Below are 51,749 nucleotides of genomic sequence, written 5' to 3'. Positions count from 1 at the left end.
ACCCTTGTTCAAGGGTGCTTCAGTATTTACTAGCTTCAGAAGAATTTGATTCCTTCCACAGGCAGAGCAAACCTTAAGTAGATTGTAAAGTTGGTTTTTTTATCCTTTATTTTCTCTTTCTTTCATTCCCACCTTGCCATATACTAACAGGGTCCTTTACCCTGGATCTGTTATTCTATCTCCCATCTCAGGTGGTAAGACATGATCCGGTAGGACACAGGGTATGAATGACAGCAAGAGGTCCCACCAAGGCCATTTGCATTGAAATGGTGGACAGATGCTTTAGCCCTGTGGCTCTTAGACTGTATTTCTAGGGCTTTGCGTCTACTTCCCCAAATTCTTCCTTTCCCCACCTCACTTGCTCATAAATACAGTTCAGCCAGAACAACTCCACTTATTCACTAAGATTCAGTTAAGATTTCATGTGAATTACCAATTAATTAGGAGATGCACTTAACCCAAAGAAATAAAGCTTTCATAATGGCAGAAGCAATTGTGGTGTAGTGGAAAGAACCCTTAGGTCAGGATACGGTGAGGAGTCCTTGCTCTACCCTCTACCAGCTGTGTGATCTTGTGCAGAGCACTTGATTCTATGGAGCCTTGAGGTTCATACTTGTAACTCTACCTTGCAGGTGAATTGGGAGCATTAAGAGAGATTATATAAAGTGACATGTAACTGCAAAGGGTTGCTATGAACAACTTGTCAGATGTTGCGAACATGCAATGAAGGAAATGCTAGGGTCTAGAGCTCTTAAATTATGCTGATTAAGTGGCCAGCTAGTCACATGGCTCTTGATTTTATTTATTTTAAGATTTTATTTATTTGAGGGGAAGGGAAGGAGAAAAAGAGGGAGAGAAACATATGTGAGAGAAACACCAATCAGTTGCCTCTCACATACCCCCAACTAGGGATCTGGCCCACAACCCAGGTATGTGCCCTCACCAGGGTTTGAACCTGCAACCTTCCAGCTCACAAACCGGAGCTCAATCCACTGAGCCATGGCACATGGCTCTTGATTTTGACCTTACTGTATTAGCACTTCCTTCCTCATTACCTTAAATTCCTTTTGCCACCCATCTGGTTCTCCAGTTTCTAATTAAAATTTGGAAGTCTCATGAAATTTCAGCAGAAACAGTTTTTATGAAATGTCGTCTCCAGTGGAGCAGATTGTGCTGCTCGTCCGAGTCAGTTCTCACACTAATTGAACTCTCATCCCTGTAGCCTTCATACACAAAAGCAGGGAAAGCAAAAGTGGAGCTGTGATGAGTGGTGCCAATTGGACTGACTGCCTCATGCGTCTGATTCATTGCACAACCATTATCATGTCAGTAGAAGCATCCCCTCCACCTCTGTATATTTTTGAAAGGAAATGCTATTAATAAAGCAAGGTGCAGAGAGGAGCATTGCATTAACATTGCGATCAGGCTTAAAGACAAAGCAGAGCTAGACATCCAGGGGTGCCATGGTCACTAGATCAAGGGAAAGAACTAGCATTGGGAAAATAGAAAGGGAAAAGTCTGTATACCTAAGTGGGGCAGATATCACATAACAATAAATAGCTGTTACTCATTAAACATTTCCTACATTCCTGACATGGTGCTTATAAATCAATCATCTTGTTTGATTCTCACCATTGCTGTATTAGTCAGGGTAGGCTAACTGCCATCACAAACAACCCCCAAATCTCAGCGACTTGATATGGTAAAGGCTGATTGCTTACTCATGCCCCTACCTTTCCCAGGACCTTGGAGTCCTCCACTGGACTCTGCATCCTGCCAACGGAGGAGGGGAGAAGGAGAGGGAGAGAGAGTGCACTTAGGTGGGATCTCATAGGGGGTTCCCTCAAGTCTAAGCCTGGATGTAGAATGCATCACTTCTGCCAATATTCCATTGGCCAGAACTCAGTCACATGGTCCTACGTAACAGCAAGGGAGTCTAGGAAATGTCCATGAGGTACATGACTATATGGAAAAGGAAACAGTTTGGTGAACACATCGTTTCTACCATAACAACTCATCATCACCTTTATTTTACAGATGAAACTGAGTTCTTGGACAGGGGAAGTAACTTGCCTAGTAGCACGTAGCAAGTGAGTGGCAAAACCGGAGTAATTTCCCAGGAACAAGTCAGAGGAGTCACTGCCCTCATGGAACTTCTTGTCTGTGCTGGAAAGTTCTTGCTGATTCTTAGAATCGCTCCTGCTGGTGTCAGCTGACTGTGTTAGAGGGATTTTGAAAGCAGCTTAAACATTTCCCCAGGAGAGCAGAGTGGTGGTAATCAGTGTGGGAAGAGAGCAATTGCTCCTTTGACACAGGCAGGTTGAAGGACGGATGTCTTTGTTTCATTGTCTGTTTTCTCCACGTGAGAAGCCATGGGCTTCACTGATTATGTCCGATTGAGGGTGTCCTTTCCATTTTTCTCTCTTGAAAATGTGTAATTTAATGTGAAGCATCTATTGATGGGCTACAAGCAGGAAGAATTCTCAGGATAATGAGTGTGATTTTCCCTTTGAAATAAATCCACATTTATTGTGTGTCTATTATGTACAAGGCATGGAGCAAGGTGCTTCACATGCATTATCTCATTTAGTCTCATTTAAGCTGCCCAAGTGCCTTTGATGTAAGAGGCATCATTAGCCAGCTTTCACAGACAGATAAAAGGGGAGAGAGGAAATGATAGCTCAGGGCACGGAAAAATGCTAATTCACTTCCAAGGGACAAATATGCTTACTATCTGGTTTCTATTGGATGCATTTCAATTAACATTTTCTACATTAATACCTGCTTCACATTTACATAATTCTTTCAAGTTTTCAACTCACTGTCACCTCTTTCAAATCTCATTCGATGCTGAGGCTAGTCTTGCTCTGATAACAGTCTGGAACTATTTGATGGCATCTTTTTTCAAACCTAAATCTCTTCGGAGGAACTCGCTTTTATTACACAGTTGAAGTTCAGGATGAAGCCAATTGAAATCTTGCCTTTTAAAATGTAATCCACATCATCTGCAGGGACTCCCTGGGCTGGTGAAATCTCTTGCTTAGTATAAGCAGCATATACCCGGGGAGGGACTCAAGAAAAACCAGAGTTGATTATAAAAAAATTATGCTTTTATTCTTACATGTTTAAACATCTGTCACCTTCAAAGTACTCTTCATTTGATGCAATAAGCTTATTGGAACTTTTTTCTACTTCTCAAAGCAGTTTTTGCACTCATCAATTTTGATGCATTTTAATGTTTCTGCTGTTCTTTTGTTTCACCTCTTCCATATCAGCAAAATGTTCCCCTTTGAGGACTTTTTTCATCTGGGGAAACAAACAAACAAAAATGTTGCTTGGGGTGAGATTGGGTAAATAGGAAGGGTGGGGCACAGAGGTCATGCTGTTTTTGGTCAAAAACTGCTGAACACTTAGCAGTGTGGGCAGGTGCCCTGGTAAATCACCCATTATGAAATTGGCAAATACATTGAAAGAGTCTTCAAAAAAATTCACTGAAGCCCAATGTAGCCTGGCGCAACAATAGTAGCTCGTACACTGATACAGATGGGTTCCTAGAACACTCACCTAGTGGGGAAGGCCTGTACTACAAGGGGCCCACCCTCCAGAAGATAATTTTTGGGTTTTTTGGCTCCCCCCAAGCCCCACACATCAGTACTCTCATACCAGAGCTGATTGCTATGGTTACATTTGCCCCCAGTATTCTCTAAAACTCTAGATTCTAGACATGCCTTTACTACCCTGTCCTTGTCAGGATCTTCATGCCACTCAGTTTGCCCCAGTTAATGCGGCAAGAAGAAAAAAGAAAGAGAAAAAGGAGCAGGTTTGTGTGTTTGTGCAATTAGGTGCATTTATTCCAAAAAAAAAAACCACCCTCAGGAACCAGCCTCAGTGAAGCAGGGAGGGCTGACAGCAGATGAAGCATGAAGCAGGTGCTTAGTTGCTGCAGCTGGCGCCGAGGGTTTGGCGTTATTCTTCTCCTCATTTTCAAGTATTGGCACCGGTGCTCATCTAGCTTTTTAGTCGAAGCCTCTAAGAAGAGTCTAGGAAACTACTCTGCCCCTCTTGCTTTTACAGAAAAGCAAACAGGCAGTTTCTTACAAATATTATCAGTAAATCCATACCTGAGGTGTTTCTTTTTTTTTTACTCAAAACAATTCATTGATTATAGAAAGAGAAATTGGCTTACATGCAATTTGACCTTTTATTTGATTCTTCCAAAATTACCGTGGGTTGAATTTTTAACTTGTTTCAAAAGACTTGGTTCAGTTGTTCAGACTCACCTGTGTGGTTTGGATTTCAGAGTTGTATGTCTGAGCTGACTGCTTCCTGAGGTGTTATCTTCTAAAACACAGGTTGTTAAAGTTTCCAGTTGTTATGGCACACTCATTTTGCTATTTGACTTTCCTCCTTTAAGTGATGAAGGGAAAAGTTGCAAAAATGTAGAATGCAAGCTGTGGTCGGTAGTTCAGTTGGTTAGAGCATTGTCCCAATAGGCCAAGGTTGCAGTTTTGATATCCAGTAGGCACATGCTAGAATCAACCAGTGAATGCATAAATTAAGTGGAACTTTTACAGAATAAACAAGGGGGGCCTGGGACGATATACTATTATTGAAAGAAGGCCCCGGGTCCGTTATGTCCGCCGCCCTAGGAAAGACGTCTCTCAATGCCAGAGATTTGTGAAAAGAAAAGGAAATGTTTATTTAATGCTATACAAACTTCAAGTAGTGACCTAATGTCTTTATCAAAAATCCTAAAGTCCCTAAAAACACCCACAAACACACAGTCCTTCCTTCCTTCCCCCTTTGCCTAGTTTAGAGTACCTTATCTCAGGAAAGGAAATAGAACTCCATGGCTCAGGCAGTCCTCTGGTTCTTCCCAGTTAGTCCTCCATCTCGACTGGGAGACCTCCCTGGGTTCCCGGCACCCTCAGCTGAGTCGCCGGGATCTCTGCTAAAACCAGGTGGTGGTTCCCCTTCTAAAGCTGTGGGGGTCCCCACTCTGTCCAGGCCACATGGTTCTCCCTCTCAGGGCTGCGGGAAGGGAGAGTCCCCACTCTGTCAAGACCGCGTGGTTCTCTCTCAATGGCTGCCGTGTCTGGGTTTAAATCCCCCGCACCAACCTTCTTCTGCAGCCCCATTTCCGACTCCTCCTACACTTGGGCACACTTGCCCTCAATCTGCCGTCTTCTCCAGCTTTTCTGGTCGCCATCGTGGGTCTGGGCAGGTGTCACCCCATGTCATGGAGCCAATCTTCTCCCAGCTCCCACGCAGGTGCTGTAACTCAGGGGACCTGCCTCTCAGGTCCCATCTTGGGGGGGAGGTCCCTTTCCATCCCCCTGGCCTTGAGCATGGCCATAGCTATTTAGCATATCTAAGTGACCAGCCAAAGGCTATAGGTATGCTAAATGACCATGCCATGGATTAGCTGCAAAGCTGCCCTGCCTTGCTCTGTGTGCCCCTTCCCCCAACTCACACCTGTGGGGGAAGGGGTGAAGACACCTTAAAATCTCCTGGACACCTTAAGTTCTGGACCCCATTTCAAATGCCTATTTGGGGTCTCCCCTCTTGGCTGCACCCTGTAACAGAACAACAAATTGATCTCTCTCTCTCTCTCCTTCTTCTTCTCCCCTTCTGTCCCTCCCTTCCTTTAAAATCAATACATAAACATTTTTTAAAAAATGTAAGGTGCAAGTTATTTTCTGAACTGTCATTCTGCAAATGTTTATAAAAAGTAAACACCATGCCAAAACATTATGAAGAACAAACAATGTGCCAAGAACAATACAAAGAACCATGAGGCATGCAAAGATAAGATAAGGCCTCTTTCTTTCAGCCAGTTTGGTCTGAAAGGGAAGTGAGAGAAGTACAGGGAGTAATACATGCAGTTTTGAGAGAAGGAACAGTAATACACTAAAGAAAATCAAGTGTGGACCACTTGATTTTCCATCAGACCTCTTCTGATGGAGATCTAACATCAAGGAAAGACTTCCTCATTTCCCCCCTTCTTAAAGTAATGCGACTTAGAGGATGCTATTCAATTACTATATTTAAGGTAAAATTTGAATTTCTAGGCATTTGCCATACCTTTATCTTCTTTTCACTCTAATCTCTGTGTGTATGTATTTAGCACAGTTTTAAACTGAAAAAATTTGTTTTTTAAATTTCAGAACTTTACTGCAGGTTGCATTTAAGGAGAGGGGAAAGAGAGAAAGGTTGTAGTTCAGAAAGGTCATGAGGAAACCTGGGTTCTGATCTTGTTTTCACCTTTAGCCACGTATGTTCCTGGGTCCCGGAGGGCTTAGCGTGGTGAGTTCCAAGGCTCCATTCAGTCCTAATGGTCTGAATGGGCTGTGTACCATCTTGTGCTAAATGAATCCAGCAGCTGTCACCTAGGAGCAAAGGGAACAGGAGGCTTAAGGGAATATCAGAGGTGCCAGAGTAGGAAAGAAAGAGTGGAATTTCAGTGACATATTCTCAGGCCCCTCTGTTTCTGAGCTTCCTATTTAAAGAACACATCACCTATAGAAAAAGCATTAAGTTCAGAGCCACTCACAGTTTATAATGGGTCTGATTCCTTTTAATTCCCAGTGGGTATAGCACTGGTTCTGAAAAATATAAAGCATGGCTTAGTGAAGAAAATATCTAATAGAGCTGCAAGCTGGCTAAAGTTTGTGCAGAGCTATATCCCCAAATAAGCCCTAAAGGTAAATGAAGTGAATTCTAAGGAACAGACAGGAGGAAATTGGGGAAAGTGTGGAGTGAGAATGAAGAATGCCATGTCTCTCCATGGTTCTTTCCTGTCTAATTTCACAGTCAGCAACCTGGCCCAGGCCCTAATTAACCACATGTCCATAGATTGCTGCTGGTCCCTGACGAGCCCCTCCCTTCACACTCTGCTTTTCCAGTTCACACATTATTGTCCTTCCACAAACACTCCACTTACCACCTTGCTTCCCTAGGCAGTGATTTATCACGAGTCTCTGTTACCTGTCACGTCTCATCTCGGCTCTTTAGCGTAGGGTTTTGGGTCTTGCATCCAAGAAGCATGGTATTAGAAACAGGAGGTCTAGCTCTAACCTTGGCCTTTGCAGCTTTAAAGCTGGTAGCTTTGGGCAAGTTGTTAAACTTCCCTTGCCTTCATATTCCTTGTCTATAAACTGCCTGGGAGCTGAGGTATCCAGCTGTGAAGGATCTCCTGGAACTGCTGAGGAAACCCTGGTCTCACATTTCTCAGGAGTGCTTGGATTCAAATACACTGGCCCACGCTTCCAATAGATTCTATACACTTGGCAGGCCTTGCATCTCAAGTTCCAGTTTTTAAAATGTCATCCCTCTAGCTTTCCAAGGCCACCTCTTGTTATTCTCTGTAGCGCTTCTCTGCTCTACACTAGTCAGTGGCCTCAGAGGCCCTGAACAAACCTAAATGCTTCCATTTTATCCGCTCTGGCTCTGAGCCATTGCCCCTGATGGAAAGCAGCTCCTGGTCTCCTATACTGGCCCAGGGCTGTCAACTGCCCGATTAAAGTCCTCCTTATCCAGAAGTCCTCACTGACGAACGATACCTAACAACAGGCATTCCTTGCATGGTGACAAGTTCAATGGCCATGTCTTTGACCCCCGTGGCCTTTGGCAATCCATCTATTTAAAATTCCAATCATTCCTCCAAGAGTACTTTCTTGGGTAAACAATTGTCAGAATACATGTGTAACTATTGTAGACTTTTTTTTTCATTCAGCAATGTATCATAGATTTTTTTTTCATTTTTCGTCTTCACCAATGCCTTGGGACTGTATTGACTGTTCCCCTAATGTTGGACAATTTAACTATTTAGTCTTTCAATATTATGAATCTCAGTGCATATAACTTTTTGCACCTTTTGTATCATTTCCCTAGGTGACTCAGATGTGTTGTTGTTATAAGACAAACTTTCTCATGGCATCTCCTCTGTCAATCCTTGGATGTACCTCTAGCTGACTTTTTTAGCACTTATCTACAACTGCTGTCCCAGACTCCTTCTCCGCTGCTTTGGCCTCCACTTACTCTCCCTGTCCTCTCACATTGGGTGAATGGCCTTCCCTAGGGCATACACCGCTGTGTCCCGCAGATCCTGCCTCTCTAGCTCTTTCCTAATCCAGTGGTTCTCCAACTGCAGGTGCATTGGAATCGCCTGGAGGACTTGATGAAAACATAGATTGCTAGGCTCACCCCCAGAGTTTCTGATGCAATAGGTCCGGGTTGGAGCTGGGAAATTGGCATTTCTAACAAGTATCTGGTGGTGCTGATGCTGTTGGACCAGAGTTCACGCTTGGTGAACTCCTGCTCTCATTCTTTCCTCTGATCTCAGAGGAAACAGTTTAGCCTCTCCCATTCATACCCACCTCAGTATCTATCCTCTGAACCCCTTTCCCAGTTCCCTGGGACTAAACTCCTACTCCTCCTGCCTATTTTCTTCTAGCACTTCAATATTTATGCCATTGAAAGCATCCTCCCATCACAGCTAAGTTAATAATAACCTTTCTTTTACCAGCATTACCCAGTTCTAACTGCTGACCCCAATGTCTTTCTTCCTGCAAATTTTACTGTGATTGTGATTTTCTTGAACTTGAATTTGTGATTTTCACTTGCTGCTTCTACTTCCTATCCATGTATTCCCTTTTTAATTCCCAGAAATTTCCAAAGCTGCTCTATTGAAACTATCTACAAAGTTTAAAATTAACACTTTCTTCCCAAATTCCATAGCCTTTTTTCTTATGTAATAATAGCAGTCAGTATTCATGGACTTTAACTGTGTTCCAAGTATTGTGCAAAGCACTGCATATATAGTTTATGTATATATAAATATAAGCTCACGTGAAGATTATCCTTATGCCAACCATATATAGTGCGAGTTATTTTACAGATTAAATTAAAAAAACCCTAGGCTCAGAGAAATTAAATAATTTGCCCAATAGCTCAAATGAAGGAACTAAATTGAACCTGGCTCTGGTTCCACATCTCACATGTTTAAACAGAATTCCAGAACATACATGAAAATCCCTGATCACCTATTGAAATACCAATTCCTGGTTCAAATGTCAGACATTCCAAACCAGGTGTGGCCAAGGCCTAGGAATCTGAATCCTTAACAACCCCCTGAGTGATTCTGATGTGGTTGTTCCCAGAGCCACACACATTCTGAGAAACAGTCCCTCTGTGTTGACATAATTGGCCACTTCCTTTCTTTAAACACTTCCCTTGGTTGCTATGATACAGCTTTTTTTCCCTGTGGTTCTTTGGGCTTTCTCAGTCTGTTGTTCTCCGTCTTCTCCCTCTCCTGCTTGTGTCACTGCCCCAGACTCTGTCCTTGACCTTCTCCCTCTGCGGTCTGTCCCCATGAGCCCATCCACTTGCAGCACTCCAACTCGGGCAGATGGTTCCCAACCTAGCACTTCTGGTGCCAGCTTCCTGGGGAGAGTCACAGAGCAGTGTGAAGTGCTTTCGGAACAGTGATGAACTACAGCCCAGGCCCTGGACAAAACTGTGAGGCGGGTGACATTGATCCTGGTGCCCCTCGCTCCACACCACCCTCGGTCTTTCCTCTTGTGGATAAGGTCCTTGTGCTTTGTGGCTTTCTAATCATATCAGTTCAGGAAGAGCTGATCATTTTACACAGTTACATTAATGTGTTAACTCTCCCACTCATTTGCATTTTCAAAGCTTTTATTTCTTTTTGTGTGTTCAACCAATGTTCCTGTGTTGAAGACATTTCAGGCTTCACTTAGCAGATGGGGGAGTTTAGAAGGGAACTGATGTTGAAGAGGAAAGAGGATGAGCTGGTTTAAGAGGGACCCTTATCTTCCCCTTGAAATTTTTTGAAGCTTAGATTCAAAGGCAGCTAGCATCAATAGAAGGGCAGGACTTGGCCGTACTTATCTCTTGCATACTCTGGGCAGGGATAAGCAATAACTGCAGCTGCTGTGGACCTGTCCCCAGAAGCAAAGAGGGTGAGGACAGGCTGTGGGGTTGGCTGCTCACTGGCTGCCTGCCACCCCACACATGCAGAATGGCCGGCTTCTCTTCATCTTTCAAGTCTCAAATGTTGTCTTCCAAGTGTCCAGTCCTGACCACCCTGCTGACCTAGGCTTCTCTGGGTGCTGGCAGCTCTTTTCCTCTATTGCATTTTTTTAGTTTGTGATTCTTCATTTGTTTATTTACTTATCCTTCTTGTCCCCATTTGGACAGTAAGGCTTAAAAGGATGAAGCCACTCTGCATTGATCCCCATTATTCTTGTAGCATACTGCCTGTTTCTAGTAGATATTAAGCATTTGTAGCAGGGATAGCTATAGCTGCCTCTCCACCACCTGGCACTTAATAAAGAGTCTTTGAGCTGAATTCACTGTCCCTAGTAGCAGTCTCAGTGCTGAAAGACTTGAGGCAATTGCAGAGCAGCTGTTTCACCTCCTGCTGCAATAGGGGTGAGTGGGAAGCATCAAAAAAATTATGAAAGACTTTGAACTAGGCAAAAATGATTATTAGGAGTCCTGTCTAGCACCCTATTGAGTTACTGAAAATGTCATTGTCTTCGAGCTATTTTACAACTTTTTAAGTTATATAAAACTGATAACAATACAAATGATTGTTGTCAATAGAGATGACAGAGAATTTTATCTGGTGCAGGTACAGTTGATTATTGCCCTGTGGCTATTGACCAGTTTTGAATCTATTTGTAAATTCATTTTAGAATTCCTGGTTGCCTATATGTGTGTATTCTTTGAATTCTCCTTTGAACCAGTGGTAACATCTCTCTGGTTTCCTCATGAATTAGTTAAATAAAATCTCTGATGTGTGTTAATTTTATATTTGTACAAGAACCATGATTTTAGCCCTTTAAAAATTATCTTTTTCAATTGGACTTTTAATCAGAATTAAGAACTTTTGTGCATCAAAGGTTACTATCAAGAAAGTAAAAAAAAAAAACAAAATACAGAGTGGGAGAAAATATTTGCAAATTATACATCTAGAATCTATAGAGAACCAAAATGCAACAACAACAAAAAACAAAGAACCCAATTCTAAAGTAAGAGAAGGACTTGAGTACACAGTCCTCCAAAGAAGATATAAAAACGGTCAATAAGCACACAAAAAGATGCTCCCTACATGAGTTATGAGAGAAATCCAGTCAAAACTACAACGAGACACTGCTTTGTATGTACGAGAATGGCTATAACAAAATTTTTAAGAAAAACCAAAGAACATAAAATATCAAGTGTTGGTGAGGAGGTGGAGAAGGTAGGAATGAAAAATGGTAGCTGTTGTGGAAAACAACTTGATGGTTTCTCTAAAGATTAAGCATAACACTCTCACATGACCCAGTGATTATACCTGCCAGGTAAATATCAAAAGAATTAAAGGCAAGGACTCCAATAGATATTGTACACCCGTGTTCACGGCAGCATTATTTACACTAGCCAAAAGGTAGAAACAACCCAAGTGTCTACCCACAGATGACAGGATAAACTAAATGTGGTCTATATGTACAATGAGTGTTGTTCAGCCATTAAAAGAATACAAGTGGGGGCACATCAGCATGTAGACCGTCCTCTGAGTCCTGGGGTGACACTGAGAGTGTAGGTGGAGAAGAACACCCAGCCCCACCCCTGCAGAGCACCAGGAGTCTGAGAAGGCACAGACTTTGTGGAAGAGAGAAACCCGAGTGTGGTGTCACAGGAGCCATGACAGACTAGTGACCTGACTCGTGATGTTTAGCAATTCATTGTCCGGTGACTTGGGATCACTTCAACTGTTGCTTAACCCTTGCCATGTTAGATGGCACTGTCCAGTAAGAGTAATACTTCTGGTCATAAGCAGAAAATTTTCAACAACATACTTTATTATCAGAAAAATTCTTCCAGATAGTATAGAATACAGAAGGACATTGTCAAATAAAAAGCAAATACATACCTAGGAGAGACTTTTATTCAAAAAGGTTATTGCAAGGGAGAAAGGGACTATTGCAATAGGGGAGGAGGGCTGTTGCAGCCAGGAGAACCTGCAAGTATCTCAAGGGTTAAACAAATAAAGGCTTTCTTTTATAGAGAGGTGTGAACAAGACAAGAGAGAGCCAAATGTGGGGGCGTGATCAGATAGTAGATCACAGAATAGTTTATGCTGAGGCCAGTGTATTCACAGGAGGGGCTGTAGGTTGGCTCTGGCTGCGGGTGGGCCAAGTTCAGGGGCTGGGAGGAAGGAAAGAAGCTTAGCCAAAGTTTGGTTAACAAGCATTTTGTTTCAATGCATCAGTGGGGATGAGCAGTGCAGCTCATCATTTATGAGGCAAAGAATGGGAATTTGGAAGGTCTGTCTAGCTTTCTCAACGGTTAAATAGAGGACAGCTGAGTCTGATCTAAGTCATGTGGGAAAGAGTGGCTGTTTGCAGTAAGCTGTTTTCCAGGACACAAAAACAAGGGGATTACAAAAAAGTATGTTGCTGGAAAAGTTCTGTTTATGGATTCAAGTATTACTTTGGGTGCTGTTGCTTTGATATAGCCAGAGGAAGGAAGGCGTGAACTCCCCATCTCCTGTTCCTCTAAACCTATTCAGTCATTATATTATCCATGTCTATTTACATATGCCCATTTCCTACCACCAGTTATCACCTTCAGTACCAGGACAACTAATCCAAGAGTTTTCACTTTCAGAGAATATGTTAATTAAGGTGTCATTTAGGAAAATTGCTTATTATTTACATCGAGCTGCCTGACCACATGATAATGATGACATCTGTCCTTAGACATGTGGCAGACCCTCTTCACTGGACATTCCACTCGACTACACTGGCACGCTCTCCACACGGTCAGCTGCGCTCATGAATTTTAAAATTGTGTGATATGGCCAACACTTACTTGGTGCTTGCTTACATTTTATAAGAGAGAGCGGCTCTTGGAATCATTGGTGAATGTGGAAGGTCTGGGAGGCTATACCTCCCTTTCCTTTGGATGCAAAGTCAGTGCAGTTTGTAGCACAGAGTTAAAACTATGGTTGAGGCATTTTGAACATGGATATGAAGTCCTCTGTCTCCCAACAGTTTCCTGTTTTCCTTCTCTTGGAGCTAAGGGCCCTGCCCTGGTGCCTCCACAGCCTTCTGGGACTATTCCTATCGCTGCCCACAGTACTGCACTGTAATGACCTATTTCTGTGTCTGTGTCCCACCCAGGAATTGAACCTTGATGTGGGGGGAGGGATTATATCTTTCCCATGATTGTAGGCTGAGGCCTAGGCAGCCCTTGAGGAAGGATCTAGAGGTACAACACCTATCAACGTTCATTAATACAGTGAGTGTTTCCACTTGCACATTTCTGAGTGAAGAGTGAAATCCTTAAACCCAAGGATATTATATGACAAAAAATAAGTTTTCCAGTGATAGGTAGTGTTCCTGGTCTCTGCTTCTCATCTCATCTGACCCAGTAAGTGTCACCCTATTGCTTAATCACAAAGCTCTTTATCCAGGACTGACTCAGAGAGGGGTATTATAAACATCCTGTCTTTGTTCTTGCCTCCTGGGAGCAGGCCTAACAATGACAATTAATTCATTTGGCTAATTGGTATATTGCCGTCTTTCCACTCAGCTTCACAGTGTTCATCCAACCTCAGTATTCACACTCTGCAGCCTCCTCCTGGCACTTACACAAGCAAGTAACTGACCTTTGACCAGCTTGTAAAAGATAGCTATTAGATGGTATCCCTATTTATGGACTGAGCTTTACTACAGAGGTGGTAGAGCTGCCTTCTGCCAGATTCTGGCTCATAAATGTACAGGAAATACAGGCCAGGGTGCTTTCAGTCCTTTGGGTGCTGAGTAGAGGCTTTCTCAACACTTACAAAGACCCTGGTCTGCCTCCGTCTCAGTGCCAACAGGAAATTGTTGGCACTGAGTCAAATTGTTTTTGACTGTGTAAGCGTTTATATGGCATAATTTCCGAAGCCCCAAGAAATCCCGCCAAAGCACTCCCCAACCTATTCTGTCACACCTGAAATTACTCCAGTCACTAACATGTCCATTTACCAGCTGGAGTTAAAATTTTTTAAATCTCTAGGAAAAGTTAAATTTTTAATGTAAAGTTTTTATTGAAATATAACATATACATAAAATGCACAGATCATATGTATAAAAGGATCACTCATGTAATAATGCCAGGATCAAGAAATAGAACATTAGCATGTCCCTAAAAGCATCCTCCCCTCCTGCCCACAGCCACCACTGCCTCCAGTCTCCTCCCCTATACCCACCAGGAGAACCACAACTCTGACTTGTAACAGATAACTTTTGCTTTTGTCCTTTATGTGAATGGGATCATGCCGTATGTATTATTTTGCATATATAATGCTTCTTTAGCTCAGTATTATATTACTGATATTCATCCATGTTGTTCCATGTAATTGTACTTCATTCATTTTTATTTCTGTATAGTATCGTATTCCATTGTTTGAATAAACTACAATTCATTTAACAATCCTAATACTGATGGGCATTTGCATTGCTTCCCGTTTTTGACTTATAAATATTGCCGTCATTTATAACTACTGCTTTCTAGTACATGTCTTTTGATGAACATATGCACACTTTTCTGTTGAAAATACACTGAGGATTGGAATATATGAGACATAGAATATATACATTCAGCATCAGTAGGTACTAGCAAACATCTTTTCCAAGGTGGTCGTACCAATTCACACTCACACCAGCAGCATGTAAGAGTTATAGTCATGCCACATCGTCATCAGCACTAGATCTTTCTTACATTTAACTATTCTGGTGGGTGTGTAATAATGTGTATTGTGTTCTTAATATGCTTTTCTCTGATGACTAGTGTACATGTACACTGGCCATTTTTATATCCCTTTTTTCTTGAATTGTCTGTTTAAGTCTTTTGGTAATTTTTTATAGGGTTTCTACCTTTTACTTAATAATTTTTAAAGTTTTTTTTTATATTCTGATAATGTGTTGAATGTGCATAATACAATATTTTCTCCCATCCTGTGACTTAACTTTCACTTTCTTAAGAAAGCCTTTTAAATGAACAAGTTCTTAATTTAATTTTTTCCTTTATGTTTAGCTATTTGTGTTTCCTATCTAAAAAGCTTTCCCACCCTCAGGAAAATATCATGAAATATCATAAAGATGTTTTCTTTGAAATTAACTTTTGTGAATGGTGTGAGATAGGAATCAAGATTATATTTTTATCATATTATTCTATTGACCCAGAACTATGTATTAAAAAGTTTATACTTAAACCTGTGCCATTACTCATGGGATTATATATGTATGGGTCCACTTCTGGACCATATTCAAGAAGCATTAATTGTTAAACTTATTCTTAAGAATGCCTGTAATCAGATTCTTTCCTCAAGTAGCATTTGTTATATATTTATTATGAACTAGGCATCATGCTAAGCATTTTAGCTGCATCATTTCATTTAAAACCTCTTCAATACCCTGGTTAGATAGATACTACTACTACTATCTCAATTTCATAGATAAGGAAATTAAGACTCAGAGAATTAAATAACTTCCCCAATATCTCCTAGATAATAAATATTAGACCTGATTAAATGCAGGTCTTCCTGACTTTGAAGTGTGTCTCTTTACATACTGTTTCCTAGAGCAGCTTTTTTTTGGTGGGGAAAGCAATAAAAATGTGAAGAGGGGAGAGTGATGAAGAGTAATGGGGACCAACTTCTGTCACCTCCACCACATAGACAGCCTTTGTGTACATTTAAATTTTCTTTTCTTTTTTTTAAAGATTTTATTTATTTATTTTTAGAGAGGGAACTGGGGGGGGAGAGAGAGAGAGAGAGAGAGAGAGAAACATCAACGTGCGGCTACTGGGGTCATGGCCTACAACCCAGGCATGTACCCTGACTGGGAATTGAACCTGCAACACTTTGGTTTGCAGCCCACGCTCAATCCACTGAGCTACACCAGCCAGGGCTTTAAATTTTCATAGTAATTGAAATAACACATTTCACAGATTGGGAAACACAGGTCCATGCCATTTCATAGGCACTTGGCATATGATAGGCAAATTGTTGTTATTATTCTATATATTTTTTCTTTACTAGTCAACTTTCAAGACTAAGGAGTGGCTTTTACATATTTGTAACCCTGATGATGAAGGACACTGCTCTGCCCAAAGTAGGCACTTAATAAATATCGATATTTGTGTTTTTTGTAGTTGTTGAGCTTTACTTGCTAACTTAAGGTTTCCTGATCAGGTAGGTTTTCTATCCTGTATTAATTGTTTTTAGATCAGATCATGTGATCTATATCTGCCAATTATTTTCTATTTTCTCTCTTTCAATAACTGCTGCCTCAAAGGGAAAAATGCAAATCTGTAGCTGAATGGTCTGGTAGCAACAGATCTGAAACTCTTAAAATGTTAGAACCAGAAGCTACTTCCCACACAATCTATGAGTTAAAAAGAAAGAGAGATGAAATTTACCCAGAGAGAGGGAGCAAAGTGGGTCTTATTGATAGAGAAGTACTTCTAGTTCTAGACCCTCACCAGGTCTGTGGCTTTATGTTCTATGCTTCTATTTCTCAAAAGCAAAATGGAGCTCATAACACAGCAGCACAGGCTTGTTGTAAGAGTAAAACGAAACGACAGACAAAAATACACTAAGACTGGAAGAAAAGTGCCATTAAACATCAAATATTGTTAGAAAATAAATTAAATACATACTAGGGACAGGTGTGTTTGATTTTATTGATGATAAGTAAAAGAACTAAATATATATTTTTAGATATTTACTAAAAAGGGAACTGCTTGACAAAATAATTCAATATAGTATATTGTTAAATTGTGAGGTTTCCCAATGCTTTAAAGTTTGCGAATAAATGTTTTTCATTGATGTATAATCAGATTGCATTTTGAAGTCATTGAATTTACAGTAATTCAACTCACAGATTTTTAAGACCATAGTCACTGCATTGGGTTAAGCAGGAGATAGCTATAATTTACTGTCAGACAGCAGGGGGACTTGAACCAATGAGGATATTGTTATCTACTGTGCAGTGTAAAAGATGTAAAATGATGAATTCGCATTAGGTGCCAAGATTTTCTCTAAAGTCAGTGGTGTGCCAGTTCAATTCAACAAATATTTAATTAGTGCCTGTAGTTTCCAAGGAACCGTGTTGGGAACTGAGGAGGAAGCAAAGATGAATAGCAAGCATCAGCCAGAGGGAGACAAGACATTAACCCAGTCACTAGGCTGCAAAGCAGAACGAAGCATCATGATGTAGAAAAAGTAAAACACAGTGATAATCAGGTGGAACGTAAAATAATTCATTTGATTTCCTCCGTTTCTTCCTCCTCCCTCCCTCCCTCTCTCTCTCTCGTTTGGAACTGTTTTGGCTCTCTTTTAACACGTGCCGGATCGCTTGTCTGCAGAATCCACAACTCCGTGAAATCGCCGCTATTTTCTAGACTTCCTTTCCTTACATTTTTGATGAGCTCCTCTGCCACCAGCACTGCATTTGGAATGGTAACTATTGTGTGGGTGGTAAAACGAAGGAAAGTTATTTTTGCTCTAATTATGAGAACGGTTTTATTGGGCGCGGGGGTTGGGTTTGGGGCGGGGCGGTGGGGGGGATGAGAAGAAAGAAAAGCAGATTAGAGGGTGAGCCCTTCAGCGAAGATGCTCCGAGGAGGCGTTACTAAGGTTACTAGAAAGAGGGCGGCAGGTGATACTCAGGCAGGGTTTTTTTTTTTCAAGTGGGGGTATGGAATTAGAGCAGTGCCACACACATTAGATACGGGGCTCCCGCGAAGGGAAGGGAAAAAGGCCCAAAGAAAAATGAGTGAAGGCAGCGACTTCGAAGAAAGCACGAAGCCCCTGTCTCCCCTTCCGGCCTTGTCCCTCCGCCGCCTTTGTTTCCCGGGAGTGTTCTGCCTGTGGCACAAATTCGGTACCATTTAAGTGTGACTCGCGGCCGAGCCCGACCGGAAGTGGCGCCCTGTCACGACCCGTAGGGAGAGGTGGGGAGTGGGCGGTGGCAGCGCCGGCTGTGGCGGACCTGCACGGCCTCCGCGGACTGTGGCGGCCCTACAGCGGCTCGTTCAGGCCGTGGGTCGTCGCTGCAGCCGCCAAGAAAGCAGAAAGAGACTACTCTGCGGGCGAGCTTGGCAAACCAGGGAGGCGGGGAAGGGGTGTTTGAGAAGGGCCGTGAGCGTATTTGGCATCGGATATAAGGACCTGGAACTTGTATCTCATATGCTACTTGTTGATTTTCTTTTTTTAATTATTTTATTTTGATAGATTCTGGAGACAGTCGGCGTCTCCTTTCTCTAATTTCTCTCGGCCCCTGTCAGTTTATTCGTAACCTGAAGTGAGTGAGAGCATGTTAGTGCAACCACTGAGTGGAGATGGGTATGGGAATGGGTATGGGATGGATGAAGCCGCCAGAGGAAGAAGAAATGGGAGAGGAGGAACGGGGGAGAGGTGGTGTTTTGGTGTGTGGTAACATGATGATGATGGTACTAAGAGTTAACATTTACGGGGTTTTACTGTGCCAGACACTGTTCTAAAATCCTTTATATGTGGTAATTTAATTTCCAGTCCTATGAGACTGGTACTCTTCACTAGCCTCCTTTTGTAGAGGGGGAGACTGAGGCTCACAGGTTGTAGAACCTGCTCAAAGACAAATGAAATGTGCAGGGTCAGGATTTGCATTCTGGAGGACTGATCCCAGAACATACCTCTATGCAGCACCCAGTGGTTGTCCCCCATCAAGATGTGCAAGTGAGGTTGTAAGACAAGGAGTAAGAGGCTGGTATGGCTTGAACAGATGTGATCGATGTGATAGACAGGTGGAGCAAGAAATTGACATTACGGAGGGTGTGAGATCCAGGTGTATCTGTAAGGTGAAGACGGATGTAAGCGAGATCCAGGTGTATCTGTAAGGTGAAGACGGATGTAAGCGAGGGTGGAGGTGGAGCTGTAGTCTTATAACCTTCACTTCCAACCTTGGCCGGTGCCTTTCTCTAGGATTCTGTGGGACAGGGAAGAGAGGTGCAACATATTTTGTCTTAGGTGTAGGGCAATGAAGTTTAGGGAGTTCTTTCCTCTTTTTCACGCTCTACTTGTTGCAGTGAATATTAAAGTTTAAAAAATTGCATGTATCATTTGACCTGCATGGGTTTCTTGCAGCCATGTGAATTGGGTATTTATGACATCAAATAGGCAAATAACCTATCCATCCCCTATTAATGTGGGTCCCAAATTCAACATAATGCTGAAACCAGGAGCTGCTTCCAACACCAACTTAGTGACAGTTGAGATCTTTCAGTATTTCTGAGAATTTCAATTAAGAAAAAATAAGGTTGACTAGGCCAAAGGACAAGGTGATTTACCTAGAAAAAAACCTTTAAAAGAAAAAGGAAATCTCCACATATGTTGAGAAAAGAGGTAGATTTTCATCAGTTAATATACTGTTCACAAATGCAGTAAGTCTAATGGAATATAATAATCAAAATGTTAGCGAATTTCAGAGAGACAGTTTGGAGTAGTTGAAATTATGGGCTTAAGACTCAAGTAAATCAGCTTAGTCACCTATTTGCTCTATATAATTGATTAACTTCATTTGCCCTTGATTTTCTTCATCTCTAAAATGGAGATAATAGCTTCTAAATTGCAGAATCAGAAGCAGTGTTTGTAAAGGACTTCACGTAATGTCCAGAGCAAAGTCGATGATAGATACAGAGCAAGTGTTGGTACTCAGAGTTGAAGTGAAGCCCTGCTGAACTCTGTGCAGTCACACGGCCACTTCTAGACCTAGTTTTCAATGGAAGAAGGTCAAAGACTAGCCCTGTGTTGGCCTGATGGTAAAAAATGTTTATCCATTTTCCGAAGGCTAAGTCTTATTCAAAGTGAATGAAAGTTTTGGATGTGTGGGTAGTTCAGGGACAGTGACATACCCCACTATCCTTTAAAACTATTGTGACTTTTAAATATGACTTACTTTTGAACTATTCAGTTTCCTGAACAATGGGCAACTTAGGTGCTAAGTAACTGACATTATACTTTACAGATGCATGGTCATGGAGGCTATGACTCTGATTTTAGTGATGATGAACACTGTGGAGAATCTAGCAAAAGGAAGAAAAGGTAATTTTTTATTATCTGTGCTTCGAATCCTTTCTAGATTGAGATGAGTTATAAATAATATTGAAAGTTTTTGGATTGTGTTTGTGAAGGCAACGATGTGAAGGGATTTCACTTTGTTGAACTATAATGAATTGACTCAAAAATTTGAGAACCATTATGTGAAAAATAAGAAATGTTTATGCTATGGGGGGATTTACAGAAGCTGAAAGGGGAGAAGGACGTTTTACTTGCAGATGTCATAGCTAAGATAGGGCTTTCGCTAGGACAGATAGGTTGGTGGTCCCTTTGCTAGGATTCGACTTCAAAATGAGGTTAGTGTGGAGTATGAGATTGTGATATGGCACAATTCTTATGGTTTTGTGAATGAGCAGGCTAAGTGATCAAGGGAAGGAGCTCATGAAGTTTTTATTGGAAGGAACAAGATCTGTCAACAGGTGTACTCTGGGCCTTATAATGAGGCCACTACATTTTGGTGGAGTTGCTGTCTTTAAGGAGGAGGTTTTCAGCTTTTAGTGCTTAGAGCCTTGCTTTTATCCATTAACTTAGGAGTGGTTGATTGGTTTATTAATCAAATTTATAAGAATTGGTTTATTATTTTACACTGAGAGCAATATATTAGGCATACTAATTGAAACTGAACCTTTTTGTTGGGTATTCAGCCTTTATGGATAACCAATAGAATAGAAATAATTATAACAAATTATGTTTTATGGTACTTTACATATTCAAGATTTTTTTATTAAAAAAATATTACTTTGTAAGAATAGAATTTGAGCAAATCTAGTTGGATAGTCTTCTCTGCTCTAATGTTATATATATCTACATAACTAGGGCTAATCATCTGTAGTCTGTGTTATCTATAACTGGCCTTTCTTGTTCCATATTATCAGTAACCAAAAGCTTCGTTATCTATACAGACTGGGAGGTTGTGTCCCAAAGAACTTAAATAACTTAATTTTATTTAAGATTAAGATAGTGAAAAAAAATAAGATCGTTAATGACAGCCAGAATTAGAACCCAGGAACCTATGTGGTCAGAAACCAGGACTTGTACATTTGTCAGTTTCATTCTCTCCATTTTGTAGGTATGAAAATAAAATTAAGATATTAATTAAGCAATTTAAGGAGACATAAAATGTCTCACTAAAGATCAGTGAGTGATTCCTCTTTAAGACTTAAGTGTTTAAAACATACTTCAGTTGTGAAAATATAAAGAAATGGGAAATTCTTTGAGAAAAATAAACTCTTTTAATAGTTTTTCTTCTTAATAAACCAGGACAGGTGAAGATGATTTACTGCTCCAAAAGCCATTTCAGAAAGAAAAACATGGAAAGGTGGTGCATAAACAGGTTGCAGCAGAATTGCTGGATAGGTATGGTATTTCAATGTGCTTTACTTTTTTTGGTTTAAGGTGTTTTTTTTAAACTCAGAGACTTAGGGATTTGATTACATTAATTAGAATGTAGATATTTGAATTTGCTTAAAATAAAATTTGTCTTAACAGGGAAGAAGCAAGAAATAGAAGGTTTCATCTCATAGCTATGGATGCTGTATCCTTTTTGTACTTCCAGGTTTTTAAAAACTAATAGTCTTTAAAATTTTACTTTTTTATTTCATGAAATTTTGTAAAGTCAGATAGATTGATATTTTGTTTTTAAAGGTAAGTCTTTATTGATGTGGAATTTTGCCACTTACACTTTTGCACACAGTTCTCTTTTACTAATACATAAAAAAATTTAGAGACAAAAAATAGTAAAACATTCCAAATGTTCTATAAATAGGTTTACAAAGTCCATGAACTTGCCAGTATTTTTTACACCCTGTTTTTACCAAGCTCTCAACATTTCTCATTTTTATACTACTCTTATCTTCTGTCTCATTTTAACTCTTATTCTTTTCCTGCCTAGTTCTTTGCTAGTTAAAGTCTTTGTAAGACTTGTATTAAATGTAGGTCTGACTGTGGACTGCTCTCTCTGCTCTGGCTTCAACTCTCAGGCATGAGTTGGGTTCTCTTTAAGCTGTATACCGTACCCTGCTTCCCTGCTGTAGGCATGTCTCAGTTCAACTTTTCAGTACGACTGTGGCTCATTACAGAGACTGCTACCACTGGCCTTCATGTTACTGAATGTTGGAGAATGAAAGAGAGGCCAAGCAAGACTGCAGTATTCCTAGGTGTGTATTACTTAACAGTCAGATTGGGAGAAGGAGGCAATGTCAATTAGATATACTGCCTCCCACCTATAGTAATCTGTTTCACCCTGTTACTATTTCTAATACTTTAAATTATAGATGTTTTCTTGTCAACAATTTATTTATGCCTCTTATCTCTTAACCAAGTTGCTTATATCTGCCCCTTGTTCCTTCAGCATTTCGACATCTACTCTGCCTTCTCTGATCATTCGAGGGTGTTGGGGCATCTAAAAGCCTGGTCAGGGTGAGAGTCTAGGTCTGCTTCTCTGGCATGAGCAGAGGTGTGACACAGTTTTTTTCTGGAGTATTTGGCTGGAATAGAGTGGTTATTGTCTGAAAGTTATCTATCTTGTTAGACTGCCTCTCACTTGGATATTCAGTTAGAGAAGGCTTTTGGGACTTTTTTTTTTTTTTTTTTTGCCTGTGCTTTTTGGTATTTCCAGGTTGCCAGCTTTCTTCACTTCCAAACCTGGGATTTAAAAGGCAAAAAGGCAACTGTACTTGAACAAAATAAAAAAAAAATATTTAAAAAAAAAGTAGAATTATTATCTTTTACTAAAGAACTTAACTTTTGTCATTTTGAAGTATACCTATATCTTTCTAGTAATGGTTTTTGCTTTAAAGTCTCTAATACAAATATAATTTATATGATATTGTTCATACATTTTCATTTTAAATATACTTAAAATCCCCTAGTAAATTATTATAACAGTTGCTAAAGAAAAAAAGAAAGAAAAAGGCAAAAAGGGGCTCTGGCTGGTGTGACTCAATGGATTGAGTGTGGGCCTGCAAGCCAAAGGGTCGCTGGTTCGATTCCCAGTCAGGGCACATGCCTGGGTTGTGGACCAGTTCCCCAGAACCACACATTGATGGTTCTCTCCCCCTCTTTCTCACTCTCATTTCCCCTCCCTCTAAAAAAAAAAGACAAAAAGGGTAATTCACCACCATGTTATAACATGGGTCCTGAGGTCCGTAGCTGATATGCCTTCTCTCTACCTTTCAGAGTCTTCTTATGTTTTTTTTTAAATAAATTTGTATAATTTCCAAGGGATTTAGCTGTTGTTAGTGGGAAGAATAGGGAGCAGTACATCTTTGTCTACTCCGTTTTCCTGGAAGCAAAGTCCCACCCAGCACCTGTTTTAGAAGTAAGTGTTTTTGGAGCCACAGCTATGCTCATTCATTTAGGTGTTATCTGTATCTACTTGCATACTAAAATGGCAGAGCCGAGCAATTGTAACAGAGACCATATGGCCTGCATGTTTACTATTTACAGAAAAAGTTTGCTGACCCCAGCTCTAAAAGATTTAAGTGACTTGCTGTGGTCACATGACCAGCTAGTGATAGGCGAAGAGGTAGAACCCATATGTCCACATATTTGGCTCTTCTCTTTTTTCTGAAATGTTAACTGTTTTTGTTTCCACTTTGAGAAGTGTATTCTGATTTGAGACTCTGTTAGAATATATTGTGATCAATTAAGTCACTATCTTTAATATAATAGGATGTAGTCACAGTCACAGACAATATTACAGAGAAGGTCAGTTCTAGTGTGTACATGTTCACTTGTACAGAGAGTACCGTTAAGCTTTTCAAAAGAAAAACTTTTAACCTCAAATATCTTGTTATACTTAACTGAAAATAAACATAATTGTGGAGCTTTGAATATTAAAAGAAAATTTACAGAAATAACATCTGATTTCTTATATTTACTTTTTTTGAAAGCCTATTGTTAGGATTTAAATTATAAAAGTTTTATCTTATATTTTTAGAGGCTTTATTACTGGCATAGCCAAATTATATTTTATAATAATGAAAGGTAAACTGTACTCCATACCTTTAACTTTAGAAATGACAGTTTTTCCTATTGTGATGATTAAAATGAGTAGTGGTCTGAGGCCATATGTAGTTCAGCAATAGAAGAGGAAACTTTCTCCCTAGATAGAGATATATTTTATCATGAGTAACATATGCTTGGAAAATGTTTAAAACATTTAAACATTAAATGTTAAAACATTAAAATATAAACATTTATATTGTTTATAACGTAAAAATTCCTATACTCTATAATGTTCATTCTTAATAGTTTAATATTAACCTTTTTCTACCTTTGAATTTATAAGCATGTATAGTGTATATTTGCATATTTAAAAACTAAGTAGTTTCATACTATGCTTTTTATTCCTACTCACTAATATATCTTGGACGTCGCTCAACTGTTGAACAAGTAAAATCCTTAATTTTTTGCATTTCAGTATCAAAGGCATACAAAGTTTGTAAATGACTATATTTTATACTATGGTGGCAAGAAAGAAGATTTCAGGCGATCAGGGTAAGTGTCATGAAGTTTATACAGAACTACTTTCAAAGACCCACCGCTACTATGTCGTCTGATTCTGTGATCTTCCTCTGTTCTCCATTCTGATTTCCTTGTTATATCATAATGTGGAGAGACCATCCATAGCTTTCAGCTAAGTAGCTTCTCATCGACCCCATTCCTCTGGCAGTAGTAGCCCCTGTCAATAACAATTATGTGAGGAATACACATGTCCCTGATTATACAGCTTTGAGTGCTTTGTTTAGTTTTGAGAGGATCTTTGAACTTTTTAAACCTCAGTGTTTGGGATTGCCTTTTAAAAGGTAGGGCAGCTGTGGCTGGTGTGGCTCAGTTGGTTGCAGCATCATCCCATAAACCGAAAGGTCCCACGTTCAATTCCTGGTCAGAGCACATGCCTGGGCTGCAGGTTCGGCCCTCAGTCAGGGTGCTTGAGAAAGGCAACTGACCAGTGTTTCTCTCCCACCTCAGTGTTTCTCTCCTCCTCTCTCTTTCTCCTTTTCCCTCTCTCTAAAATCAGTAAGCATGTCATTGGGTGAGGATAAAAAGATAAAGATAGGGCAAACAAGAAACCTGTTTCTAATATTTCTCACACATGAAATTGCTCCCTATGTTGGAGGCTTTTCTTGTCAGAGCCTTTTGGTTTTGTGTGTTTTTTCCCCAACTTAACAATTTTCTGAATTGGGAGAGCCCTAAAAAACTTTATACCATGTCATCTATCCCAGACTAATCTCCCTCTCAGTTTGTCCTATACTTCCCAACAATCCCTTGTTCTATCCCCAGTCTGTTGTAGTATCTAGGAAAATCGTACCCTTCAGCTCTCTTCCTTACTCAGTCTTCCTTGGAAGCTGTAGAAAAATGAGGTATGGAAAACTCTGTATATGTTTTTTAAATTAAATCTCATAGGGTAGTGTTACTTTTTTTAGATTCTGAAACTTACTGTCATACATTTTTTCTTCCATTTAATGTTTACTCAGATTTCTTATCCTCATTTTGGTTTTTTAGCATCATGTTTATAACTGAAACCAGTGCCAGAAATGGATGGATTTCTTATCCATTTAAGTTTCTTCTGTATAGCACTCTTCACAGTGCCTTTTGAAAAAGTACTGAAATAGTTTTTACAAACGTATGTACATATATACATACAAATAAAACTGTCTTTATCTTTTTGTATTATCTTTTACTCAGGTGTTTGAAAATATCACAACTGGTTTAACCTCCTAAATTTGACTAATTCTGTGTTTACATTAAATTAAAATCATTTTATTTTCCAGGGAAAATGACAAGACAGACATGGATGTTATACGAGAAAATCATAGGTTCCTATGGAATGAGGAAGATGAAATGGACATGAACTGGTAATTTTAGCCATCGATGCATAATGCATCAAATGCTTTCATCCTGTCTCTCCTACCCTGCATAGATTTGTTCTGAATTGAGGACATAAAACCATTCCTCAGATTACTGAATCTAGTTTGGTTCTTTTGGTAATTTTTAGCAGTTTTAACTGACTTCTTACTGCTTGAGTTTATCTTTAAAACACACTTAAAAAATATTGTTTGTTGTCCTGTAATGTGTGCTTCTTTTTAAATTTTTAAAATATTTTGGGAAAAAGCAATACCTGAAAATGGTTCTAAAAATCCAAACATTACAACGGGTAAAAAGTGAAGAGTAAGACTCTTTCCCATGTCTGACTGTAAGTATTCCAGATCTTCTCCCTGAGAGAACAACTTTAATAGTTAATATTCAGATATTCTATGCACATATAACTAATAGATCTCTTTTAAAACAGTAATTGTTATATTATGTGTTATTTATTTGACATTGCTTCCAAGTAGCAAACTATAATTGGATTTCTAAATGAAGATTTGTATTTTTTATAAATCTAGGGAGAAGAGACTTGCAAAGAAATACTATGATAAATTATTCAAGGAATACTGCATAGCAGATCTCAGTAGATACAAAGAAAATAAGGTATGCCTTCCAGATGTTTAATAGAGAAGGTTCTTATACAAGTGTATTGTTTCTTTTTATTACATCGGCATGCCCCACATTATTCTTTTAAAGATGCTATTTTAGTCTAAATTGCCTTGTTTCTATGAAGTATCATTTGGGCCATTTTAACCTCTGCAGCTGTGGAATTTATAAAGGGCCCCTCAGTTAAGGGTGCTTCTTTGTGAGCTGAGGCAAAAAAGTCTAAAATTAAACACAAGTGGCTACTGGATCCTGTTCCTCGTGAGTCTAATCTAGAGCCTCTAGTGATTATAATGAATGATTTGACAGGGCAGAATGATGTCTTGTTTCACAGATGAAATTGATAGGCTGTATTTTCCAAATTGATTACCAGTTATAAAGAGGCAGATGCACATCTTTTGTTATGTAAATGTCTATTCTAGTAAAATTAACTCTAATCAGTGCTAATTATAACAGCAGATTTTCATTCTCACTTTACATCTTACTTTAGTTAATATTAAAGGGATTTTTATTCCTATCTCAGATTTTACATTTTCAGCTAGAGAAGGTGACCCAAGAACATATGGTCTCAGTTTGAAATGAGAGAGGAGGGAATGTTGCATAAATCTGTGTTTGGGTAATGTACATTTATATTAAGAAAGACAACCTGTTTATCATAAGGATTTTGTTTTTATTTAAATTGTTAAATCTCAGAACCATGGTTGGTTTAATTTTTCATTAGTGCCTTTAACATGTGGGTTGCTTTACAGTATTCCATTAGATAGTATTAGTGTCCATTTTTATAACCCTGTTTACAAACCCATGCACTTGGTGTATCCCAGACTTCCTCAGTTTCTTGTGAACTGGCTCTCATATCTGTACTAGTTATCACCATATTGAATCCAAAAAGCACCACAGCAGTTGGAGTTAATTGAAGTTACTACACTGCAAGTTGAATGTGAAAAATAGGTCTTTCTAAGAGCACATGACAAACAGGCTTTTCAACTGTGCCTCATGTATTGATTGCTTTTCAGTATTTATTGAGGACTAGGCTGAGTGGCATGGATTAATACATGGTGTCTGCTCTTAAAAAAACAGTTAAGGGGAGAATGTAGCATACATAGTAGAATGTAACATAGTAAATAATTAAATATTTGTATTTTCCATTTGAAAGTAACACAGGATGTTATTGGAGATCATACTTTAAGGAGGATAATCTTCAAACAAGTTACATTTTCCTATTAGAACATGATGAATAGTCAGATGCGAGGGTTAGTGCAAGTAAGAAGTCGATACAACTCTCAGGTTTTGAGTGTGAATATTAGAGAAATGTAAAATATGGAGGGAGGGGGATCTGTCCTAAGAAATTAAGACTTTATCTTTTTTAGACCAGTTTTAAGTTCACAGCAAAATTGAGGGGAAGACACAGAGATTTCCCATCTACTCCTTACCCCACACGAGGGGAAAGGTAGATGACTGGTTTTTGGTCTACAGTGTTTGAGGTGTTGGAGACAGTAGTGCCTTTGATTTCCTTGCAAGAATGCGTTTTCTCACAGTTCTATTTACCCAAGGCAGTATTTTATCCTTTTTTAATTAACCAGCTCCCAGCTCAGTGCCTACTATATATAGCAGATATTTAGGCATTTTTAGTGAATTCCAACCTTTGCCCCACACCTCCATTTCCTTGTTTTCTTTCGTCATTGAGAATTTGTTTGGCTCCAGTTAAGATTAGATTCAGCTGTTAAGATTAGATTCAGCTGCAGGGAACAGCGCTCCCAAAGAACAAAGCAGCACTCCCAAAGAACATCGGCTTAAATGAGCTAGAAGTTTATTTTTCTTTTATGTAAAAGTCCAAGTAGATGGCATGGAACCTTGTGTTGTCAGGAATTTAGAATCCTTCTCTCTCATTGCTTCCATATGTGAGCTCTTTGTGCTAGAAGGTAGAGTAAGAAGAGGCTCAGCACCAAGACCTGAGTAAATCCAGCCTATCAGCAGGAAAATTTATATCTTCAGGAAAGAATATAAAAACATACTGAGGCAAAATCTCTATAATCTTTACCAGTAGGACATACTGCAGTTGCTTGTGACATTTCTTATCTCCCTGTAAGGTTAAAATGTTCATGGTGACAGACACTATTTTAATAATTACCCTTTATCCTGAGCAGAGTGCCTAGCCCAGTAAGGAGCTGCTTAATAGTTATTTGTTGAACAGATTAATGAATGAAAGAAAAGTTTGGAAACTATTATGTTACACATTTATGTTTTAATGGACATCCCAGCATAGGTTGGGTGGAAAGCAATACTTACATACATGTATAGGTTTAAAAATAAAATTAAACAGTTATTTTGAATTTTTTGTTTCTTTTTCTCTAGACTGGGAAGATACTCTTTTTTTTAATTAGAGAAACACTGATTTGTTGTTCCACTTACTATGCATTCATTGGTTGATTCTTTTTTTTCTTCACCAGAGGGTATGTTTTTCATTGAGTTTAGAGTGAGAGGAAGGGAGAGAGAAAGAGAGAAATATCGGTGTGACAGAGAAACATTGATGGTTGCCTCCCACATGCACCCTGACCCAGGATTGAACCTGTAACTTAGGTATGTGCCCTGGCCAGAGATTGAACCTGCAACCTTTTGGTGTTTGGGGACAGTGCTCCAACCAATTGAGCCATCTGGCCAACGCTGATTTTATATGTGTTCTGACTAGAGATCGAACCCACAGTCTTGGTGTTTTGGGATGATGGTCTAATCAAGTCAGCTACCCAGACAGGGCTATTTTCTTTGTGTTTTAATCAGAATATTTTGAAATATTTTGTGCCCTCATTTGCATTTAAAGTACAAGATTGTGTAATTCAAGTAATAAATGATTTAAAAAAATAAAAATGACAAAGTTAGCCAGTCACTGAATACTTCATCTGAATTATCTCTCTTAATACAGCAACCTATGAGATTAGGATTCTTAAAATAAGGAAATGGATTGAGATGTTAAGTACCTTTCCCAGAGCCATAGAACCAGTTATGGAATGGTAGAGCTTGCTTTGGGTCTGTATAATTGTGGAGCTTAGCTATTTTTTTAATTGAATTTATTGGGGCAACATTGGTTAATAAAATTTTATAGGTTTTAGGGGTACAGTTGTAGAATACATCTGTATATTGTATTTTGTGTTCACCACCCCAAGTCAAGTATCCTTCCATTACCATTTATGAGAGCTGAGCTTTTAACCATTATAAAAATAAACTGAATAGAAAACTATGCTACTAACTGGAATTATGGTAAATTAGCATATGAATGTAAAAGATCTTAAAAGGCAGTGGAGAAAATCATTTTGAGCCAAAAAAAAAAAAGGAAAGTTGTTTTTTGGAATCTGAAGGGAAGTTTTACAACCGTCTGCCGTAGGGCTCCAGACGGTACCATTATGCTTTCCTGCTCGTGACTATGCTGTTGTCGTGGGAAAAGAGCCACCCCTGCGTGCGTGAGTGGGTGTGGTTGTGTTTCTGTAAAACTTTATAAAAACAGGCAGCCGGCCTGTGGGTGGTAGCTTGCTAACTAGTGGTATACTATGCACCAGGTACTATTCTAAATACATGATATGTACTATACCATTTAAACTTCTTAACCGAAAGAGGTAGGTACTCGTATTATTCTACTTTACACGTGAGGAAATAGGAACAAATAGATTAAATAACGTCTTTGGTATTACAGAGCTGTTTAGTGGTAGACCTAAGAAGTAAACCCAAAGAGTCTGACTCCAAAGGCTGCATTCTTGCACTGAGAATACTGCCTCGTTACTGGACCATGACCTCTTTACCTCTTTTTCTGTTTTTTGTCAGTGTTATAAAACAGGTTATACTTTTTTTTTTAATTAATTGAGATGTCTTGTGGCTTGGCACCTTAACTTTTAAAAGTAAAGCAAATTGTTTCCTAACAGATAAGTTGGTAATTGTTCAAATGTATTGTTAAATACCTGGAATCCTGTAAGCAGAGAAAAAGCTATCATAATGGGAATTAGGTTTATTTTTAGGTTGAAAAATGTAATTATGTCAATTGTGGGCTCCATGTTTAGATTTATATACAATTTAAATAATGTTTAAATTTACTCTGGCATAAATGTAATTTTTTTCTTGTCAGTTTGGATTTAGGTGGAGAATAGAAAAAGAAGTAATTTCAGGAAAAGGTAATTTTTTTAAATTTTACTTTTGAATAGGAGAAGGTTATTTTGTTACATTATTGAATTGAAGTCATTGGGTAAGAGTAGTCCTAAGGTATACAGTGAGTGATTATCTACAAAAGTAAAATTAGAAAAGGTGTATTTAGGATATATTACTGGCAAAGGTCAAAATAATATAATGCTTTAGATTTTTACTTTTATTAGAATTTTTGCTTTTAGAACATTCAGTTGAGGATAAGTAGAAAATGTTTAAAAGATTTTATAGCAACTTAACTATCAATGGATGAATGTTTGAGTTTTTCTCTTTATCGGTTTTTTTGAATAACAATAAAGTATTACTCTCCTCCAGTCAAATCCGCATTTTGAAAGTAGAAATATCACTTTGAACCTAAAAGAATTTTGGGGGAATCACTGAGATTGAGCCCAAATATTTAGTTTTACAGCAGAAGCTAGACACTTGTTGGGCAATCAGTAAATGCTTTTTCTATGCAGTGTTGTAATCTATTCATAAATTTTTTCTGAATACTTAATATCTCTATACTGCATTGTGCTATAAAATTCTCTATTGAGCCCTGGCTGGCGTAGCTCAGTGGATTGAGCACAGGCTGCGAACCAAAGTGTCGCAGGTTCGATTCCCAGTCAGGGCACATGCCTGGTTTGCAGGCCGTAACCCCCAGCAACTGCACATTGATGTTTCTCTTTCTCTCTCTCTATCTCCCTCCCTTCCCTCTCTAAAAATAAATAAAATCTTAAATAAAATAAATTAAATAAATAAAAATCTTTTAAAAAATTCTCTATTGATAATTGCATTTTTAATTGTAATAACAAGTAATGTTAATGTTATGAAAACTACAGAGGAACATTTAGGAAATAATTTTTTAATGATTTTATTTATTTTTTTAGAGAGAGTGAAAGGGAGGGAGAAAGAGAGAAAATTAATGTGTGAGAGATACATAGTTGCCTCTTGCACACCCCCAACAGGGGACCTGGCCCGCAACCCAGGCATGTGCCCTGACTGGGAATTGAACTGGTGACCTTTTGGTTCACAGGTCAGCACTCAGTCACGGAGCCACACCAGCCAACAGGAAATGATTTGAAAGTAATAACTTAAAAAAATTTTTAACTGAAAATAAAGGTTACATTTTAAAAATGATTAAACATTTATAACATCACTGTGGTTCGAATATACATCTTCCACAACTTGGATATCTATGTCAGGTGTGAAATTGTTTATGCAATTAAACAGTAGAAATTTTTTTCTTTTTTTTTTTTTTTTTTCCAAGTTTGGGAACTTCCGTATACACATTTTTATTTATTTATTTATTTATTTATTTTAATATATTTTATTGATTATGCTATTACAGTTGTCCCATTTCCCCCTTCACTCCCCTCCACCCTGTGCCCCCTCTCCCACCCACATTCCCCCCCTTTAGTCCATGTCCATGTGTCATACTTATGAGTTCTTTAGCTTCTACATTTCCCGTACTATTCTTGCCCTCCCCCTATCTATTTTCAACCTACATTCTATGCTACTTACACTCTATACCTTTTCCCTCCTCTCTCCTCCTCCCACCCCTACTGCTAGCCACCCCTTGTGCCCTCTATTTCTGTGGTTCTGTTCCTATTCTAGTTGTTTGCTTAGTTTCTTTTGGTTTTGCTTTAGGTGTGGTTGTTAATAATTGTGAGTTTGCTGTCCTTTTACTATACATGTCTTTTCTTTATCTTCTTTTCTTAGGTAAGTCCCTTTAGCATTTCATAAAGTAAGGGCTTGGTGATGATGAACTCCTTTAACTTGACCTTATCTGAGAAGCACTTTATCTGCCCTTCCATTCTAAATGAGAGCTTTGCTGGATAGAGCAATCTGGGATGTAGGTCCTTGTCTTTCATGACTTGGAATATTTCTTTCCAGCCCCTTCTTGCCTGTAAGGTCTCTTTTGAGAAATCAGCTGACAGTCTGATGGGAACTCCTTTGTAGGTGACTGCCCCCTTATCTCTTGCTGCTTCTAGGATTCTCTCCTTCGTTTTTACCTTGGCTAATGTAATTATGATGTGCCTTGGTGTGTTTCTTCTTGGGTCCAACTTCTTTGGGGCTCTCTGTGCTCCTTGGATTTCTTGGAAGACTGTTCCCTTTGCCAGTTTGGGGAAGTTCTCCTTTATTATTTGTTCAAATAACTTTTCCACTTGTTGGTCCTCCCCTTCTGGTACCCCTATAATTCGGATGTTGGAACGTTTAAAGGTGTCCTCGATGGTCTTAAGCTTTTCTTCAATTTTTTGAATTCTTATTTCATCATGCTCTCCTGCTTGGTTGATTCTATCTTCCTTCTGGTCCACTGTGTTGTTTTGAGACTCAGATTCCTTCCTTTCACAATTGGCTCTCCTCCGTATGTCTTCCTGCATCCCTTTTATGGTAATCTGCATTTTTTCATGTAATTTGGATCCAAAATCAACCAGTTCCGTGAGCTTCCTGATCACCAGTGTTTTGAACTGTGCATCTGATAGATTGGCTATTTCTTGGTCACTCAAAAGGATGAGTCCTGGGGAACTGATCTGTTCTGCTGGAAACATGTCTTATGTCTTTCCCTGTCTCTCCTATTATTTTACTTATTTATTTATTTTTTTTCCGGTCCGGTCGCTCTTGTTACGGTGGGGGGCGGAGCCTTAGGTGTTCACCGGGGCTGGGCGCCCCAGTCGCTAGATTGTGACGTTATATGTGGGGGCAGGGGCGGGAACGGGGACAGGAGGGATCAATGGTGACCCTTCCGTTCTCCTGGAGTCAGACACTTCCCTGGGCTTCTGGGCCGTGAGCTCTGCCCTGGTCCCCAGTCGCTGCCCCACTGATTCCCCCAGCCACTGCTTGCGTACTCAGGGATCACCGCTGCACCGCTGCGCTCTTGCGTCCCGGATTGCTGTCACGCCAATTTTGCGCCAAATTTCCCCCGACCTACGCGCGCCTGTGACCCGCGCCTGTGACCCACGCCAGCCCCGCACCCGCTTGCTCGGCTCGTCGTCCTCTACCAGTCTGGATGTACGGGTCTACTTCAACTTCTTGGCTGTCCGACTTCCATTTAGATACATCCTCTGACAATTCTGATATTATGACTGCAAATCATTGTTGTAAATTATTGTAGTTCTGTTCTTGGTTGTGCGAGGAGGTACGGTGCGTCTACCTATTCCTCCATCTTGCCGGAAGTCTCCGAAATTTTTTTCTTTATATAAGTAATATCAGCCATGGAACTACTTTAGAGGACAAGAAAAATAATAAATTTAAATAAACTTTTAAAACTTTTCTTAAAATTACATCTTTGTTTGCTTTTGCCTAAACCAGTGAGATATATTGAAATGTCTATCCCAATTTAAAAATTTTGTACTTTTATTGAATGGAATTTTCAGATGATGGTGAACAATGCTGCCTTTTAAAACAATTGATGGACATTCTCTAAATTCATGTAACTGAAGAAAGGATTAGTGGGGAAAGGTAGAAAATGCTATTGCTGTGATTTATAAAGTCACAGTTTTGCTGTTTTAGCAATAGAGCCATTACTAAACATGTACAGATTATTAATAAAGTATTCATTTGGAATAAGTAAAAAGTGCCCATTTAGAAAAGTTATCAGCCTTTTGGACAGATAATTTTCAAAATTGATTTTGATAATTTGTTGTGAGAATTTCAGGTTCCTGGTAGTGCAGATTATTGAGATACAAATTTTTTATTTGTACAAATAAAAGTTTGATTTTTTTCCTATCAAAGTTAATAATTGTGCTGCTTTTTTCCCCCTCTCGGATCATCAGTATTAATTCCTTTTTTGCAAAAGTATTTAATGTACAGTTGACATGATAATGTGGTATTGATTTTAGTGTCAAGTGATTTTAAAATTTAGAGCATCGGGTTTGATTACTTATTCTACTTATCTCAAAGTGCTAGCATTTAAAAATGTGCTTTAAATGCCATTTTATGCTGATACTTAAATACCATTATCTTATACTTAAAAATATCAATTTTGATATTACTATTAAATATTGAAAAGGATTCACCTAGGTGTATGTGCATGTACTTTGGAAAATACATTTATTCTTTTAGGGGATTAGTGAATACACTCTAAGTGTTACCATTTTCCAAAGTGTAAGATTGCCTAACAGGGACTCACTAAAACTCTGTATGTAAATACAAACAGTCGACTTATCTATTGAGCCAAAATTCTGTGACTGATTTTTTTTTAAACAGTTCATTCAGCTCTTTAATTTGATACTTGTATACGGATTTGTTGAGCATTTATAATTATTGTGATCAGTTGTTTATTAATGCTGACTTTATAGAACTAAAAATTTATATATGTTAAGAATAGATTTCACAGATACCAGATTATAGAGATAAATATTATCATCACCTATTATAGCTAATAATTCCTTCCTTTTTTTCAGGCCAGTTTTTCTGTGGAAATAAATATTGTGATGAAAAAGACAGCTTAAAGAGTTGGGAAGTTAATTTTGGTTATATTGAGCATGGAGAAAAGAGAAATGCACTTGTTAAATTAAGTAAGTTGACTCAAGGTTGGATATAATTGGTTTCTTTAAAGTTTATGTAATTTAGAGTTTAAAATATGTAGACTAATTTTTTTGTAGGAACAACTATAAAGGACACATGGACAATAACAAGGGAGGGTGGAAATGGGAGGGAGGTGGGGAGGGCTGGGCATTGGGCTGGAGTAGGGGGAAAAGGCAGAAAACTGTACTTGCACAACAATAAAACAATATTACTACATGAAAAAAATATATAGACTGATTTAAGTTTCAATTAAAAAATTTTAATGTATCTTCCTATAAGTGCTCTTTTTCTAAGAGCTTCCCAAAGTCATAAACAATGCTTGAGCCTAAAATTTTTATATTCTCAGCATTATGGTGACATTTAAGTGAAACAGTTCTAATGCCAAATGTAATTCCATTTGTAAAGTGAAGATCTCTTCTCATTAACTTAAGCATGTCACCAATGTAAAGTAAGATGCATAGTATCAGAAAAGGCACTGTAAAATATCATGTTAGCTGATAGCCATACTGTTGTGGTAGGGATAATAAATAAATACACTCTCTTTGTGTCAATAAAGAAAAAAATTTAGGAGGGCATAATTGTCCTTGATATCAGTCTTAAAAGCTTAGGGTTGTACCCCAGAATATAGTAGTTTCTCTTTAATATGCATGTTTTAGACTCTGTCATTCATTCATTTTTTTCCCCCTAAGCTGTGGTATGTCAGCATCTTCTCTCCATTACGTTAACAACCTTCTCTGGGTCTTAAATAAATGTGCCCTCAGAGTGTGCTGCCTGCTCCAGAAAGAAGTCGTGAATTTCCCCATATGCTGCTTAATGCACACCAATACAGACTGGTTTCTGAGTTCCTCCTGGAAGTGCTTATGAGGAAAAGTTAGCTAGTGTGAACTGAGATTAAGGCAAAAGAAGAGGCCACAATTGTGGAGGTTTTTGAAAAGCTCTTCCATTTGAAAACTGTAGAGCGCTTCAGAGGAAATGACTATACCCATACTGTTGTTATTAGATGTCTTTGATATGAGGCTCCCTATTGCTTTTAGAATAAATTGACAGCACATTTTTCTAAAGTAATGTTAGGATGTCAGTTCTTCAAGCATTCTAATATTTATTATATACATGCATTTTTTGAGGTGGGGAGAATTGGATTGATTTCTTTAGATTGTTTCTTGTAAAAGATATGAGGAAAAGTGATAATTTATGATACTGAAGGTACAGTAGCAGTGCAGTTATTCATATTCAGCTGTGTAACTTTTTTTTTTTAGGATTATGCCAGGAATGTTCCTTTAAATTAAATTTTCATCACAGGTAATACTATCTTTTAAAATGCTGCTGTTAATGTTTCATAGTCTTGGATGTACTCACCTGCACTGGATGTCTAAATGTAGTTGTGAGTGGTTGATGGTTTAATTAGTTGATTATCTAGAATATCTGGCATCACTTTATGACCAGATAGATGAGGGAAGTGGAAGTTTGCCAGGCCCTACTCTAGCCAAGCAGTTTTAAATGTGAGAGCCTGTGCAGGGTGGTAGATAGATTATAGAATTTTTGGTTCGGAGTCAGTGTTCAGATACTGTAATATTCTTAGAAGCTATATTATGATGCAGATCTTCATAATGTAATTCTCATGTCACATTTACACTTTTAGCTGTTTGTCAATATGTGTCTGCATACTGAGTTGGGGAGGGCATCAGTGTTCTGTAATCTGCAGTATATGTAAGAGTGTGGGCTTTGAAATTAGACCCCTGTGTATTCCTCTCAGCTACTCCACTACTAGTCCTCTTTGTGGGCAAGCCGCTTCACCTGTGTGAGACTCAAGTTTTATCATCTCTAAAATGAGGGTGCTAAGGCTATTGTGGGGATTAGATGAAAGTGTATATAAAGCACTTGGCACAGAGCCTGGCATATGGTGAGTCAAACGGAGTGGAGTCCTTAGCACGAAGATGTTCAGACAAAGTCTGTGTGGCCTGTCACGATCGCGGAGGTCAGGTTTCATGTTCTGAATGACAGTTGGAAGTCTAAGAGTAAGATTCTGCAACTTTATAGCATATATAAATTAGTCTAATTTTAAAATCAGCTATGTTATAAATGTATCCTAATATTTTAGCCATTAAAATAGATATTAAATAATTAATAATATTTTAATTTTTAAAATTAGCAGAAAGTTTTAGGTTACTTGAATAGCCTAAACCATTATTTTCCCTCTGTATCAATGATACTGAATGATCAAAGATGTTTATTTGAGCTTGACTTTCAAGCTTCATTTCAAACTTGAAATGATTCTTAAGAGGTAAAAAATGGTTACTGTCTTAAATAGTATTATAATATTTGGCATACCTTAATTTTTGGAAAATTTATACATTTTTTGAAAGTAACCCTCTCTGTTGTCTCATCATCTTCCCTTCCTTGTCTGAGCTTCAGCACTGTCATATTTTCCTGTAAAGTATTTCTTTTCTTAATAATTAAAATAAATTGCTTGCCAGCCATGGCACTGAGGACCTTGTAAACCTGGCCTAGAAGGAATAAAACTACCACAGTAAAAGGACAAATAGTCCAAAGTAGACATATGAGTTAACAATAACTCCTTCCACCTTCATTCTACAATACTTTTACTAAAGGTTGTGGCAAAAGTAGTTTCAGAGTTGTGAACTTGTGAAACACAGAGTTTATTCTTGTAATATTATTTGTTAATCATTGTATTATTTTCCATACAACTATAAACCTACTTTGCCCCACCCAATATATTCTTTTATTCTTAAGAGAAGAATTTTCTGTTTATTGCTGGTATAGAACTATCACAGTGGTTTCTTTTTGTTGTATGTGTTTTTTTCAAAGTGTAGGCAAATATGAATTATGTAGAGGGAAATGAAATTGTTTTGTAATTTTCTTTTAAGTGGCTAAGTAATAGAATATAAAAAGAAGGAAATAAGTAAAAATATGATTTATGTTTTCTCAGGTTTGTATAGAGAACTTATAAAAGATAATTTTTTGTCTCAGAGTTTTCAGGCTTATTGTCTTACAGAATTGTCTTAAATAATATACTAACCTAAAATATTTACAATTTCTTTATGTAAATTACATTATAAAAATAAGCACTTTGATTTTTTTTCTCATTGGTTTTAATTTTTGTAAAGGTCAGTTGAAAAAGTTAACTTTAATTTTATGTTGTTCAACATAAAGGAGAAAAGAAGTCAAGTCCAAAAAAAGGAAGGATAAAATAAAAGATTGTGAAGAGTCAGCACATAAAAAATCCAGATTATCTTCTGCAGAAGAGACCTCTAAGAAAAAGGATAAAGGTAAAGGGGAATTAGGATATAATATCTAGTCACATTTTTTAACATGAAGTGTAATCATCCATGTGTTTCAAATGTAGAATTTAATTGGTGAATGCGTTTAGAATTCTGTTTTATAGTGGTTGAAAGGAATCTGGTTGGAGAATTCTGATAAGAATTTATAGTAACTTACAGGAGTTTCAAGAACAAGGTTGGTTTTGGTTCATTTTTGGCAGAAGGTATTATATTGCAAACAGCCTTCTGATTGCTGGATTTGTCACTTCGAGACTTGTTACTTTGAGCAAGTTACTGAACTTCTTGAGTTTTACTTTCCTTATGTAAGTAGGGGTGATGTGAATACTTGACCTCTGTACTGCTTGAACTTATTGTGGAGAATCAAGAATGTAAAAGGCACTTTGACCACTAAAACAGTACATAATCTATAGGTCAGTATAAAATTATAACACTGTGATTTCAATTGTTCTAGTCTGTGATTTCCTTACTAGTTTATGAGCTTCTTGTAATGATAGAAAATGATATAAATGTCATCAGAACCTAGCATGGTGCTGTGCACATATACTGGGTAAATAATTATTAAATTCAAATTTATTAGTCAGCCACTTATTTCTTTCCTAGTAATCCTTAGGCTTTGTAAGCCTTCAGTTCTTCATGTGTAAAATGGTCATGATAATAGTACAATAATCACCTTATGGAATTGTTTAGAAGTTGAGATAATACATGCAAGCAGTTTGCTTTGTACTTGCCCCAATTAGCTATTATAAAGGTTACCGCTAGTTGCTTTTTCAGTCCCTTATAGAATCAGATTGGCTGTAACTTAGAGTGAATCAAACTTAAATTAAGTAGGTAATGGTAGGTTGAATTAGATTGATTCCAATGTTACCTCGGCAGGAGAGGGCTCCCTTGCTCCACCTGTGAAGATCTTTAGCTAAGTTACATTCTTATGTGCATATTTTTTCTTCTTGCATGTTATATTTAAGCATGTAGTGCTGCCAAGTTTTTGACTTGGTAAAATTGATAGATGGTGAGAAGAAAATACTATTGTTTATTGAGAAATGGTATTTGAAGGAGAATGCCTTTTTTGTCTCTTTCTTAATCATTAACTACAAAATATATTTTAATTTCATTTGAGTTTTTAAAATTTTTTATTTACCCTGATGTACTATTAAAATATTTGAAAATTTTGTTGGCATTCATTATTGTATTACATAATATTGTTGCATTCATATCATAGTATGATACCATGTTAATTGTTGCGTAGTCCAAATAAAAGATGAACTAATTAATCCCTTTCTTGTTAAAATTTATTCAGTACCTTCAAAACAGATAATTAGGTAACTGGCTACTTGGGGTGAGAGATGGCTGGACGTCTCAGATTATACATATATGTGATCTTCCTTATAAATATTCTTCCTTTAGTTTCCATGGTTTAGTAGATGATATCTCTGTCAACCTAGAGAACAGTATCAGAAATCTGGACATTATCCTTGATGCTTTCTTTTTTCTCATTATTTATATTAAACTTGTCACCAAATTCTACCAGTTTTACCCTAGGTTATATATTTCTCAAGTTCTCTCCACCCTGGTTCACACCACTGTGTTTTTTCTTCTGGACTATATCTCTGTTCTCCCTACTGGTTCCTTTACTGTCTTGACTTCCCACCTTCCCTCCTCTAACTCCGTTTGCCATAGAGCAGTGGTGTCCTGTTGTTGTTAGGATAATAACCAAAATCCTGCACGAAGCCCAAAGGCTTTAAATGATCTGGCACACGAGGCCTTTTTCTTATCACTCTCTACTTCACTTTCACACTTTACCCAAATAGCCTTTCAGTTTCTGGAAATTTCAAACTTCTTTTAAATTAGGGACTACACAGATACTATTTCCTCTCTTCCTAAAACCCCCAGTCCCATCCTAACTCATCCTTCAGGTCTAAGCTTAAATGTCACTTCCTCAGGGATCCTTTCCTGACTCCATCCCTGACCATGGATCTATTAGTAAATTAGGGCTCCTATGATAATTATATCACAGCCCTGGAACTTTTCCTTTATGACATATATGACAATTACATGAAAGCCCAAGGAGGGCAGGGATACTGTCTGCTCATTGATATATCCCCAGGACCCATTAGCACATGTTAGGTGTAAATAATAAACAATGAGAAAATGAGAGACTTTAAAGATTGTTTCAGGCAACTTCAGAGATAGAAAACCAAAGTACAATGGAATTGAAACATCTTATTTATTCTTTATTTAGAGCAACTTTGATAGCAGGGTACAGGATATTTTTTTTTTCAATTTATATGGTATAAAGTAGAAAGTGACGACCTTTTAGCAAACATATAGGAAAACCATGTGAAACTCTTTAATATCTTCTTATCTGGAGCTAGATTGATCTTGATGTGCTACTGTCATGCCAGACCACCTTAATTTGGCCCAAACTTGAATTGTAATTAATAAATGCTTAATAGCTGTATTTGGACTGTAGACACTCCTTCTCAAAACCATGTGCTTGCTTGATTTTCTTCTATCTTTCTGGCCTCTCCTCACCTTTTTTGACTAGAATTCCTCCTCAGTCTTACTTACCCTTAGATGTTGGAGTTGCTCAGACTGTTATGTAATTTCCCTTCTTTCCCTTCCACTCCCCACTTCCTGTGTGATCCTATCTATTCTCATAGCTCTGGGTTATCAGTGGATGGAAGGATAGATAATTGAACATCTAGATGGCTGAATGAATGGAGAGGAAGTTTAAGAAAGACAGATCAGTAGCTTGACCTTGAGGACCAGTCTGCTTTGGTAGGTATGAACTAGGTACTTAGGTAAAATGTCTTGACAGAAACTCCAGGGTCTTAACCCTCCCACCACCACCCCATCCACAAGCTGTTCCTTGGAAAGGCCTTTCCTGACACCCTTCAATCCACTGAACCAGGCAAGCTTGGGCTCCTGTTAGACGTTTCAGAAGCACCTGCACTTTTCCTTTGGAAGAAATCATTTGACAACTATTGTAGAATCGAATGTTTTAGTTTTATGACATAATTATATATGTGATTTTCAGTTACTGAGAACTAATTCTCACCTATATATAATCCTTGAAAAAATATTGTGAAAAATGAGTATTTATTTGTACATGGCTTTCAGATGTTACAGATGTTAAACATCTATATAGATAAAGTATTGGTTCCATTGTAGGTTGATTTTTTTTTTTTTTTTAGTAACATGATTTTTTTTACAGGTATTCACTGTTTTTTAAGCTTTGTGCTAGGTATTCTATTTCATATGAGGGCATAAAAATTCCTCCAAAAAATCTAACATTTTAATTAGAGAGATGAATCTAAGGAACATGAAAGATTGGAAGACCATGAAGTGCTTTTCTGTAAGACTATAAATTAAATTAGACTGTTGGGAAGAATTCTGGTTACAGCTACAACTGTTTCACCACTGTAAGATGGCTCTTAACAAAACAATGCCATTTCCTTTTCAGGACATTCATCTTCAAAGAAATCAGAAGATTCTGTAAACAGTAAGTATCAAGTATCTCTTCATTTAATAAAAAGATGTAGATTCAAGTTATTTGCAATTGTGTTTCCTATGAATTATGACCTGCTGTGATGTTAATTATTTTTTATTTTTGTACTATGTGAGAAAAATCACAGAAAAAGACCAGTTGTGTATGATTTCTTACCCAATTGAGAACATTTAAAAGTTTCATATTTTACATATAGAAGAGCATAAGATTTTTCTCCAGGAATGCAGTGTATACACATTTCAACTTGACATTATGGAGTATGAAGGAAGAGAAATGGAGGGATGGGGTTGCATTGGAAAAAGATTTGGGGAGGTGGGTTTTAAGATTTAAGAAATGTTGCTTTTATTGCACAGGACTGAGTTATGTCTGTCATTTGGTGATTTTGATCAAGTGAAGTGTGTGATTCGTGCATGAAAAGCAAATGTTTGCAACTCGTTGCTACTGGTTAGTTTTTTAATTATAAGGTTTTCACAAGATTGGATCAAACCAGGTTAGATTTGATAGAATATTTGCTACAGATTTTATTATATTTTTTCCCTGTAGCTTTCCACAAAGTATTCACAGTGACTTACAAAAATATATACAATAAAAAGTTCTAAAGACATCAAAAAATGGAAAAAATAATATAGAATAGCAAAATAAAGCTAGAGGTGAAATTAATACAGAAAAATGTTTACCAAAAAGTCCTGCATGATTGCAAAGGTAGAACACAGATTTGTCACTGTTTTTCCTAACAACCAAACCAAAGTAGAAAACCACCAGTACAATGATTAATTATACCCATACGATGATAAAGAGAACATAAAGGATGTTTAGCTTTTTCTAGGCAGAGTTTTGAGAGTGGAACCTCCTGTGGGTTTTTAAAGGGGGGCATCCATTTGTGGTCTAACAAACAGTACCCTTGCACCTCAGCAGCAACACAGTGATCAGTTTCTTAAACGCTTTGCCGTACCCTTAGGGCCTAACAATAAAGTATTAATCAATAGCATATTTAATTCATTTTACAATATCTGGACTTATTTTATAGAAACTCAGATATTTAAGACATCTAGGCTTACTTGGACATTTATAAAGTTAGGAATTAATTTTTTTCTGATTTTAAAGTAATAATGTGTTTACTGTGGCAGACTCAGGAAAAGAATTAGTAAATACTTCAAAGCCCACCATTCAAATATAAACATTATTAACATTTTATTATAATTCTTAAGGAGAATTTTTAAGTGTTTAGTAATCAAAATTTTGCACTGAGAAAAATAGTAAAATAGAAATTTATTTAAAAGATTTAGTATTTACTGCCCTGGGTAGTTTGGCTCAGTGAATCGAGTACCAACCTGTGAAGCAAAGAATTCCTAGCCAGGGCACATGCCTGGGTTGTGGGCCAGGCCCGGTTGGGGGTGCACGAGACACAACCACACATCGATGTTTCTCTCCCTCTCTTTCTCCCTCCCTTCCCCTCTCTCTAAAAATAAATAAATAAAATCTTCAAAAAAAGATTTACTGTTTAAAAATGTAATGAAGAAGGGTATTATCAGTGGAGGCATTTCTCTAGTTTAGGAATACACATATTCCTTAGAAGTTATTTTGTTCACACCATTTTTGTTTTCAGCGTATTTGCAGTGTTTAAAGAACTGATTTTTTCTCCCCATGTGAATCCTAATCTATCAGCAGTTTCTTCATCTAAACTGGGTGAGGTGTAGTGACAGTTTCCAGGACATAGCTAGGCATGAAACTGATAGACTTACGTTGTCTGAGGATGAAGTAGTAAATATGTATATATTTTAAAAAACACACAGGATAAAATGAGAAATTTTATTTTAGTTTTTATCCATTTCCAGCAGTACATTGCAATGAGAGGTATGAAGGCCTATTTAATGTAGAAAAAAACATTGCCTGTTCCAATTCGTTTTCACTAGTAAAAGTTCTTGACTTACTCATTTATTTTCATTCTTTTGTGTACTCTTTCTTCCCCCACAGTCCTCCCTTTAGCCCCTGTGATCTTCCCCATCTTCCAGAAGTAGCCTTAAGTCTCTTCACCTCTTGCTAGGTCAGACTTCTGTTAGTGGAGAGAATACTGTACCCAGTGTGAAGAACCTCTAGTGTAGTTTGTTTCTTGAAGAAACACATTATCCACCTCAAGGTGACCTGCTACCCACTTGACAGTCAAAAAGCCACTTACCATACTGAGTAGGAGACATGTACCTTGTTATGTACAGTATGCCAAACCCAGATGTCCTCTCAGGTGTCAGCAGTCTGTCTTAGATGGCCTTGGCAGTGATTTCAGAACTCAAATTTCCCTAATCCCATTTTTCATTTACATGTGGTTACTGTTCAGTTATGCTTTTACCCCCATTGGACATGGGGATTATTAAAACCAAATATATGAAGAAAAACCTAATTTCTGTGGGGGAAAAGAATTGTAACTTGCATTTGTTGAGTGTTCTTTGTCAGCCACAATGGCAAGTGGTTTAGTTGTGTTATCTCATTTAATATTAATAATGGGCATTTAATATCCCATTTTGCAGACTAGAAAATTGAGACCCAGAGATTTACAGGCATACCTCAGAGATATTGCAGGTTTGGTTCCCTACCACCACAGTAAAGCCAATGTTACTATAAAGTGAGTCATAATCTTTTTGTTTGTGGAGGGTCTTGCCTTCAGTTTATTAAAAAAAAAAAACCCAAACAACAAAATCTAACATCTGTGAAGCACAATAAAGAAAATCACAATAAAACGAGGTATGCATGTATATAAATTGCCTGTGATCAAGTAGTTGATTAATGGCAGAACTAGGATTAAACACAGGTTGGTAAGTCTACAACCTCTTACCTATATGATTAGTAACAGTTCATCAGTGAGTCAAATGTAAGTCTATTCAGTACATTTTGGCAGATACATTATACAAATCCACATTTAAATGATATGCTCTATCTGTGTCTCGTTTCTATCTGTAAAATGGGTATAAAGAGACTTTGTTGGATTATTATCAGTCTAATGAGATAACATTTGAGTAAAGTGTGTGTCTGATACAAAATAGGTCTCTGATAACCTGTAGCTATAATTGTTATAATATAAAAGAAAAATACCAAACATTAAATAGATTCTGTATTTGTTCTCTAAAATTGGTCAGACCAAAAATTAAGTCTATAGAAGTCTGATCTGTTGATTTGTTGTCATAATTGGAGATTTGCCACTTCTTCAATAGGCCAAGATATTCAGATATCATATAATAACCAGGAAAATCAAAATGATAGGCCTGCTTTTATTCAAATATGAGGAAAATTGTGTGTGGTTTGCATCACTTTCTAAAGGGAATTGAAAACTTAAAGCAGTCAGGAACAGAACCCACAGTATTGACACAACTTGAAGCTGTGTCGTGGGAAGCAGGTTGAAGGAACTGTGGATGTTTAGCTTGGAGAAAGATGCGGGAATTGGGGGGAAAGAGGTCAGGAGGGAGACGTGGAAACCAGATATTTGCAAACCCACTGCTATGTGGGAGACTTATTTTTGGTGTGTGGGGGACAGGGGGATTTACCCCCACCCTCTGCACTCTTCTTAAATTCTGAATGGCTGGCCTAATAATAAAGTCGACATAAGATTAGATTAACAGGAGAAAAACATATGCACATGAGAGGTCATAATGTGATGTTCAGATCATAAAGTGAAGCGCAAAGAAATGATCGAACCAGGTATCTTTTATAGTTCTTAGACAAAGAAACAATAAAGCAGTGAAGAAATTGACAGAAGGGGAAAAAGTGCTCATTAGAAAGGAATGTGAGCAAGGTTTGGGTACTCGTTAATGAGGCATCTAAACAAAATGTGGGCTTAGGTAGTGAATGAGAGAAGAGGCGACAAGGTTTGTTTACACACATTCTTTGGCTCTGGGTCCTTTAATTCTAATAAAGGAATTCTGGGCCCCCCAGGTGCAGGGAAGGAGGGTACCTTTCACCTGGAAGATTTAGTCCCTGCTTTTAGAAACAGAAAGGTCAGAGTGTTTTTTCACTGGCAGTTTCCTAAGTAATTTTAACTGAAAATAATCAGTGTGCTGTTGTGAGATGTCTTGGGGCCGCCTGCCTTGGGCCCCCATAGGTGACTGATTGGCAGAACTAGAGTCTGTGGATAGAAATTGCTGAGGACAGAGTTTTGCCTTAATTTAAGGAAAAACTTGTCAGAACTAGCTGAAGAAAAGAATGGGGGAATGTGCTGCTTCAGGAAGTAGTGAGACAGATGTTTAAGTGTAGATTGGATGGCCACTTGTTATCAGGGATGTTACAATAAAAGATTCGTTCATTGGATAAGGGTTGGATTAAAGACCTTTATGATTCCCTTCCAACACAGAGTCAAAGACTTAAATTTTGATCCCTACTTGCCAACAGATTTGCATAGGTTTGACGCTGATGCAAGAGGGTCATTTTGTATTGTCCACCATACTAATTTTTATTTCTTTAGCAACACCCCTCCCACCTCTGGCAGGTTATAGCAGTTATCAGAGCAATGATTTGTAGTTATTGTCACCCTCAGGGAAATAGGAGATGCTAGATTCATGGAGTTAGTTGTAAGGGACCTTAAAGGTCATGTAGTCCGATATTGTAGACTTACTTCTCAAAAGATATTTCACCAGTTTTTTAGCAGGTGCTCTTTCAGAGACAGTTATCTAAACTGATTTGATTTTTTAAGGAAAACTTGGTTGTCTGGCATCAGAGAACTGGTGTAGGAAAGCTGGCATCTGGAAAGTACTTTTGAGCGGGACTATGAGAGCAGGTGGTTGTAAGGCCTTTTGCAATTTGCTGTCCACTTTCAGAGGCATTGTAAATTTGTTCTCTTATCCCCTGGCTGGCGTAGCTCAGTGGATTGAGCGCAGGCTGGGAGCCAAAGTGTCCCAGGTTCGATTCCCAGCCAGGGTACATTCCTGGGTTGCAGGCCATAACCCCCAGCAACCACACATTGATGTTTCTCTCTCTCTCTCTCCCTCCCTCTCTCTCTCTCTCTCTCTCTCTCTCTCTCTCTCTCTCTCTCTCTCTCTCTCCCTCTCCCTCTCCCTCTCCCTCTCCCGCCCTCCCTTCCCTCTCTAAAAATAAATAAATAAAATCTTTAAAAAAAAACCCAGAAAAAAAAATTTGTTCTCTTATATCGTTAATAGGGTTACACCATAGTGATAACTTTATTAAGCCTACGTAGTTTTTCTTTGCTTTTTTTTTTCCATAAAAATGAAAGTGGAAGACTCTTAATTCTTATTGCATAATTCAGTTTGGGACACTGGCTGTCATTGAGTAGGAGTCTTGTTCCAAAGGCTTTATAATTTTATCATCCTTGTTTGTATATCATTAGAAATACATCCCTCTCTTTTTGATCCATTTTTGTTAGAATTTGGGCCAGAACAGATTCAGTTAGGACCAAAGTTCAGATACACGTATTGACTGAAGGAGCAAAGTCCAGCAGGTGAAGGGCTAAAACCACCGTGGCGAATCAGTGCTGTTTTATTTTTGTGCTGTGTTTGACTAAGGGACATGCTGTTTGACGTTCTGTGCTGCTAGGCCAAGTTTGTGCCAGTTCTTTTTTAGACTAATGGTCATTATTGGAGAGGGATTATTTACTACTGTGATTACATTGTGGCATATAATTTTATTGCCTCACAATAATTTTTACTGCTTGATAATTTTTAGTTGACTAATATAAGGTGGTTGATTTGAAACATATATTTTGTCATAATTCAAAAATAGGTGTATCTTATTTTTAGTTACTTCAAAGGTAGTGTATGATTGTTTAAAATACAAAAAAATTGAAAATGCTTAAAGTAGAAAGTGAAAGTATCCCAGGCCCACAGGTAATGTAGTCACTGTTACAGTCTGTGTGGTCCTTATAAACTTATAATACATATATACACAACACAAATATAATTCTCTATATATCTATATGTAGATATTTGCATAATGTTTAACCGTACATCGTGCTTTCTGTGACTTAAAAAATTTAACATATCACAGACATTTTTCCATGGTGATACATACGGATATGCTAAGGTCTCTCGATAGCTGCATAGTATTTATTCAACCAATCCTTAATCCCTAATTAATAGGGATTTAGGTTGTTTACTTCTGTTGTTATCATCATACAGTGAACATCTTTGTATGTATATCTGAGGTGCTTATTTTAAGTAAATAATTAAATTCCAAAACCCAGCATTACTGCTCAAAGGGTATGTACATTCTAAACTAATCTGTATTACTAGATTTTCCTCAAGAAAAAGTTTATAGAAATTTTACTCCTAACAATGTATGAGAATGTCTGTTTCTTCACTGTAACAGGCCTCTTCTAATTAATATAATCAACATTAATTTAAAAAAATATCTGACTTTTCTTTCATAATTTAACTAGCTTAGTCCTACATAACTAGTTAAGTTTTTGAGGTCTTGAGCCTAAAGTAAATGTATACTCTCTACAAAAATCTTAACTTGCATGTCTTTTGTATGGCCAATAAAAATAAGAAACTACATCAAAGACAACCATGTTTATTACAAGAGATAATTCCTTTATTAGAGTTAATATTGGAATCACTACTTTGTGTAACTTAAGTTTTTCCATGAGCTTTTAACTCCTTGGTCTTTTTACTGAGACAGTTTGGTATACCTCAGCTTATTTATTTATTTTTAGAAAGAATTTATTGGTCTGGAAGAGTGAATTAAATTTCCAGAGAGCCATAAAAGTTGAAGCTAAACTGCAATTAAATCTGAAGTTAATTTAATTGCATTGGTGGGTAGTTCAAAATGTATTTTAATTATAATACTCCCGTCTTTTAAAAAATCTCTTTTACATGAACAGGAAGCTCTGATGAGGAAGAAAGTACTTCAGAATCTGAACTTTGGAAGGGTCCCCTACCAGAGACCGATGAAAAATCACAGTAAGTTCTTACGTAAATAGGTAATACATACCCTTTTTATCAGTTAAGGAAGCTATGACCACAGCCACTCTTGACAACAGTTAATGAAAAAACTTATCATCACGAAAGTCTGTTTAATGCCAAGGACCACCTACCCTGGTAAGATCAGAGATTATTCCCAGCCATTGTTTGTGGCTATAAAGAACCAACTTGTTCAGCTTCATCTTGGTGAGTAAATCTTTCCTCACCTCTAATGGATGACTTGGATTTTGCTCAGATTCCTTCAGAGAATGGTTGTTTACTAGCTTCCAGAGCAGTTCATGCATGATGTTCTGATTGTCATAAATCTGTACAGGGGAGGGAGCTACTTGAAGACATACACAGGTGTACAGGTTTACTTGCCAACACCCCTTTGCCCACACAGACAGATAACTCATTGCCTGCGTTTTCTCTGATGTGGATGGAAGAGCTGTCTGGATATGGGCTGGGATGTTACCAGTTTTTGTCATAGGCTGGGGTGTTCACCACTTGAACTTTATCTGTTAAAAGAGGATAAAATAATACCTATTATATAGAGTTTATTATTAAAGTTTAATGAAATAAAAAACGTAAGGCACATGGTATAATACCTACAAATATGGTAACTTCTCAATAAAGTTTAGTCTCATTTTGTTTGTCCCTAAGCATATGTGGTTCATAATAGAAAGAGACTTGTTGAATTACTCATAATTCAGTGAGTTAAGCTGCTTATAAAATATCTTGCTGATTACGCTAAATGTGTGTTCTCAGGTATGCTGTAAAGAGGTTTTTTTAACAAGATTATTTTTTACTGTAGCCTTTGACCTTTTGTTTTATTTGTTTTAGCCAAAGAATTCTCACATGTGTGGTCATTATACATCACATTAAAAAGTTACTGGTATAAATAAAATATTGCTATCTTAGTTAAATCATTGACTAAACTTTCAACCATATAACTTCCCCTTGAATAGCTTTACAGCTGAAAATGATGGAATAGGTCTTACAGTCAACTTACCTTTTTAGCAATAAAGATACATAAGTAAATTTTAAGAAGGCTTTGTAATCCCAAACTCTGTGACTGTAAAAACTTGACACTGATTAAGTACTAAACATCGGAGTTCACACAAAGATGCAGCTAATTTTACTTAAGTTCTTACTATTTTTAGAAGTCTACTGCATTTTTCTGTCATGATAGGGGAAAGGGACAGTAGCACAGGGAATACCAAGTTCCAGATAATTTTTTTAAATCAAATTTATCTGATTTTGTAAATTTTTTTCAATTTTGACATAGTTGTAATGGCTTGATGCAGTTACATTTATTTAAAACCAAAATGATAGAGTCCAGTTGTGAATCTCCAGTTTAAAGAGCATTTTCTAAAGACTGGTACACTGAATTTGACTATTCAGCTTGATTTCCCCATTCCCAGAAGGAGGAAAAACAACTCTGCATACATTTAATCCTTATAGCAACCCTATGAGGAAATACAGTGTTCTCCATTTTACAGAAAAGGAAACAGCCCAGAGAATTTAAGTAACTTGCTCACCTTCTAAGAGGTGACAGAGCTGGGACTTAAACACTGTTGGACTTGAAAACCTGCTGTTTCCACAGCACCGCTCTGGCTCCCAGCGTTAATTCTTATTAGTACTTTATAATTTTCATAGTATTTTTAACACAGTAATGTACTATTTAATATCTCTTTTCAGAGTTTTGTTCTTTGTTTTAGACATAATCTGCTGGTACATTTACTGTTTTACTCTTCTAGTAAGAAAAACTCGAAGCCTAAGCATATTTTCCCTATTGGCTAGGAGTAACACTTGTATATTTCCTTTAAAAAGTTTCTTTTTACTCATTTCTTGATCAGACTATAATTTAATATGAGAATGAACAGAGAAGTTATAAAGTGAACCAAAAAAGTGAAGAAATAACATTTTACGAAGTACTTCAAAGTAAAATCTTAGGTAGTTATTACATTTAGGGAGAGGTACCAACATATAAAAGATTTTCATTTCTGGGTATAGTTTTGGTTATGTAGAAGCTGAAAATTATTGAATAGATGAATCATGAAATATATCGATAGGTAGAAAAATAAGCAAATATTGAATTAAAATATTTCTATTGATCTCATGTATCACCTAGTAATTTTTTTCTCTAATTGCTTATTTTAATTAATGTGTATACTTTTTTGTAAATAGGGAAGAAGAATTTGATGAATATTTTCAAGATTTGTTTCTGTGAGATGGAAGAGTGAAGCCTACATTCCTTCATGTAAAAACACACTTCGAAATGATTCCAAAAAGTTTTATCTGCAAGTTGCAGTTTGAGTGATTTGTCTCTAGAAATAAAAATTCAGCTACTCTCAAGATGTCGGATGCTTTGGAAGTTCATTTGTTGTATTGGAGACACTTTTCCCCATCTTTTGTATATCTCTTGAGTTGATTATCTACACCTATTTCATCGCTAGCTCCTAGAGGATGGAGCTAGTACATTGCATAGAGATCCCATTGCTTCTTGATTTTGTAGGGAACAAAAAATTTTTTTTCACTTACTCATATTTATATTCCCTTGCCTCAATTAGTTAAAATTATTAGGGTTATTGGAATCTAACAAAAATCATAAAGTAGATTAAGTATATCTTCAGCTACTTTCATTTGATACATGGGCATCCCTCTTTTGAGCACCTGCTTCCTATTACCACCTATTTCTAGCTATCTTTTTTTTTTTTTTT

General features: G+C 37.7%; 1 protein-coding gene across 1 annotated transcript; it reads left to right on the top strand.

The window, feature by feature from the left end:
* Positions 1 to 17,992: 17,992 nt before the first annotated feature.
* Positions 17,993 to 51,388, top strand: LOC114498072 (protein FRA10AC1). The gene is made up of 14 exons (XM_028514150.2): positions 17,993 to 18,365; positions 20,067 to 20,143; positions 21,419 to 21,514; positions 21,647 to 21,692; positions 24,582 to 24,658; positions 25,936 to 26,019; positions 26,551 to 26,635; positions 30,744 to 30,789; positions 35,203 to 35,316; positions 36,583 to 36,625; positions 38,498 to 38,613; positions 42,086 to 42,124; positions 48,948 to 49,026; positions 51,217 to 51,388. The coding sequence occupies exons 2-14, from the start codon at positions 20,067 to 20,069 to the stop codon at positions 51,257 to 51,259; spliced, it is 945 nt and encodes a 314-aa protein (XP_028369951.1). The 5' UTR covers positions 17,993 to 18,365; the 3' UTR covers positions 51,260 to 51,388.
* Positions 51,389 to 51,749: the final 361 nt, after the last annotated feature.

This window comes from Phyllostomus discolor, chromosome 5 (assembly GCF_004126475.2).
Source record: "Phyllostomus discolor isolate MPI-MPIP mPhyDis1 chromosome 5, mPhyDis1.pri.v3, whole genome shotgun sequence".
Taxonomy (NCBI): Eukaryota; Metazoa; Chordata; class Mammalia; order Chiroptera; family Phyllostomidae; genus Phyllostomus; species Phyllostomus discolor.
This window is presented reverse-complemented; position numbering and strand designations above follow the sequence as displayed.

Bases quoted from the DNA above. Each gene is read 5' to 3' on its own strand.
- LOC114498072 (XM_028514150.2), top strand. From the start codon at position 20,067: ATGCATGGTCATGGAGGCTATGACTCTGATTTTAGTGATGATGAACAC. The intron at 24,659-25,935 runs GTAAGTGTCATG...TTTATTTTCCAG, and splicing joins GAAGATTTCAGGCGATCAGG to GGAAAATGACAAGACAGACA. The intron at 49,027-51,216 runs GTAAGTTCTTAC...TTTTGTAAATAG, and splicing joins GAGACCGATGAAAAATCACA to GGAAGAAGAATTTGATGAAT.